The sequence below is a fragment of the Callithrix jacchus genome, chromosome 19 (genome assembly GCF_049354715.1).
Source record: "Callithrix jacchus isolate 240 chromosome 19, calJac240_pri, whole genome shotgun sequence".
NCBI classification, from domain to species: Eukaryota; Metazoa; Chordata; class Mammalia; order Primates; family Cebidae; genus Callithrix; species Callithrix jacchus.
Window position 1 is genome coordinate 51,529,093 of NC_133520.1, and position 72,089 is coordinate 51,601,181.

At 40.4% G+C, this 72,089-nt stretch overlaps 1 long non-coding RNA gene across 1 annotated transcript; it reads left to right on the forward strand.

The window, feature by feature from the left end:
* Positions 1-10,160: 10,160 nt before the first annotated feature.
* On the forward strand, positions 10,161-39,968 carry LOC118149502 (uncharacterized). The gene is made up of 3 exons (XR_004737016.3): positions 10,161-10,325; positions 16,900-17,030; positions 35,384-39,968. It is a non-coding gene; the product is annotated as an uncharacterized LOC118149502 (long non-coding RNA).
* The last annotated feature ends 32,121 nt before the right edge of the window (positions 39,969-72,089 follow it).

A 72,089-nucleotide genomic window follows, 5' to 3' on the forward strand; every position in this document is an offset into this window, starting at 1 on the left:
CTCTGAAGTGCCTTCGGGAGTCATCTTCACTTCTCTTCACTTTGATTTCTGTTCCTCCCACATGCAAAACACATTCACACTCTCCCAGGAGTCCTCAGGCTTTCGTCCCATTATAGCATTATCTCAAAGTCCACAGATTCATTCAAATCATCTAACCCAGCTGTGAATGAGTTCCCTGGGTATAATCCATCCACTGACCTGTGAACTAAAGAGACAAGTTATCTGGCTCCAACACACTGAAAATAATAAGATGGGATTTGTGTAGGATAATTATAGACATCCTAGCAATTTGTGAAAGGATGAGAGGTAAAAAGCAGTCACCAGCTTATAAAAGTTTTGAAATACAGCAAAGCAAATGTTGAATTTTTTTTTTCAAGGCCTGTGATGTGATTTTGATATGTTTCTGCTCCAAATCTCATGTCGAAATGCAGTCTCCAATGTTGGAGGTGGGACCTGGTGGGAGGTGTTCGATCAGGGAGGTGGTTCCCTTTAGCACCCCCTTGGTGATGAGTGAGTTCTCACTCTATTAGTTCACATGAGAGCTGGTTGTTTAAAAAAGACTGGCAGGGCTGGGCGTGGTGACTCATACCTGTAATCCCAGCACTTTGGGAGGCCAAGGTGGGTGGATCACCTGAGGTCAGGAGTTGGAGACCAGCCTGAGCCACACGGAGAAACCCCGTCTCTACTAAAAATACAAAATTAACCGGGTGTGGTGGCACATGCCTGTAATCCCAGCTACTGGGGAGGCTGAGACAGGAGAATTGCTTGAACCCAGGAGGTGGAGATTGCAGTGAGCTGAGATGGCGCCATTGCACTCCAGCCTGGGCAACAAGAGCGAAACTCCATCTCAAAAAAAAAAAAAAAGCCTGGTGTGACTTTTGCTTCCCCTTTTGTTTATGATACCCCTGCTTCCCCTTTGCTTTCCTCTATGATGGTAAGCATCCCAAGGCCTTCACTAGTAGCAGATGCCAGCACCACATTTCCTGTAAAGCTTGCAGAACTGTGAGCCAAAACAACCTCTTCTCTTTATAAAGTACCCAGTCTCAGGTATTCTTTTATAGCAACACAAACGGACTAATACAGCCTGAGAATAATCATTTATAGTGTTTGGCCCCACACCCCAGGTTCTTGGCTCGGCCTTTGTGGTGATTGACTCCAGCTCTAGGTTCTTAACCCCACCCTCTAGGCTCTTGGCTCCACCCTTTATGCTCTGTGCACACCTTCTCAGTCCTTCCCCGTCCCTTCTGCTGGAATACAGAATATTTTTCATTTTTATTTTTATAGAGATAGGGTCTCATTCTGCCACCCAGGCTGGAATGCAGTGGCGGGATCATAGCTCCACCCTCTGAATCATTCTTAATTACTCATAAAATGTAGCAGGTGTTTGCAGTTGAGTTATTTACAGCCTGCTTCCTGCTACTAGAATTTGGGGGGGAGGGGTTTATATTTCCTCTTTTCCTTTTTGTTTATATTTTCTCTTTTCCTTTTTGTCTATGATGGCCGTGTTTCTACTGAAACAATTTTCTCCATAACATTGTGGATCCTGAATTTATTTCATGAGGATTCACTCCATAGACAAAACCCAAACTCCCAATATCTTTTTTATGTGAGCGCTTTTTTACCTTTGGCTTCTGCTGGGATGGCTGAGGGACAGCCCTGTAAGTTTGCGAGAGACTGTCTATGTTCATTGACAGGATCTGAGGGGCACACCCTTCATCTCCTGAGGGGGCCTTTTGTGTGCTCTCTTGATTTTTCTGTGGTTTTAGCAAAAGTTGTGGTGTCAGTCACATACCCAGCCTTTTCTCTACACCATATTTTTAGCAGTCTTTTCTGACATCTAGCACCTAATGCCATCTGGAAAGCCTGAAAATTTTCAAAATCTCCCAGTCTTGCTTTTTCTGTTGTTGTTGAACTGTTCTCTCCTCAATTTATCTCTCTCCTCTTGCATATTACAAGTGGCAAAAAGAAGCCAGGCAGCACCTTCAAATCTTTGCTTTGAAATTTCCTGAGCTATGTATTCAGCACGACACATTCTGTTTTCCACAAAAATCCTGCTAAAGAATGATGACGGAAACTGTAAGACCCAGGCTATCGGTATTCACAATCAACCCAGAAAAGATGGCATTATGGTCTGGATCACTGCAAAGAACATGGATTCCTCGAGGCAGGGACCATGAGTAATGAAGGACTTCACCATCACATGTGGGAAGGTGGACATGGAGGATCCCCAGGAGCACATCCACATCCAGTGGGTGGATGATGATGAGAACGTTAGCAAGGGTGTCATAAGTCCAATAGATGGGAAGTCCATGGAGACTATAACAAATGTGAAGATGTTCCATGGATCAGAATATAAAGCAAATGGAAAAGCCATCAGATGGACAGAGGTGTTTTTCCTAGAAAATGTTGATCAGCGCAACTGCCTTAATGATTCTGCAGATCATGGTAGATAGACTGAGTATGCTGCCAAGGCTTTTTGCCTTGCTATCTGTCCTCACCTGAAGCTTCTGAAGGAAGATTAAATGACAAAACTGAGACTATGTGTGACACTTGACTCAGATCAGGTTGGCTATCAAGCAGGGAGCAATGGCCAGCCCCTTCTCTAGCAGTACATGAATGATTTGGACAGCACCTTGGTGCCAGCAATCCATGGAGGGGCCTGCCAGCTCAGTGAGGGCCTTGTTGTCAAGAAACTCATCTTTTATATTCTGAAAACATTGCATGAGCAGAGAAGACTTCATTTTTTTCTGTTCAGACCGATTGCAACAGCAGTCATACCCAAATCATTTGCACTTTAAAACTGGAAGATTAAGCTTTTGTTAATGCTATTAATGGGGTGGGGAATAGAGTGACAGTGCGGGTTTGGGAGATGGGTGGGAAAGGGTGGTTGGGGGGACAGACGTTCCATAATTCTAATTCTTCTATTCATTGTCCACCAAGAAGATCTGGCAGCTTCTGTTCCTGTACAGCAGATACGCTATCCTTGCAGCTAATCCCCTTCTGTTACTGTGTAGACAAGAATTCCACTCCTCTCTCAAAATTTACTTATGGTCATGTGCTCAGAAATGCTCAAATGGGTACAACCATCACCAAGGGTGAGATGGGAGGGGAGAGCAGAGGGGAAATAAATTATGAAGCATCGCAAAAAAAGTTCTGCTAAACTTTCTGCCTTTACAGAACAAGGATTCTTTTTCCTACAATGGGTGGGAAAACTGAAGAAAATCACCATTAGAAATACACTGAAGTAATTTGTGCAACATCCTCCTAAGTATGCTCAAAGCAGTGAGTGAAAATCTGAGGAAAAGCAGGATAGTAAGATGGTTTCAAAGTTTCTTTTTCAGAATGTTTAGCAATTACAAAAGGAAAAAATGGTAACTCTACAGTAATAAAATCTGATGGACACCACTTAAACAAGTTATCAAGGACAACAAACACTACAGTAATGAGACATATTGAGATCACGTTCCACCAAAGAACACAACGTCACTTCTGTATTATTTTTGCCCCAAATGCTCAATGTCATTATAATGGGGAAGAAACTTCAGAAAAATGCAGATTTAGATATATTCTCCAAAACAGCTGATCAGTGCTTGCCAGAAGTGTTATGGTCATGAAAGATATGAACAGACTGAGGAAGGGTCATAGATGGGAGGGAATGAAGAAGACACAGCCACTAAATGCAGTGGGGTATCCTGGATTAGATGCTGGAAAAGAAAAAGGAAAAAAGGTGAAACTGGTGTCATTCAAATAATGTCCGTAGTTTACTTAATAGGATCATACCAACTGGTAATTTCCTGGTTTTTATCATTGCATGATGGATATGTAAGTTGTTAACATTAGGGGAAGGCAGGTGAAAGTGTCTACGTGAGCTCTCTGTACTGTTTTTGCAACTTTTCTAATTTAGAAATAAAAGCTGAAAAAAAGCAAACAGAACCCAGAAAAACATAACAATGACAATACATCATGGCCAAATGCAGCCAGCTCTAGGCATATAAGTTTGATTTAATGTGTGAAAATTAACTAAAGAAATAGGCAGCAGTTGTGCTCTCTATTTGCCCTCTCTAGAAGGATGTCCAGGGAAGAAGGGGTTCACCTAGTCTCATCCCCTTATAAACTTGATAGTAACAGAACTCCTAGCAAACAAGCTAACAGTATCTATTAGTAGGAGAATCCTTATCTGCTTTTAGCCATACCTGATCTGTACTAATTATTTATTAGGAATAAAACATAAGATTAATGTATTCATGGGGCATGATTTTTTGAAAAATATTACATAGACTGTGTACCTATCTGATATGGTTTGGCTCTGTGTCCCCACCCAAATCTCATGTGGAATTTTAATCTCCATATGTCAGGGGAACAGCCTGGTGGGAGGGGACTGAATCATGGGGGAGGGTTCCTCATGGTGTTCTTGTGATAAGAGTGAGATCTCTCAAGATCTGATAGTTTAAAAGTGTGGCACATCCTCCCTTGTGCTTTCTCTTTCCTGCCACCACGAAAGACCTGCCTTGCTTCTGCTTTGCCTTCTGCCATGATTGCGAGTTTCATGAGGCCTCTCCCGCCGTGAAGAACTGTGAGTCAATTAAACCTTTTTTCTTCATAATTTACCCAGTCTCGGGTAGTTCTGTATAGCAACGTGAAAACAAACTAATACACTATCTAAATATAGAATGGAGACTTTAATTATCAAAATCATTTCTGTTTATGTAGGTGATATTCTAAATGCATCACTCTCTAAAACTCATGTATTAAAATTGTGCCCATTGTGTTAAGATTTTTGGGGTGGTCTTGGTGATTGTAAACATAGCCTGTGCAAAGACTAAGAAAAAATTTATGATAACATCTTTTAGGATGGATACCAGGAATACAATGCAACTTTCTTAAAATAATAAAGAATATCTAGAAAATACTGATATAAAATATACATAGAAGCAAAATACTGAAAATCCCTCTGATATTGTGAATGAGATAGGGCGTTATACTAGAGGTCTTATGAATGCAATAAGACAAGAAAAATAAAAGATTAAGAATTGGAAAGAGAGACATATAAAAATTAAAACTGGGCAATGCCTCTGACTATTCAACAACTACATGACTATATATGAATTCCAAAATATCTAAAGATAAGACATTTGATTTTAGGTAAGACGTGTTCGGCCATGGGAGGCCAACATTTTATCTATCTATAAGAACTAACTAAAAATGGATAAATTACAAGAATTGTTAAAGACATCAGGCAATGTGGGAAGCGACAAGTACAGACGAACCAACATTCTGGGGAGAGAAGAGCCCATTCTACAATGTGGGAAGTGACAAGCACAGATGAACCAACATTCTGGGGAGAGAAGAGCCCATTCTAGGTGAGCTGATGACCACCAGCTGTTTTCTTCCTTGGTGGCATTTGCCAATTCTGGGCCTGGCTGAGGGCGAGATTTAGCCCATACAGTAGCACAACAAATAGGGAAAGAAAAACCAGAAAAGCTCTTGGCAGTTGCTTCATGATGGTGTGAGAAATTGGATATCAGGGGAAATAAAAATACTTGGCTATTTCTCCTACTTTCAATGCTTCTTGAAGTCTCAAGGAGTACAGGAAGCTAAGGGCCTGATGTGGAAAGGCTGAGTGATATATCCCCCATTTGAGCTGGAGAAACAATGTCCCATTGCGACAAGAAAAAAACCAACTCCCTATTCCCCCCAATTAAGACATTTGCCTGGTTTTGATCCTGTATTACATGAGGTGAGAAACGACAGAGTTAGCCCTAAATCTTTGAAATGAAGGATTCTCATGAAATAGAACGACCAGCATTTCAATGAAAATTCTGGAAGGTTCATGCCTGAGAAAGGAGTGAGGGCCAGGTATGAAGGCTCATGCCTGTAATCCCAGTACTTTGGGAGACCAGAGGGAGAGGATTGCTTGAGAAAAGCAGTTCAAGACCAGACTGAGCAACATAGTGAAACTCCATCTCTACAAAAATAATTTTTTTAAGGCCAGGCACACTGGCCACAGCCACTCAGGAGGCTGAGGTGAAAGAGGAGCTTGAGCTCATGACTTTGAGGCTATAGTAAGCCATGATCATGGCACTGCACTCTAGGCTGGGCAACAGAGTGAGATCCCAACTCTAAAAGGAGAAAGAAAGAAATAGAAGTGAACCTGATATGTGCTGAGCTCACTAAAACTGCGCCAGTCCTGATCCTGCTTAACCTCTAATTGAAATGAGGTGACCTTCCTCAGCCTATCTGTCTCGGTGAGAATTCAGAATGAAGAAATGCTTACCAACTCATGTTATAAGGCTAGTATAACTCTGACACAAAACTAGAAAAGACCTGACAATAAAGAAGAGTTATAATGCCAATATTCCTCAGGAGCACAGATGCAAAATAGCACATCAAATCCAGCAACGTACAAAAAGGATAATTTCTTGTAATCAAGATGCATTCATTCCAGGAATTCATAACACAAGAGAGTCAATCTTATTGACTATGTTAATAAGATAAAGAAAAATTTATACGATCATTTATTACATACAAAGGAAGTATCTCACAAAATCAACAGCCTTTCATGATGAAGATTCAGAGTAAACTAGGAAGAGCCAGACATGGCCAGAAAGATCTCTGGGTGGAGGTTATCTATAAAATACCCATCACTAACTTTATGAGTAATAGTAAGATATTGAATGCTTTCCTCTTGAGTTAAGGAACAAAGATGTTCATTATTAACCACTTCTATTTAACATTGTACTACAGTTCCTAGTTAGCATCATAAGCCAAGAAAAATGTATATAAATTATAAATGGCATAAACTTTAAATTGTCATTCATAGGTGATATAATTACATACATAGAATATTCCAAAGTCCAACACATATTTGAAGTAATAAATGAATTTAGAAGATCATTAGATACGAGGTTAATATGCAAACATCAACTAAATTTCTATTTCCTGGAGACAAATAATTGAAAATTGAAATTATAAAAAAATTTCCAGTAGCATCGAAGAACATCAAATCCCTAGTTAAAATTGAATGAAAGATGTTATGGTAGAAAGAATAATGAGCCCATAAAGATATTCATGTCCGAATCCCTGGAACCTGTGAGTTAATGTCTTACATGGCAAAAGGGGCTTTGCAGATATGATAAAGTTACAAACTTTTGGATGGAAAGACTACTCTAGATTACCCAGAAGGTCCCAATCTAGTCACATGAGTCCTTAAAATCAAAGAACTTGGTTACTGAATGAGATAAGAAGATGGAAGCAGGGTCAGGAAGGTGCTACATGGCTGGCTTTTAAAACAGAAAAAGGAGATCATGAACCAAGGTATTCAGGTGGCCTCTAGAAGCCAGAAAAGGCACTGAAATAAACTGTTGCCTAGAACTTCCAAAAAGAACGCAACTCAGCTGCTACTTTGAGTTTCACTCTGTAAGGCCCATTTTGGACTACTGACCTCTAAACATGTAAAACAATCAATATGTGTTGGTCTAAGGCACTGCGCTTGTGGTAATTTGTTACAGCGGCAATAGGAAACTAATGTAGATCTTGGTACCGACACTGTGTGCTTTTGGTACCGATACTCTACACTGTATACTTTTGTTGCTGCTGTAATAAATATTTTAAATTGTGGAGAGATCTTTGGACTTAGGCAGTGGGTAGAGGATGAAGGAATTTTAAGGAACATCATGGAAAAATCCTAGAGTGCTTTGACCAGGCTGTTAGCAAACTATGCCTTGTTTACTCTGAAACTTCATCATGAAAAGTTGTTGAATCTTGTGAAATACCTTTTCTGCATCTATTAAAATGATCATATAAATTTTTTTCTTTATCTTACTAACATAATCAATAGCATTGATTGATTCTCTTATGTTATGAATTCCTGGACAAAATGCATCTTGATCATAAGAAATTATCCCCTTTATGTATGTAATTTTGCATCTGTGTTTCCGAGGAATATGGCATTATCATTTTTCCTTATTGTAATGCCCTTTTTTAGTTTTGTGTCAGAGTCATACTAACCTGATAACATAAATTTGTATGTGTTCCTTTATTCTGAATATTAATGTAATGATTGCTAGTGAGGACTCAGAAGTGAATAGGATGGTAGAGAAAACCTATCATGTCTTATAGGATATATAAATTGTCATAAACTGTTGGTGGAGATATGGATGCTAAAGCACTTCTAATAAGGGTTGAGGAAGAAATAAACATATGGAGACTGGAGGAAATGACAACCTTGTTATATGGTGGTAGAATGTCAAGCTGAATTATATTCTACAGTAATGTGGAAAACAGAATTTGTTACAAATTGGATATTTAGCTGAGGATATTCCCAAGCAAAGTGTTGAATATGCAGCCTGGTTTCTCCATGCTTTTCATTATCAAATGTGAGAGGAAAGAGAACTGTTAACCATAAAGAAATCAACACTTGATGATTTGGAAAATTCTCAGTCATTCTGGCTTATGAAAGATGCCAAACTTCAAAGAATCACAAAAGTAAAAGCTTGCTCTGGAGGGCAAATCAGGGGAATAGCTGGACAATCTTTCCCTAGGAACCAAACATCTTTGAAGGAAGGAGGCATGGATTTCCTTAGCTATCTCATCAGAAGCCAAAAGTAGATATGGGATTATCTGGAAAAGATCTGTGGATGAGCCTCCTGTTTAATGAGTAAATCTCCGTGACATATGCCAGTGACTCACATTGCCCTTGAGAATTTTATACCAGCAAAAACACTGCCAACTTGGACTGAAGGAGACAGCATGAAATGAAAGGCTATTGGACTCCTAAAAGTCTACAGGTAGAAAGAAGGCTGTAAAACTGCTCAGCTACAAACACATGCTAGCCTTTGTGAAAAAGGGTAACTCAGAGGGCAGAGCTGACAGTCCAGAGGGTAAAACCTTAAGCCCAGAGGGCAGAGTTGTGAACCAAAGAGGTTTATCTGAAGGACTTAAACCTAATGTTGTTTTCCCAGCTTGGTTTTGAAATTGCTTCGGACTGATGATTCCTTTTTTCCTTCCATTCTTCTGCTTTTTGAACAGGAATGCTTATATCTGGTATTCACATATGTACCACTTTGTATTTAAAAAAAATACTTTTTCATATTTTCTAGTGTCACAGGCCCACAAATGGAGAAAAATTTGCCTTAGGATGGATCATATCTGGAGTCTCCCCCATATCTGACTTAAGTAATTTAGATGAGATTTTAGACTTTAAGATGACACCATAATGGGCTGTAAATTTCAGGGATACTGTGTTGAAGGAAACATATTTTGCACATGGAACAAATGTGAACATTTGAGTAGGTTATGTGGGAAGGTTATGTGGGAAGTCACTGAAGCCTCTGTCCAACCACCAGCAAGAAACTGAGATCTGACAACAGCCATGTGAGTGGGTGTGGGAGTGGGTCTTCATGGTGACGTCAGAGGACTGCAGCTCTAGCTGACAACTTGACTGAACCCACATGAGTGACCCTGAGCCAGAACCACTTCACTGAGATTTATAACCCTCAGAGACTATGTGAGATAATTAATATTTGTTGTTTAAAGTTGCTAAGTTTGGGGGTAATTTGCTATGAGGCAACAAATAACTAATATAATTTAGTGATTTCATTGAAAAAATAATGCAAGTACAATCCAAATGTCCATCCATTGATGCATGAATAAGTAAAATATTCCTACGATCGAATATTATTTAATCATAAAAAGGGCTGAGATAGTGATACATGCTGCATGATAGACTAATTTTGAAAGCATTAGGCCGTGTTCTTGCTTATAGGTAGGAGCTGAATGATGAGACCACCTGGACACATAGAGGGAAACAATGCACACTGGAGCATATGGAGGGTGGAGGGTGGGAGGAAGGAGAGGATCAAGAAAAATAACTCATGAGTACTAGGCTTAATACCTGTGTGATGAAATAATCTGAACAACAAACCCCCATGACGCACGTTTACCTATGTGACAAAGCTGCACTTTCAGCACATGTACACTTGAACTTAAAAGTAAAGTAAGAAGAAGAACAAGAGGAGGAGGAGGAGGAAGAAGAGGAGGAGGAGGAAGAAAGGAGAACCTTATGCTGAATGAAATAAGGCAGGCATGAATGACCATATGTTTTTTATTCAGCTCAATTTACATAAAATGTCCAGAATAAGCATACGCATAGAGACAGAAGTAGAATCATGGTTGCTGGGGAATAGGAGAGGGAAATGCAGAGTGACTGCTGAGAGGTACAAGCCTACTTTCTGGGTTAATGAAAATGTCCTGGATTTAGATCGTGGTGACAGCTGCACAGCTTTCTGAATATACCTACACCTGCTAAACTGCATACTTTTTAAAAGGTGAGTTTTGTGGTTATGTGAATTGTGTTTCAACTTTAAACAAAAGGAAGGGGAAAGAAAGAAGATAAGTCAAGTCTTTTGAGATATGTATGCAAAAGTTAGAATTGAGATAGAATTAACAATTATGTTTGATTGTCTTTTATTTAAGAGATGCAGGAACTGTTGGATGGCAGGGATGGGAGGGGAAGAAAAGCAATGTTAACAAAAACTTCTGAAGACTATATTTCCTTCATGGTATTTAATCAGCAGAGGCAAAAGACAAGTTAGTTGAAAATACTTTTGGGGCTGGGTGTGGTGGCTCACACCTGTAATAATCCCAGCACTTTGGGAAGCAGAGGTGGGCGAATTGCCTGAGATCAGGAGTTCGAGACCAGCCTGACCAACACGGTGAAACCCTGTCTCTAGTAAACATACAAAAACTAGCTGGGCGTGGTGGTGTGTGCCTTGTAATCCCAGCTACTCAGGAGGCTGAGGCATGAGAACCACTGGAACCTGGGAGGTGGAGATTGCAAGATTGAGCTGCTGCACTCCAGCTTGGGCAATAGAGTGAGACTTAGTCAGAAAAAGGAAAAGAGAAAAGGAAGGAAAACAAAAGACTTTTGTGTGTGTGTGGACTTTACACAACAACCTTCAGGTCTAATGCTTTCTGAGACTGAAGCACAGAAGCCATGCTTTTATAAATATTGCACAAGCATAAGACATGGTCTCTGAAATTAGGGCATTTAAAATTTATATGAGGAGGAAAAGATGAGCAAACAGGTAACACCATGTGATGCATAATTGAGTGCTAAGTTCCAGTATACAAACTATAAATCTGTAGGACCTTAGAGACAAAGATCCAAGAGGGCAATTTGAGTCATTTCATCTTCAATTACTCTTATTTCAATAAGATGTATCTTTTATAAGAATCCAAGGGACAAACAGAGGTCTCAATTGTGCACAATTGCTCTAAATGCTGATTAAGTTTTCAAATATTAAAATAGAACCAAAAGCAGGTTTAATTTTACTTTAAAGTAATACATGTTTATACAGTGTACACATTTTTAGAAAGTACATAAGTTCTTCATATGTGGATATAAACTCCTTGAAGCCTCTGGGTTGTGTGTCCCCCAATTTCTACCCATACTTTGCACACAGTGAGTACCCCATACATTAGTTATCGAGCACTGAAACCCAAGCCTTTCTAGAATTTACCCTCTATCACCCCTTTCTAAAAATTAAGCATTCCAATTCTTTCACTAAATACATTTCACTAAAATGCCTAAAACCGTGTTTATCTTTAGTGAAACATTTCACTAAAAGCTTAAAACAGTGTTTGTCTGGTTTGAAAATGTATGTCTTATGAATACCCCAGATTATATTTAGCAGCATTCTTACATACTAGAATGTTTGAGATATAAAGAGCCTAGAGATCCTAGAGAAACAGATTTTCCTTCAGAGAATATAATTCTTATTGTCTTCTCTGGGTGTTCTCCTCAGCTTTCCTACTAAATACTTATAAATGCTACTCACACTTCCACATTTTCTTGACAGGTAAAGAGAGATCACTATCAAAGCCTCATACTGTGCAAAGCCAAATCACTGTGGAAATTTTAAGATGAATATAAGTCAAATTTCTCATGATTGATCTTGCTTTTCAGACCTCTTTGAGTTCTCTTATGTTTCTTTATCATACTTGTATTCTGGAATCCCATAGTACAATATTGGGACCCAAAGCTGGGGGCCGCCTATCAAACAAACCTTTTATTTATGTGTTTGCCTTTTTTTAATTTTAATATTTGGAGACAAGTCCTCACCATATTGGCCAGGCTGGTCTCAAACTCATGAGCTCAAGCCATCCTCCTGCTTCGGCCTCCCAAAGTGCTGGGACAAAACTGGAGGGTGAGTGTAACACTGAAGTTCAGAGCAAGGATACTGGTGCAGGATCCCAGCTCCACTACTCACTACTGACCTTAATCGCTCTGTGCTTTGTTTTCCTTATCTGTGAAATGGGTGTGCTATTAGACCACCTATCTCTTAGGCTTGTGTAAGTATTAACAGACACAGTATATAACAAGCACTTGGGAGAGGACTTGGACACAGTGAGAATTACACAGGTATTAGCTATTATTATTACTATACCTAGAAACTGCAGCATCTAAAGGAACAGTTTGAAAAATCTCTGCTCCAAAGTATGGAAACATTTATTACATAGCTCTGTGTTGCAAGCCTGGGGAAGAAGTTGGGGGAGTGTTTGGTGCTATATTTATATCATGTAACTTATGCTTGATTCCTGATTGTGGCGAAGCAAAAGAGAAATAAATATTAATCAAGGTACACTATTAATGGAAGGCATTAAGCTGAGTGATGCAACCTATACATTCCTTCATTCCTCATTCCTTTATTTTTCCTCCTCTTTACTTTCTACCCCATTTCTCCTCTTCCATTCCGTTTGCACTTCTTTGGTTAAAATCTCTTAAATCTACACTAAATTGTTTTCTATGCTGAAACTGAGAAATGAGTGAATGAACCCCTAAAAAGGTAATATTGAAAGCACAGTAAGTCTGATGTTATAACCAGGAAATTAAACTCGTAATTTGTTGTTCTATCTTGAAATCATTTTCCTTATTCTTAATTATAAAAAAAGAATAATCTACTTTAAATATAGCTGCGCTGTACTTCCGAGGAGATTGCTTTGCCTGTGAAGTTTGCAAATCTGAATGCATTTATATTAAAACATGTCGGCCCATCTTAGCTTCTTACAGGCTGCCATCCAAGAAGAACACATGCTCCATTTGTTCTCTTTTATGAGAATCCCCTTTACCGCACACTGTCATCCTGGCTTGCTCCTATTTTGGAGCTTTAAAAGCAACCTAATGATTGGAGGCGCAAGAGAAGAGTGAGCACATGCTGTTGGGAAAAATGGCGCCAATAGATTGGCTCAATGGAAGGTGGCCACAAACCTTCAATTAGAAAAAAAAATCAGTATCTGAGAAGCACAATAAAACAAGGTATGCCTGTGTGTAAAATTACAGATAACCAGCTTTGGGGATGAAAATACATTATAAAGACATGGTATCACAATTTAAAATGTTATTTCTTAGTTTAAAATGGTGCTGGGATTTGAATAGTGAACTGTCATTGTATTCCCAGCTCCTTTTCCACATGTGGAACACAGAAGTAGTTATATTGAAGCTAGAAAACAAAATAATGGGAGGCAGTGATAAGTTATAATCACCATGGTAACCCAGCAGAGTGCATATGTGAAAAATCTGGTAGTACCATCACAGACCCCTGTGTGCATATAGATAGGGTTTAGCAATCTAGCTGTAAGAAAAAAGTAACAGAAAAACCCAGGCTCATTCACGCCATCAGTATTTTTGAGAGCTCTCTGGAATACCAGGCAAGTTTTATGTGAGATGAACAGTTAGAAAAAAAGAAAAAGATAAACGTTGTATGTCTTTAGGAGCCTCCCCTGTAGTTCACTTACTGGTAGATTTATTACATTTTTTGCCTTTCATTTAATTATCCCAACTATTCTGTAAGCCCAAAACTATGCTGAGAACTAGTAGAAAAGATGGAAGACATGGAGACCACCCTTTAATAGAAAATTAAAATATAGTTCGAGGACCCTGTATCATTAAGTCCTAAAGGTGTTCTGTTCCTTCTGTTCTTGTTTTCAAATTCATCTTCCTCAAGGGAGAAGATAGTGCCTAATTTATCATTTTACTTCCAATATCGAATGCTGTGCTTGACATGTGCTAAAGATTCAGGAAGTGTATGTTGAAGGAATGAACACATTTCTTCAAAAAGCTAAGGCTATCTCTGAGCAAACAGCTCATTTCCCAGGCACTATGCCAGCCTCATGCGGAGTTGGAAATTTCCTCTGACATTTTATGCAGCTATTCTTAATAAATTGGGAATAATTATTAACAAATATTAGCAGATCTTTGACTGTGATCATCATTATTTATTATCTGAAATATTTCCTTAGGGAGAGTTACTAAAGTCTGGAAATCATAGAAATCAGAAAAAACGGGATTACAGCTCTCATTTAATCTCATAGCTGCCCTAGTGTGATAGTTTAATAATATGTTAATCGTTTTGGCTTTGGTCACATACTGTTAGGTTCAAGAAAATATACACTGTGTCTCTGAACATGAGTAAATCTATAAAAAGATTTTTGCTTCCAGAGCCTATGCTGAAATCATGTTGATTTTTAAATGCATAAGGTTGCCTTTAATGTAGTTAGCACATTATTTATTCTATGAAATTAATGGAGCACTGGTAATGAAGCATACAAGGCCTAAAGTAGGTCTCTAGCCATGTGGATATTTAGAAAGGTGCTTTTTTCCCCTCTTTGCAAATGTGGACCATATCCCAGAAAGCAAGCAAAGTTTTGTAGGATTTGCAAACCTACACACCTATCTGATATGCTGGAGTACCTTCCACCTGGGCAGGGCATGGGGACTCAGTGAAGACTGAAAGAATTGGAGCTGGGCCAGGTGTGGTGACTCACACCTATAATCTCAGCACTTTGGGAGGCCAAGGCAGGTGGATCGCCTGAGGTTGGGAGTTTGAGACCAGCCTGGTCAACATAGTAAAATCCCATCTCTACTAAAAATACAAAAAACTAGCTAGGCATGGTGGAAGGCACTTGTAATCCCAGCTACTTGGGAGGCTGAGGCAGGAGATTCACTTGAAGCCAGGAGACGGAGGATGCAGTGAGCCAAGATTGCATCATTGCACTCCAACCTGGGTAACAAGAGCAAAACTCTGCCTCAAAAAAAAAAAAAAAAAAAGTTGGCGCTGACCATTGTCCTCCAGGGACTAAAACATCCAGGATTTCACAAAATAAGTTTCACCTCTCAACACATTTTACATTGTCTGATTGGCAAGCAAACTCACTCTGAAGAGTGAAAGACAAAGATGCAGCCTGGGGACACTGATACCTGATCACCGAGTCAAGGGTGGATGTGAACCTTCTGGTCAAATGTCTTTATATTCCCACAGTCAATTCCTTTTCTGCTGCTTTCTCTAAAATGTATGCATATACTTCTCTCACCCCCAGCAATGCCTGACTCAGCACACTGAAATCAAACACATTCATGTGTAATATTCACACCAACTGGAATAAAGATTACAAGTAGCCTCATATTACTTCAAGTCAGTTTTTGCTGCCCAATGAGTTCAGATGAGGTGAGATTTTGCTCCCCAATGAATTGCAAAATAATTTCAGTTTTCATATCGTTTTGGAGTCTGGATTTGCAAGTGAGGGATTATAAAGCACTCAGCCGCTCCCCACCATGTCCTGTTACCCAGCCCTACCTCTGCCCTCACCCCACTCTGCCACCTGTGGGTCATATGATGGAGAATATTCTAGCACACTGTCCTTGATCTTATGCCTGCCATGACTGAGACGTTTACCACAATGATGAGGGAGTCACATTCCTGTTTCATGGCTGCTATATCCAGGAAGTGCTCAGATGGGATTCAATTCTCCAGGGTCAGCAGATTGGTGAAGGGTACCATTTCTCCTTCACACAAAAAGCAGGATTCAAGTGTATTCTACAGCCAAAGGTCTGTGATAAGATGACAGTTACTCAGTCAAAGAACAGGAAAGAGCTTCCAGACGGAGGCCCCAGGATCTGCCAGGGATGAGGGGCCCAAATACAGGTTGGTTTTGAGGAATTGCAAGTGATTTGATGAAGTTAAGGACAGACACACAGGGTGACTGTGAGGAATTGCAAGTGATTTGATGATGCTAAGGGTAGACGTAGGGAAAAGACTGGAGCAAAGAATGGAAGTAGTGGCAGGACTTGAGTTAGGGATGGATGTAGACAGTGTAGGAAGGATGGCCTTGGATATCATAAAATGTCTCTTTATTCTGAAGGGTCTTGAGGAGACGTGGACAGGATTTAAGCAGGTGAGGGATGTGCTGAGATTTGTGCTCTTTTGGATATCCTGTGGTACATCATATAGGATTTGCCATCAGATGCATCACAAGGAGGGACTCTATTATTGTTGCCTTTATTTGAATTATAACAAGGCCATGAGGGGGTAGGTATAAAAAACACTGGTGGTTATTTCCCAGTGTTAGTCTTCTCCTTCTTCTTTAGAAACAGAATCTATGGACGGAGGGAATAATGACTACATTTCTTAATAATGTGTGAGTCTAGGTATTTTGGTGAAGAAAGATATAAAAATCAGCTTCTAAATTACTATTTTTATTAGTTCCTGAATATGTCAAAATTCCAGGCTTTCTTTTATGCAGAAGTTTAATTTAAGAAACATTCTAGGAATTGTTCGTGATGATCTACGGACGGAGGTCCCTGTGTTCAACAGCAGAAAGAGAAAAAGTCAGGAAGCTTCAAAAAGATTATTGGGAAAAGGTGTTGATAACTTACATACACTGGTCGGAGTTGTCCAGTAAAGTATTAGGGATTTATCACATTGCTGAAACTTTTCTAACTACTGACATATGTCACTGTTCTATTATGGAGGGTCATGGGGTTAAGCTCTGGCCAAGGGGTTGTAAGTAGCCATGGTGTCTTCAGGGAAGGGACTCGTATTTCTCTTTCTTTCCTCCTTGCAGGGAGGCAGATGGTGAACAGTAAGAAAGGGGAAGCCTGGGCTCTCAGCCCTGTGGAGATGCAACACGGTTCCTGGAATGTCTATTTCTGGACTTCTGTTACATAAGAGAATAGTACATTTTATCTCGGTTAAGTAAGTAATTTTGTACTCTCCCATACAGTCAAATCTAATTCTAATCAATGTGAGGTTACCGATAATTTGAGGTTTTAGGTTTTAGTGGTAAAGATATCATCTCTTCTGTTGCAAATACTATTAGTTTGGAAATGTTCTTCTTTAAAAAAAAAAAACAGTACTTTAAGTTGCTATTGTATTGTCTGGAAATTTTCAAAGAAGTCTTTAAAAATATTTTAATTAATATATATAATAATTATACATATTTATGGGGCACGGTATGATGCTTTAATAAATGTACGCAATGTGTAATGATCAAATCAGGGTAATTAATGTATCTACAACCTCAAACATTTGTCATTTCTCTGTACTGAGAACATTTAAAATCTTCTCTTCTAGATATTTAAAAATACACCATAAATATTCTTGACTATAGTCACCCTACAGGGCCATAGAACACTACTAAAAATTATTCCTCCTAATCTAGCTGTAATTCTGTATCCACGAGCCAACCTGTCAAGGCTCACTGGTCTTGGACATGGCCTTCCTGCTGTACGGGACTGCCTATTCTTTGGGGTATATGGTGCTACATGGACTTGCATGCTGGGGTCATGGCTGTACCGCTGAGTCTGCCCGGGGTTTTAGCATTGCAGCCTTTTGTGTGGGCACAGTGGTATAATGGAAGAGCCCCAGGGATGTGGAGATGCAGAGGCTGTTGGGCTCCAGGGCAAGATGCACTCCAGCAGTAACTGTTCTGAAAACGTTGCCATGCCATAGCAGTTTGAGTCCTGATGGGGGGTATGTATAGGGGGTACCAAACATGAATTCTTTTTCTGGAGTAATACACCTGCATGATCCAGACAGCTCCCTGTACTGAACTCAGGGCTTGCACAGACAGCAAGGCCCTTCTGTAGCTAGAATTGCAGCCATCCATGTTGGTGATGGGGACTGCTGGAGCTTTCACACTTACCTTTTTCCTCTAGTGGGGAGTCTCTCTCGGTTCCAAGCCAATCTCAGATAAGTGCTTTACTTCCCTCTCTGTGCTGCTATACCAAATTTCTGTGTTTCTGAGGGTTTTTGTCTCTCCCTTGCTGAATTTCAGTCGTCTCCCTTAGACATTCTATTTAAAGTGCAGTTATTTTTTTAAAAATTGTAGAGATGGGGTCTCGCCATAATGCCAGGCTGGTCTTGAACTTTCAAACTCAAGTAATTCTCCTGCTTCAGCCTCCTAGAGTGGTGGGATTATAGGCATGAGCCCACTGTGCCAACAACTACTTCTTTGTTGTTCTGCTTCTTCTTTGCATCTCTAGTTTGCCATTATCTCTAAGTTCAAGGTAGGCTTTTTAGCTGCAAAAATGTAAGCCACATATACACTCACTGTTGGAAAAGAAACTTATGTTGCCACCTCTTTGTGCTACAATAAGATTAAATGAGATAACAGTACCTTGAACACAATATAAACTCTTTTTATGCCTTTGATATTTAAAAAGGAAATTTAGGTGATTCAGTAAGATAAATGATCACTACTGATTTGCCATTTGTGGAAACCCAAATTTTCATTGAGTCTGGTTAAAGATAATTACATCTGTACCTGAATGATTTTTTAAATGGCGTTATTCATCTTGATATGTCTTATATTTGTATGACATAAAAAGAAAACAAGCTGCTGAAGAAAAAAAGACACCCATTGAACAAACTTGAACAATTTTTTTAAAATACCGTATTTTCCCTGGCAATAGGTCAATCCAATAAATAATTTTCAGCAAATTAAGAACATGAAGAAAAAAAACCTTTGCATATATGGTCGAATGATTTTCAACAAGGGTACCAAGAACACTCATAGGCGATAAGGACAGTCTTTTCAACAAATGGTGCTGGGAAAACTGGATATTCACATGCCTAAGAATGAAATTGGACCTTACAACATAAAAAAAAATCACAAAATGGATTTAAAAGCTACAGGTAAGACATACCCTTATAAAACTTAGGAAAAAGCACAGGGGAAATCTTCATAACATTGTATTTGGCAAAGATTTCTTGAAAATGATACCAAAAGCACAGGCAACAAAAGCAAAAATAAACACATGGAACTATATGAAACTTAAAAACTTCTGTGCATCAAAGAACACAATCAACAGAGTAAACAGTCTACAAATCGTGAGAAAATATTTACAAATAATATATCTAATAAGTAGTTAACATCCAAAAACATTTAAAGAACTCTCCCAACTTGAGAACAATAAAACAGGCTGGACACAGTGGCTCATGCCCATAATCCCAGCACTTTTGGAGGCCTAGGTGAGAGAATTGTGTTCAAGGATTTGAGAACAGCCTGACCCACGCAGTTTTGCATGACTAAGGAGGCCTCAGGAAAATTATAATTATGGTGGAAGGCGAAACAGGCACATATTATATGGAGCCAGGTGAGAGAAGTGAGAGCCAAGTGAAGGGGGAAGCCCCTTACAAAACTATCAGATCTATCACTCACTATCACTAGAACAGCATGAGGAAAACTGGCCCATGATTCAATTATCTCCAGCTGGTCATGCTCTTGATACATGGGGGTTATTACAATTTAAGGTGAGACTTGGGTGGAATCACAGAGTCAAACCATATCACTAGTTGTGGTGGCATGCACCTACCTGTCTCAGCTACTTGGGGAGGCTGAAGTGGGAGGATCATCTGAGCCTGGGAGGTTGAGGCTGTGGTGAGCCATGACCATGCCCCTCCCTGCACACCAGCCTGAGTGGCAGAGTGAGATCCTGTTAGTTTTTTTTAAAAACAACAACAACAGCAAAACCCAATGGCACCATTAAAAATGAGTAAAGGATTTAAATAGACATTTCTCCAATGATGTTATACAAATTTCCAACAAGCATATGAAAAAATGCTCAGCATCACTAATCATTAAAGAAATGTGAATTAAAACCATAATGAGATATCACTTCATACCCGTTATAATGGCTGCTATCAAAAGCCAAACAAAACAAAAAAAACCCACAACTGTTGGCAAGTATATGGAGAAATTGGAACCCTTGCCCTGCTGCTAGTTGGAATGTAAAATGGTGCAACCACTATGGAAAACAGTATGGTGGTTCTTCACGAAATTAAAGGTAGAATTACCACAACATCCAGCAATCCCACGTCTGGGTATCTATCCAAAAGAATTAAAAGCAAACTCTGGAAGAAATATTTGCACAATCATGTTCATAGCTGCATTCATCACAGTATCTAAATGATGGCAGCAACCTAAGCATCCATCTACAAATGAATAAGTGACAAAATGTGATATGTAACTATAACAGAATACTAATCAGCCAGAAAAAAGAAGGAAATTCTGACACACACTACAATATGGGTGAACTTTGAGGATATTATGCTAAGTGAGATAAGTCAATCACAAAAGGACAATACTATATTATTCCACTCATATGAGGTATCTAGAGTGGACACATTCATGGAAGGAAAAAGTAGAATAGTGCTTGCCTACGGCTGGAGAATGGGGGAAATCGGGAGCAATTGTTTAATGGGCAGAGAGTTTCAGTTTTGCAAGATGAAACAAATCTGGAGATCTGCTGCACAGCAATGGAAATATACTTAATACTACTGAACTGTGCACTTAGAAATTGTTAAGATGGTAAATTTTATGTTACATGTTTTTTTGCCACAATTAAAAATAATAATAACTTTTAAGCGGCCCCCATCTCTACCTGCTAAAAAATAACATGATTATTTTTATACACATTTTGCCATGATATAGAACCATTTGGAGATAGGATATTCATCCTGAAATTGAATTAATAGGTAAAAATATTGGTCTTAAGTGGTCAGGAATTGGTCTAGTGTTCTGTTTTGACATGCTTCCCCGTGCCTCTGTGAGTGTAAATAGTTCCATTTGTATTTCCCATCCCCTTTCCTCTGGTTTAACTGAGCTCAGTGTCTTAGTACAAATGAGTTACTGACCACAACCAAGACAAAATAATTCTCAGCAATAAACGAACTTCACAAAATTTAAAGGTTTCATTTATTTGTGAAATTCTCCAATGAGAGGGCAATATTTGAAGCAAGGTATCATTCTTTAATAAATTTGTTTCCCCTCTGTGCCGCAGAATATAGGGTGTTCATTTTGACCTCTTGAGCCTGCAAATAAAGGGGTTTACTACCTAATTCTGACGTCTTAGAAATAGGTAGAAGTGTGCTGTCCAAATCTTACCATCCTCAAGATCAAATCACCCTTTGCCTCTGATCTTTCTTCAGTAACTTCAGATCCTAGTGTTCTCTTTTGTTTCTCTACCCAATAGAACTCATAAATGAATGCTAAAACTGGTTGAATGCTACAGAGATCTAGAGCAAAAGACCTTGAAAGGTCTTTGAGAGCAGTGACCATACTTTATACCTCCTCTATGAACGCTCTTTGTCATGTGATCACACCGTTGTTCCTGCATTAACTATGAACTAGTGTCCCCTTCAATCCTTTTTTTTTTTTTTTTTTGAGACGGAGTTTCGCTCTTGTTACCCAGGCTGGAGTGCAATGGCGCGATCTCGGCTCACCGCAACCTCCGCCTTCTGGGTTCAAGCAATTCTCCTGCCTCAGCCTCGCGAGTAGCTGGGATTACAGGCACGCGCCACCATGCCCAGCTAATTTTTGTATTTTTAGTAGAGACGGGGTTTCACCTTGTTGACCAGGATGTTGTCAATCTCTTGACCTCGTGATCCACCCACCTCAGCCTCCCAAAGTGCTGGGATTACAGGCTTGAGCCACCGCGCCCGGCCTCCCCTCCAACCTTAAAGTGTTGCATTTTACTCATGAGCTACATTACATGAGAGGGATATTAGCTTGATTCTGCAGAGTGAGAAATGGGCTCTGGGGACTATTTCTTTCCAAAGACATTAGTCAGCTCTCCTAGTTCTTGTATCTACCACACGCCCATGGTTTCAGCTTTACCTGCTGCCTTCATTCATGCCTTTTCAGAGTTCTGTGCTTCCAACCTGCTGCCTTTATTCATGGCCTTTTCAGAGTTCTGTGCTTCCAACCTGCTGCTTTCATTCATGCCTTTTCAGAGTTCTGTTTCCAACCAGCTTGCTTCTTGTTGGCTTCCACACACCAGTTTTTCACAGGCTGAGGATTCATCTTTGCTTGACTGCCAACTCAGTTACCACTTGTCCCTCACATTTCCATCTTCCCAAAGTTGGTAAATGTGTTGACTCTTCTTCCTTGTGCATTTATGCCTTTTTTAATTCATTTATTTATTTAAAAATATTAGGCCAGGTGCAGTGGCTCACACCTGTAATCCCAACACTTTGGGAGACTGAGGCAGGTGGATCTCTCGAGGTAAGGCATTCAAGAGCCACCTGGCCAATATGGTGTAACCCCATCTCTACCAAAAATACAAAAATTAGCCAGGCATGGTGACTCGTGCCTGTAGTCCCAGCTACTTGAGAGGCGGAGGCAGGAGAATCATTTGAACCTGGGAGGTGGAGGTTGCAGTGAGCAATCACACCTCAGCACTCCAGTCTGGGTGACAGAGTGAGACTCTGTCTCAAAACAAACAAAAATATTCATTTTCTGACATATTTGTGTGACTGAAGGCGAGATAAAAGACAAATTCGTGTTTTTAATCTATCATGTTTAGCTGACCACCTCACTATACCTTTATTATCAAAGAAAAGTTTAATCCTGAAAATGTTCTATTCCGAGAAAAGTGGCATGGGTGTGGAGTTTGGAATGAGGAGAGGCAAGAGGTAAGATTTCAAGGGGATTCCTTTGTACTGAAAAGGATTTCACACCAAATTCAGAAAGCAATGTAGAACTTCTGGAGAAATTTAATTAGAAATCTAACACACTTTTATATGGTTTGGTTTCTCTCATCTTTAAACTCCCATTGGATGTTTGATCTCCAGCTCAACACAATCCAAAAGAGCTATCTGAAATGATACAAACGTTCTCCATCTACACTATCCAATATGGTAGCCACTAGCCTCAACATGTGATTATTGAGAACTTGAAATGAGGCTAGTAAAACTGAGGAACTAAATTTCAAATTTTATGCAATTTAATAATAAATTTAAATATACACATGTAAGTAGCATCTCTTGAATTGGACAGCACAGTTCTTGCTTTGGGGATTTGATTTCATAATCTCCTAATTATTTTATTTGTGCCCATCCTGTCACCCAAACAGAGTCTAAGACTCTAAAGATAGTGATCTACTGTAATAGTAATCTTGACTCACAGTTCAATAGCACATAGCAGGCTGGGCACAGTGACTCATGCCTATAATCCAAGTGCTTTGAGCGACTGAGGCGGGCAGATCACCTGAAGTCTGGAGTTCGAGACCAGCCTGGCCAACATGGTGAAACCCCATCTCTACTAAAAATACAAAAATTAGCTGGGCATAGTGGTATGCACCTATAATCCCAGCTGCTCGAGAGGCTGAGGCACAAGAATTGCTTGAATCCGGAAGGTGGAGGTTGCAGTGAGCTGAGATCGTGCCACTGCACTCCAGCCTGGGAGACTAAGGAAGACTCCGTTTCAAAAAAATTCTAAAAATAAAAAGAAATCAATAGCACACAGCACAGAGCTATACATCTCTCTAATTGTGATGCTCAGGGAAGAATTCTGAGCTGAGAGTCAGGAGTTCTGGTCTGGTCCTGTCACTAACGAGCTAGGTGACTTTGGAAAAATTTATTAATTTATTGATTCACAATCATGTCAAAAAAATGATTAACAACTGGGCCCCAAATTATTTGTTACCAATAGTAGTTGCTGTGTTATTGCTTTTATCAATAAATGAGAGGAGCCGTGCATCCCTCTGAGTTTTCCAATTCCAGTGCAATTGAATGGAAAGCTAGAGTGCTTGGAACAGCCTTGGGGGTACATGCTAGAGAAAGCTTAGGGCAGGCTGCAGTGACTCACAACTGTAATCTCAGCACTTTAGGAGACCGAGGTGGGCAGATCACTTGACGTCAGGAGTTCAAGACCAGCCTGGCCAACATGGTGAAACCCCGCCTCTACCATGCTTGGTGGTGCGCACCTGTAGTCCCAGCTACTTGGGAGGCTGAGGCAGGAGACTCAGTTGAACACAGGAGGCAGAGGTTGCAGTGAGCCCAGATTGCACCAATGCACTCCAACAGAAAAAAATTAAAAACAGAGAGAGGAAAAAAAAGTCTGGATCTAGTATTAGGAAGGTTAAACAAGGAATCTGCACTTTGTGCTGTCACCTTCAGGGAGCCTTAGCACTTGTGTGCCTCAGTCCTCTTCTGAAGAATTTCTGACAAATTGGCCAATATTCTGTATACCAAAAAGCCTCCGTACTTTGAAAATGCGGATTTGCCTGAGCTGGCATCCTTTGCTGGGCAGAGGAGGAGCATCTAGGCAGTATGCAGTGTATTAACTTCCTGAACCCATCCGACTTTTTGGGGTGGTGGAGGAGTTTCAATTTGATTGGTTGAAACATCATAACCACTAATAGTATGGACAGATGCTGAAACATATCTAGAAAGACAGTGGAAGCCTGAGAGCAGCAGAAACTATAACTAAATAAACAAGCAGCTGAAAAAGAGAAGGACAGTAGAGAAAAATGATCAGACACAACAGAGTGATTGAGTCACTCTAATAATAAAGTAATGGGGTAGTGAGTAGAGACCGCCAGTGATTAAAGAGACTTCAAGATGACCTGGTCACTAAATTACCTCCTAAACAACCTAATTATATCCAGTCACCCCTGAAGCCCAGCTATACCACTGCATTTCTCACCTTCCATATAGCCTTACCTTGAGGTGACCCATAGACTCCTACTTTGAGGTAACCTAAGTACCCTAAGTTAGTTCCCTTTCATGCTAACAACAACAACAACAAAAAAAAACCCTAAATATAGAAATAAACGCTGACTTAGTCAGTCTCTCTGGGCTCACTCACCTCAGCGCAGCATTTTGGGGTTGAGCCAGATGACCTTCAAAGCTCTTTTCAGCTGTAATTTTTATTTCAACATGAGATTATACTGGGCCAAAGTAGATGGTTTGCACAGCAGTGCTCTGAGAATATGAAAGAAAAAGAGGTCACCACAGTCTGGAGTTGTCAGAAAGGCTTTGTGGAGGGGTCACTGGCATGAGAATGCTGCCTGGACCTCTCCCTGCTTCTAAATCTGACAGAAGCTCAGGCGAAGCGTACCACAGTGTCAGCTAGTTCACTAGTTCAATCCTTTTGTGTGTCTGTCTCTGCATAATAACTCTTTTTTAAAATGTGGGGATTGTCTCAGTTATAAATATATATTTATTAGAGAGGAAAATAAGAGAACAAAAGTAAAATCATAATTACCTTCATTACCTAGAGATCCCAGAGATGGTGATTAGTGATTACTAATAAATTCAACGATTTCTCTCCTTTTCATGTTTCCTCTCTCTCTCTCTCTCTCTCTCTCTCTCTCTCTCTCTCTCTCTCTCTCTCTCTCTCTCAGTGATAGACAGGGTCTTTCTCTGTCACCCAGGCTAGAGTACAGTGGTATAATCATCCATCACTCACTGCAGCCTCAACCTCCTGGGTTCAAATGGTCCTCCCACTTCAGCCTCCCAAGTATCTGGGACTACAGGCATGTGCCTTTTACCCAACATTGCATTGTACACATTTTTGGGTCATTAAGCTTTTTATGAAAATTAGACTTGAATAGCACAGAGAATTATATCATATGGTTATACCAAAATTTAAGTTTCTCTCATTTTTCAATATTTTAAAGAATGCCTTGAAGAATATACTTATACATGAATCTTTATGTACACTTTTTGCAGTTTTTTTTTGATAGGCCACTGAACACAGATGTCTTCATCTGTTCAGACTGCTGTAACAGTATACCACAGATTAGATGGCTTATAAACAACAGAAATGTCTTTCTCATAGTTCTGGATGCTGGAAAGTCCTGGGTTAAAGTGTTGATAGATTTGGTACCTGGTGAGGACCTGCTCCCTGGTTCACAGAGGGCATCTTTTTGCTGTGTTCTCACATGGTGGAAGGGGCGAGGAAGCGCTCCAGTAGAGGGTCTCTACTGTAGCACCACTAATCCTATTCATGGGGGCCCCACCCTCATGACCTAATCACCTCCCAAAGCTCCCCAATCCTACTACCGTTACCTTGGGAGTTAGGATTTCAACACAAAAATTTGGGGGTAAAGATGCAAACATTCAGCCCATAATGACAGAATTTTGAACATTCATAAAATGTTTCTTAGATTCCCTGCTAAACTGTCCACCAGAAAAGTTGTGCCAATTTATGCTCCTACTGAAAAAGACTATACAAGTTTTACACCTAGGTCAGAATTGAGTATTATCTTTTTCTCCAACTTTTGGCAGATTGCCATGTGATTATCAAATCCTTTTGTCCACTTCTTTGATAATTAATGCAATAGTGTGTCTTCATATGTTTGATGGACATTTAAATTTCTCCTTTTGTGAATCATCTCTTCAAACCATTTACCTGTTTTTCTATTGCTGCGCTTGTCTCTTTGTTGTTGATTTGTAAGAACTCCCTATATATAAAGGATATTCTCATCTGTCTGCATGAGAGTAAAAACACTGACGTTTCTCTATGGCTAGAAAGGAAAATGACACCTCCCTGCCTCCTTTTTTTTTTTAGAACATTTTCTTACAAAAAAACTAGTATTTATAAATCCTTCTCCTGTCCCTTTGATATACATGTAAATCTTTTCAAAGGCTAAATAAATTTCTTGCTAGCCTTATAAACTATAAATGTTTTTCTTAAGGGCCTGAGAGGCATTTCTTAGAAATAAAAACATTAAGGAAGTTAGCACCCCTGTTTTCTGGTCCCTGTGGGAGCTTGCTCTAAGCTCTGACTGATACTTGTCCTAGAGATAAATATTGTTTTATTTCAAATAAAGGCAATTAACTAGCACAGATGTCTACCCCAATATCCCAATTACCAGGTGAATATTAAGCAAATGGCTGTTGTCTAGTCCTCTTATACAAGGTCAGTTGTCTAGTCCTCTTATACAAGGTCAGTTGTCTAGTCCTCTTATACAAGGTCAGTTGTCTAGTCCTCTTATACAAGGTCAGTTGTCTAGTCCTCTTATACAAGGTCAGTTGTCTAGTCCTCTTATACAAGGTCAGTTGTCTAGTCCTCTTATACAAGGTCAGTTGTCTAGTCCTCTTATACAAGGTCAGTTGTCTAGTCCTCTTATACAAGGTCAGTTGTCTAGTCCTCTTATACAAGGTCAGTTGTCTAGTCCTCTTATATAAGGTCAGTTGTCTAGTCCTCTTATACAAGGTCAGTCGATCGTTATTCCTGAGAACGTATGTGATAGATTGCACCTACTTGGCTATATTAAAAAGGCAGATTACTTTCTGGTTTGTAATTCATTAGCATATTACCTTTGATGTACGTCACAGCCTGTTAATACTTACTTAATAATAAGTTTGTTAGGCTGGGCTTGATGGCTCATGCCTATAATCCCAGCACTTTGGGAGGGTAAGACAGGAGAATCACTTAAGCATAGGAATTCACAATGAGCCTGAGCATAGTAGGAGATCCCGTGCCTACAAAAAATTTTTTAAAATTTAACCAGGTAGGGTGGTATGTGTTTATAGTCCCAGCTACTGAGGAGGCTGAGGCAGGAAGATCATTTGAGCCTTGGTGGTCAAGGCTGCAGTGAGCCGTGACCATGCCACTGCACTCCAGCCTAGGTGACAGAGCAAGACTCTGTCTCAAAAAAGAAAAAAAAGACCAAAAAAAACCAGAAAACATGTAAAGCACCTAGAACAATGCCTGATACCAATAGGGACTAAAAATTATGAATTAATGCTATCATAAAATCTCATTATTGTTAATATGTTTAATATAAGAATATTTTTTTTTTCTTTTCTCTTTTTTTTTTTTGAGACGGAGTCTCACACTGTGGCCCAGGCAGAGTGCAGTAGTGCGATCTTGGCTCACTGCCACCTTCGCCTCCTGGGTTCAAGCAATTCTCCAGCCTCCCGAGTAGCTGGGATTACAGGCACCCACCACCACGATCAGCTAATTTTGTTTGTATTTTTAGTAGAGATGGGGTTTCACCATGTTGCCCAGGCTGTTCTGGAACTCCTGACCTTGTGATTCTCCCGCCTCAAACTCCCAAAGTGCTGGAATAACAGACATGAGCCACTGTGCCAAGCTGGGAATATTTCTTTTCTTCTGGAATAGCTGTTCTTAAGCCAACTTCAGCATTATATTTGTTAGCATGTTGGAACAGAGAAATGGCGCTTGTTGTGTGAACCTGTGAGCCTCAGTTTCTTCATCTGTTAATTCCTCACACACTTATGATGTGAATGTGAACACCGAGGTGCATGGTGTATTAGTTTGCTAGGGTTGCTGGAATGATGTACCACAAGCTAGACTGTTGATGGCCGCATTAAACCTTGGTTCTTGTCCTCTTAGTTTAAAGGAATTTAAACAAGAGACACACAGCAAAAGAAGTGCAACAAGAGCAATTAATTGAAAAGGAAAAAGAACATTCTGGAAATTAGGTGCAGAATAGACAGCACCCCTTGAGGAAGAATTCAGAGTGGTCTGCTCGTAAAGTTGATGCAGCAGAGACTGCTCAAGGGAGACCCCCTTTCTGGGAGTCTTACATGATTATTCACAAGGAGATGGAAACAGGTATTACTAGTAAGCATGTTCTGCGTGATCCATGGGGTGCACATGTGCAGTAGCTGTACATGCTTGTCCATACCTTGCATGTCTCATTCACATCTTAAATATCCATGCAAGGGTATGTTTTTTACTATGATAATGAGCAAAGGGGCAGTTTGAGGACAAGGAAAATCAAAATGCTCTTGCTTTCTAGAAGGGAAAGTCCCTATTGAAGATTGCTTTGCTTGAATGAGCTCGATTACAATGTGAATGATGAGGCTTACTGTGTTGACTGTATGGTCAGCACCATTGCTGCATCCCAAGGACATGGTCACTTCCTTGACTACCTATCTGGCCTTGGGATGACTTACACAAGAAAAATGTCTTGTCTCCCAGTTCTGGAGGATAGAAGTCTCAGATCACAGTGTCAGCAGGGTGAATTCCTTCGGAGGGCTGTAAGGGTAGGATCTGTCATTGATTTGTAGGTGGCAGTCTTTATGTACACATGGAGTTCTCCTGTATGGCTGGCTGTGTCCAAGTTTTTCTTTTATAAGGACACCAGTTATACTGGATTAGGCCTGACACTAATAACTTTACCTTAAGTTGATCATCTCTTTAAAGGCCCTATTCTCGAATAAGACCCCATTTTGAGTTACTGGAGGTTTCAACAGATGAATGTATGGGGATATGTACACAATTCAGCCCATAATGCACAGTAAAGTCCTCTGCCCATGGATGATGATGACTGTACCCAGATGGAGTCATTTCCCCAGAAGACAATCCCCATGTCCTATAAAAAGAAGGGTTGGAAGTACCCCCAATTCAATTTTCAAGGGGTTTCATTTTGACTTGAGGAAATGGCCTTTGCTAGAGAAATAGTCATTTAAATTAAGTTCCTTTCTTCACCTTGTCTTTCTGCATCTGTTAACTAAGAATAACATATCACACATGTGAACTCTACATAAAATTTAGAGGAACTTAGACATCTTTTAGGCTAACACCCTTATTAAACCTTTATGTATCCAGGAAAATTGTCTAGTTCTTTGAATGATTAATGTCAAATCTACATTCTGGGTAGATTTTTCTTATTTTGGTAACAGACTGTGCTTGAATTCAATTTACCAAGACCAGAGCAAGAATTAACGGGGAAACAATATTATCAATAGATTTTTTTTTCTTCTAAAGGCAGCGGTAAATCACGTAAAGGTCTTCATAGTAAGTAGAGCCTGTGGCAATGGAACTCAGCAAAAATCCCATCAATTTTACAGCACTTTGGTGTCTGCCCCATGGCTTAACATAAGAATTACTGGGGAGCTTCTGTGGAGAATTAGTCATGAGCATGGATAGCAAAAGAAAAAGCTGCAGGTAGGCAGAAGAAATCTGCAAAACATTTTGTTTACTTGTACAAGGGAGGGTGCTGGTGGGACCACTCTTAATCCTCCTTATCCTCCTCCTGCTCTTCCTCCCAAGATTAATCTGGGACGTATACTCACAATAATAAGAGGATGCAAATGAAAAGTTCACAGGGTCAGGGAAAAACGTGAAAAATAGCCAAGGGACACAATGGAATGCAATGAAAGGTCTGAGTGTCAGAGGAGATGTGGGCTCATCTTCCTCCACTTTGAAGGACCTGAGCTCAAGATCATACAGTTATGTCATCTGAAGTCAGATAAACCTAGGTTGCAATTCTACTCCTTTCACTGATAGACTTTGAATAGTCACTTAATTTCTCTGAGCCCATGGGCAAGTAATGCCCACCCCGCAGAAATACTATGATGACTGATATGTTCAGACAGATGTGAGAGCAACCAATATATGTCCAATCTGAATGTATGATTCATTATCAGGCAAGTAAGGGACGCTAATAACAAAGGCAACATAGTGGCCAATGATGACGGCCAACAACTCCAACATAGGAGCTGCCTTAAGGCCTCATGATCTGCTCAATAATTTGCAACTAAAAGTCTCAGCTGGCCGCATAGCAGGGCTTTGTTACAGGGTTTAACTTCTGCCCTTTCCCTGCCTCCTACTTGGCCAGTGCTTGGTAAGAAACAAATGAATCAACAAAACAATGTTGTAAACCATGGCAAGAAAACTGTGGTGTGCTTCTTTTGGTTGGATAGATACAGAGTTTCGTTTCTTTCAAAGATGATGGCATGGAAGCAGATGTCATGAACCTGAGAGGAACTAGCAGAGTTAGAAAGTGAGTCTATCCACAGAGGCTAGAATAAGGATTTTTAACAGCAATTTGCAAAGACATTTTCCCCTATTTAGATTTGTCAGAAAGTAGATTATTAGAAAAATTGATTTGTCAGAAAGTAGATTATTAGAAAAATTGTGACGTAATGGATTGACAGTTAATTCATTATTTGAATGTTATCCATACAGGCAAAAAGCTATAATATAACTTTAATCACCAACCACACACTGTGGTTTCTTTAAAGAAAGTTCTTGTTTTGCTGGTTCCACTGTTGCCTGGAAGAAGGACTGTGAGTGTAGGAGGTGACGATTTCACCCTGCACTTAATTCTCTGTGGATATAGAAAGTGGGTAGGCTGGAAATGAAAATTCTGTCATTGTCATCTTCTTAAAGACTGAGCTAAGCGGAGGAGGTGGAAGTCATTCGGGTGGCTGCTGATATAGAAAATGCATTCTCTAAAATAATATAACATTAAATAAACAATGCACTTTCTTCAGCATATTTTATTTCATCTTTGATTATTTATATCCCAGTTTATTCTGCATGATACAACCTTTATTTCTCAGTTTTTCTTTTGTAGGCAATTTATACTTGACTTTGCTAATTATTGCACTGGCAGCTCTTCATCCTGGAAACTAGCACCCTGCAGGTGTTATTGACATTTCTGTCTTAAATATATCCATTTCAAAAACATGGGTTGAGTTTGTATCATGTTCAGAAGACTATGCCATAATGAAAGCAGTAGGGGTGACTGAGACGCAGTTCATATCCACTAGAATATCAAGCATCATTCCAAGGGAAGATGCGATTACTCACAACAGTGCAGGGAGATGGTGTCTGGAATGGTTCTTGAAGATAGTGGTGCTTGCATTGAAATATGGAGGATGGATAAAGCTGAGGTAGCCATTTTAGACTATAGAAGCATATTAGACAAAAACAAAGCAGTGAAAAGGGCTCATACATGAAACTATTTCAGCCATCTTGTTAATAAATCATCATTACCTTTTGAGATCTTAGGTGAAGCTGCTATAATAAGACAGATCAACAAGAAAAAAACCAAGTTATTAACATGTATATCTCATATATACATGGGAGACGGGGAATGAATGGTTCTCAAAGAGGTGGCTTAGAACTCTGGCTTATATAACCTCTTCACAAAGAACAACACATTTTTGAAGAAATTGGAGGACAAAAGAAAAGGAAGCTTTAGAGGCAGCAAATTGTGGGAAGGCGGATACAGGTGGATAAGGCAGATATGGTGGATAAAGGCTGGCTGGTAAAGTTTGTTATGTAGATTCCTCTGGTACTGGTTTTTGGGCTGAGAACTAAGTCATCTCCATTGAAAAACCTTTGTCCTTCTTTGTAGGGAGGAAAGGAGGATACTTTTAGAAATTAGGTGCTGCTTTTAGGCAAATAAGAGCAGTGCAGAAACTTTTCTTGTATCTACTTCTTCTCAGTTGCCTTTAGCTCAAAATAATCCTCATGCCAAAGTGGCATATTCTTCGCCCTTTCAAGCGCTGTCATATTGTTTTAATTAAAAACAAAAAAAATCAAAACAAAAAAACTTAAACAACCATGCACAAAATATAACAAAAACTTCAGCTGGGGTGGGTGACTGCCCATCCTGGTCAAATAACTAAATGCAGTCAACATGATATGTACAATTACAAGGTAATATGCAAGTGTAAAACATTTCATTGTCTTTAATCTGTTCTCGCATATGGCTACTCCTGTCCTCTTTTATAGAGAAGACTTTTATACTGGACTGGTTCTGAAACCGACTGTACACAGGAAATGTCTACACTGCCTACTTCCGGTTTTAGGTCTCTGAAATTCCTTCCCACTTTAAAAAGTTTTACTTTCTTAGACCTCTGAAATTTCTCCCCACTCTTACAAGGATGGTATTTGTAAGAGTTAGCAAGATGCTCCCTATTCAAGTTCCAAAGGTAAAGGCTCGTTCACCCCAGGACAGAAGCTAGAGAATCTGAAGAGCATCCTGGGGGCTGGCTGGAAACCAGCTAGCTTAGCCAGTGGAATGGGATAAGGAAGAAGAGGAAAGAAAAACAGTTAGACTTTTTCTTGTAGGACTAAATTTCTCACTGCTCTACATCACATAGGAATTATGTATTTTTCTAGCCTATAATTCTCAAACATAAATTTGATGTGTTACTTTCACCAACAACCAGCTTATTTCCTGGTGATTCATTGTCAACAATATTTACACACATATGAGCAGAATTAGAGAAATATAAACTCGTTTTAGACTCAAGTAAGAATAAGATAGCCCATTTTATTTGTTCTATAGACAATATATACTATTGTCATTTTCTTTTTATTGCCTTAAGTTCAGCTATAGCAAGTCAATAGATCAATAAATGTCATTTTCTTATTTGGCTAAAATCACAAAGTGAGTACAAATTTCAGCCTTCCAGGCACAGAAATGTACTAAATATCAAAGCATTAGGCACCCCATACTATTAGAGCCAGATACGACAGTATTACATTCCATTACAAGAAATGATGCTCATTTTTATCCCTTTTCTTATTAACAATTTTCTTTAGAATTATTTTTTTACTCTAAAATTGTAATCTAAGTGACAATTTCTATAAATGAAGCAATGAGATTAACAGCAAAAACCAACTCTTACCATGTTCATCTGTCTTAGAGCTGAAAGGGCATTAAAGATTGTTGGTCCAGGGCAGGGTGCAGTGGCTCATGTGGGTAATCCCAGCGCTTTGGGAGGCCAAGGCTGGCGAAAGACCTGAGGTCAAGAGCTCGACACCAGCCTGGCCAACATGGTGAAACTCTGTCTCTACTAAAAATACAAAAATTAGCCAAGTGTGGCCACACATGCCTGTAATCCCAGCTACTCCGGAGGCTGGGAGACAGGAGAATCGCTTGAACCTATGAGGCAGAGGTTGCAGTGAGCTGAGATCCCACCACTGCACTCCAGCCTGGGCGACAGAGCAAGACTTGGTCTCAAAAAATAAAATAAAATAAAGATTGCTGGTTCAACCCCTTCCTGTCATCTGTCAAAGTACCTGATTTCCAAAGACAAGGGTATGGCGTAAGGTCACAGCCCTAACTAGAGGTGGGCAAGTGTGAGCTGAGTGAGAGGAAAGGCTGCCAGAGAGACACAGGTTCAGACAAGTATTTCCAGTGTGTTGTCAATGAAGGGGATGAGTGTTAAGGAAGAGGCAGGAAAGATGTGTTATTATTTTTAATCTGTGGGAGACATTGGTCTACTTAATGGCTGAGAAAAGACGATGACAGAGGGAGGAACTGAAGATTCCAAGCAGCAGCACAGGGAGAAGGAACCAGGAAACTTAGAGGATGTGAATCAAGAGCAAAGAAAAGGAGTTTGTACCAAAAGTCAGACAGCAGTACCTCTTCCTTAGAACAGAGACAAGTACCTTGCCGAGCAGACTAGAGCAAAAGTGAAACCTGAGGGCACACAAAGTCAATACTGAAAATAAAAAATCAGCAGCCAGGTCCATGGCTGTTGTCCAAAATCAGAGTCACAAGGTATCAGGAGGAGACTAGGAGCTGCTAGGTGATGCCAAGAACCTAAGGTGCTCAAAGTCGCATTTATAGAAGTTTTCTTTTTATTGCCAAATGGAAATGAGGGAAAGCCAAAGGTATTCAGGAGTTAGGGACCGGGAAGACAGAAACTTGAACACAGAAAAAGATGACAGAAGGGTCATCAGTGAACCTCCTGAAGGTTTACTGAAAAATCAACTCACAAAAGGCTGATTAAGAGGAGAAAAGGTATCATATTTATCTAATGTATATACACAGGAGGCTTTGGAATGAAGACCCAGCCCTGCTGGGGGATACAGAAGCTTATATACCATCGTGAGGTGACAAAAGAATGAGTATTGGATATATAACCAATACTGCCAATAGTGTGTTCCTTGCATGGGACTAGAATTTGTTGGGGGAGGACCACATTTACGGAGCGCGTGTTAACATGCCAGAACAAACCTGTGAAGTAAGGACTAGGATTATCCCATTGGTTCAAATGAGGAAAGTTAAGCACAGGGGAAGTTAAGGCGGTTGTCCCAGCTCATGTTGAGAGGCAGTGCTGGAAATGAGATCCAAACCTGTCCTGACTCCAGAGCCTCAACTGTGCCATGGCTCGGCCTCCCTGGTTCCACTAAGGTCTCCCAGGGGGTAGAAGATACCACCTGGCACACGAGAGAAAACAAGTCTCTGTGGTATACGTATAGTGCCAAGAAGATAGGTGATCAAATCAGGGTTATTCAATGGAAAGGATTTGTAGCAGGAACACGGTACCAGGGATGACTAGAGCAACATATGACTCATCCTTGCTTCCAGAGGCTGAACAAGCCCGGGTGTGGAGAGTCAAGGACTGTCAAGCCTGAGGGCAGAGAATGTTAATGGGAGAGATGTGTCATCCCTACTCCCACGTGGGTGGAGCTCCATCGGCAAAACACTCCCAGCCTCACCCAGGGAAAGTGAGAGTCTTCCCTGATTGTCTTGAGTCTGGAAGAAAAGTGAGGCATTATTTTCATCCTCTTCTTCTTTCCTTTTTGAAAGGGAACTTGACTGCAGAGAGAACATATTGTTGACTACTGTCAGCCCTGCAGAAGTTTACACACAGAAGCCTTGCCTGGTGGTAGAGAGCAGAGCGACCCAGCACTGCCTTCCAGGGCCCCAGGCCCTTGGCCTCCTGAAGCTTCACTGAAAAATCAACTCACAAAAGGCTGATTAAGAGGAAAAAAGGTATACATATTTATCTAATGTACATACACAGGAGGCTTCGGAATGAAGACCCAGCCCTGCTGGGGGTACAGAAGCTTACATACCATCGTGAGGTGACAAAAGAATGGGGGTTTGGATCCTGACAAAACAGGTGACGGGAGAGGAGAGGAACTCTGCTGAGGGACAATATGTGATTACTAGGGAGAATGAAGGGAGGGGAACAGACATTAACCAGTAATTAGTTCTCTTTAGATGTCTTATAAAGGATTTGTTCAGGTGCAGCCACATCTGGGTTTGCTTTCCTGCAATAGATAATGAGGTAACAGGAAAGAGAAGAAAAACCAGTTGTTCTCCTTGGTGGGTCTGGACTTTAGGCAGATAGAAGAACTTCAGAAAACAGCTTTCTCCTATGCCTGGGGAGAAACTCTGGAGGCTGGGGCAGGTGGGAGGGACCTCGATGCTGCTTTAGTTCAGCTCGTCAAAATGCCGTATCTGGAGTCCTGGTTTCTGAGCCCCAACAGCCTCTAACTGGATCAGGAAATGCATTCAATTCTGCAGCTAAGTACTAGGAAGTCTACTGGCCTGAAGATCTAAGCTGCATTCATCAGCGCCAATTACTCAGTAAAAATCCACCTGATATTTTGTCCCATTCTCTATTGGCTCATAATGCTGGTGAAGAATAGAAGTATGATATTTTCATGCCTTCCCCAAGACCTTAAAACGATCAGAGGAAACAACAGGGAACTAGTGTTTGACCCTGAATACCACCCAGCAAAATGGTTGGGACCCTAATGATTGTTTTCACCAGGGAAAGAAAATTGAATGGCTCAGAGAATCTTGGCTGTCCAACTTTTTCTGCTGAAGTCTTCTTGTGGTGCTTTTTCTTCATGAACACCTGATACGTTTCCCTGGTGATACACAGCGTCACACTCCAAAACTGCTCTTTTTGTCTCTTGTCAGTTAATCCTGACAGAATTCCATTTTCTCGTCCATCAAGGTAAACCCTCAATACACTTAGTTGCTTAGTCATTGAAGACAAAAGCTACCTGGATCCTTCTTCTAACATTCAAGAATCTGGTGACCAAGTGTGTAGCCTGAGGTCTTCCATATTCCCCCCAGGAAGGCTATCATCTCTCTTCTAAAGTCTAACTCAAGTTGGCATTTCCTGATATGCCAGAGTTGCCAAGGTGGTAGATTTCTTAACGCAGAGAAAAAAGATAAAAGGTAGGGGAGATAATGGAAGTTAGCCAGTTTGTTCATGATGTTTTGTTTAGTGTAAAGCAACAAATTAACCTAGTCTTCGAATCATGATTTACAAACGATAAAATACAAATCTAAGGCTGGATGCAGTGACTCATATCTATAATCTCAGCACTTTGGAGGCCAAGGCAGGTGGATGGATCGATCATCTGTGGTCAGGAGTTTGAGACGAGCCTGGCCAACATGGTGCAACCCATCTCTACTAAAAACACAAAAATTAGCAGGCATGGTGGCAGGCGCCTGTAGTCCCAGCTACTTGGGAGGCTGAGAGGCAAGAGAATCAATCGCTTGAACCCAGGAGGCAGAGGTTGTGGAGGTTGCAGTGAGCCAAAATCTTACCATTGCACTCCAGCCTGGGCAACAAGAGTGAAACTGTCTCAAAAAAAAAAAAAATCTAAGTGTACATTTTGATGAGTATTGACAAATTTAATTGCATGCAAAACAAGATATAGAATATGTCCATCACCCTTTATAATCAAACACAACCCCCATCCCCACACACAGAGGCCCCTGCATTCTGATTTGTTTTTTAATTTTTCTGTCACATCAAGCATGTATCATTTGTTTGCTAGAAACATTCCAATTCTACTCTTTTTGTTATTTGAAAATACACAATAAAGTATTGTTGACTACAGCCACCCTTTAGTGCTGTCAGATACTGGATCGTATTTACTCGATCTAACCATATTTTTGCACTCACTAATCATCCCCACTTTTACCCCTCCCAGCCTCTGGTAATCATCATTCTACTGTCTATTTCCATGAGTTGAATTGTTTCAGTTTTTACCTCCCACACATGAATTAGAACATGTGAGATTTGTCTTTCTGTCACCATAGTTTAGTCTTGCTTGTTCTAGAACTTTATAGAAATAAAACAAAATATTATATACTCCTCTAAGAGAAAATAGAATCTTGGGACTCCAAATTTACTATGCCAAAGGGAAAGTTAAACTTGGAAACAGAGTCAAGCAAAAACTGCCTTCCTTTTGTTCCCAAACAGAAAGCTGTAATTTCGCAACCGTAGTCACAGCCTCACATGTATAAACCAGGTTCTCACAATACAAGGCTGCGTATCTTTCTAGACGGTTTTCCTGACAAATTGCTCACAAGGAAATTTCCTGTGGGCCCCCAAATCTTTCAAAATACATACCCCCCATATAAACTAGTCCTGAAACAAGTTCTGTTCAATTTCACCTTGATTTCAATTTACCAGCTTATCTTCACAGATATGGAACAAGGACCAGAGTGGAGATTATCCCTCTGCCGCCCCCAGATGAGTGCACAAACAATCTTTTCCTCTACTCAGCTTTTCACATGTTTACTTTATCTCACGTAAAATGTAGATTTACAGAGCAGGAGATGAATGCATAATTGACTTTTTCCTCTATTCCCTCTTTTCACAAGTAAAATGTAGATGTACTGATTGCTAATCAAAGCCTCTCAAAACTGTAACCGCTTGCCTCATTGCCTACTGATTAAGTTTGGATGTTTGTCCCCTCCAACTATCATGCTGAAATGTGATCCTCAGTGTTGGAAGTGAGAACGGATGGGAGGTGTGTGGGTCACGGGGACAGATTCCTCATGAATGGCTTGGTGCCCCCTCCCCAAGGCAGTGAGGGAGTGCTCACTTTATTAGTTACCATGAGATTGGATTGTTAAAATATCTAGTGTCTTTCTCACTGCCTCTCTCATCATGTGACATACCTGCTCTCTCTTTAGCTGCCATGAGTAAAAGCTTCCTGAGGCCTCAGCAGAAGCAGCTACAAGTGTCAAGCTTGTATAGCCTGCAGGACCATGAGCCAGACAAACCTCTTTTCCTTATAAATTACCCTATGAGTATGCAAAGACATACGGAGGAATATGATGGACTTTAGAGACTCAGAAAGGGGAGAATGGGAGGGGAGGTAGGTATAAAATTCTACGTTAGGTACTTATTAGCTACTCAGGTGACAGGTGCACTAAAATCTCAGAATTCTCCACTATGTAATTCATCCATGTGACACAAAAACCACTTGTGCCCCAAGAGCTATTGAAATAAAAATAAATAAATGAGATGAGTGGAGCTTTTTAAAGAATAGTCTATATTTCCAGGGGAGAATATTATATATTGTTAGTGTGAAGCAGCATTCACCATCAGTCCTATTCCAAGTTTTAATGCGTCTTATGCAAACACTCAGAAACACAGTTATAAGTAGATGGGAATAGAAGGAGCTTTCTAAAACACACCAATATCAGTCTTTTTAAAAAACAGGTCCTTCTTCTGATTTGAATGTCAGAAATAACAAAGTGATCAAACTTTTTATTTATTCTTTTAATAATTTGCTGTCATGTTAATTCATTGCACCTATGATTTTCTTTTAAACTAAGTACAAGAAATCACCAGACTTGTCAGAGCACTTAACTCTAGTCTGTGGAGTCATTCACTTTCTTATTCTTTGGTACTATCCCAAATAGGTCTTACCTTGCCTTATCAGTTGACTACAATGAAACGTGATATTCTTTTACCTAGAGACACTTATTGTGGCTCCCAACATATTGAACTTACTGTATACAGAAAGTTTGAGAAAGTTGAAACTTTGTTCATCTCAAAACATCACTGTAATATTTACGAAGTAGTTTTTAAATATTGTCTTTAAAACACTGGCGTTTCAGATTGACCTAACTGGAATTGTGGGAAATATTTACTATATATTCTAATTGCCAAATCCAATCCCCACGATCAATTAATAAGCAAAAGCCAGAACAATTTTTGTCAGAAAAATATTTCTTCGTTTTTCAATTCAAATAAACATTATTGATATGTACTCCTGTAACCGGGTGACAGGAGCAGGTCTGCGGGGATGTCCCAAAGACAATCACTGTTCCCCATTGGGGATGTGTTTTCCCAGGTCCTTGGGCCTCACTCACCCAAGAATGGGGAGAGGGCCCTGGTGGCGCAGTGAGCTCATTGAAGTAAGTATCAGACCCGGAGTTTTGCAGAAAGCTATGGATTAGCAGAGAGAGAGAGAGAGAGAAGGAGAAATAGAGAGCGAGAGGGAGCTCCCACGCTGTCGTGGGAGGGGATCCAGAGATGGAGTCGGCACAGGTAAAGAGAGAGCGAGAGAGAAGGCTCCCACGCTGCCGTGGGAGGGGATCCCAAAGAGGGAAATAGGTAAGGGAGTAGGGGGAATTTAACCCCGGAGTTACTCCGGCCCCATTCAGGTTCTTGTCCAGTGAGAGGAGCTTTTCCAAACTTCCTCTGGAGTGACTGATATTCAACTCTGATATTGGATTGGTTGCCGGATTTGCAATCAAAGCCTCCTCCCTCAGAGCTTTTGACCGGCGTTTTAAACAAAGGAAGCTCACCTGGGCTTTCTCCCCAGCCCACACTCAGAGGGAAAATTAGACCAAGAACTCTAAGTCCCCCCAAGGGGAGGTGGATGGAGGCATGGCGGTGGGAAGTTCTTGCCTTTGAAACCACGCCTGTTGTGGACCCGGGAGGAGAAGTTAACATGGTCCCTCACTCCTTTGATAACCATCTTATTTCTAAATGATAATTCTAAGATAATAGGTAAATAAATAGATTTAGATGAAGACACACACCTTTTTTGCCATAAAAGTGACACACTCTTGCCTTCAATGTTCCTTATAGATATTTTCGTTGCTTTGCCCTCAAAGACTCATCCTCAATAGCAATGCATTCTTTGACAACGACAAAAGGGATAACATGTAAAGACACATGCAAATAAAAGTTGTTAAAATTCCGCTATTTCGTTCAACAATATAGCTGTACTCTAAGCATTGACAATATTTTAAGCCTGAACCCTTCATTTCTAATACCATGATTCGCTCTTAACAGAAAGACGCATAATGTGTGGAAAGTCTAGAAGCCCAACCAGGATGATTCAGCCTCGAATATAGAGGGCTAGCAAGGCTGTAATGCCATTATTTTGACCTATCTCTTTTTTTCCTGGAGGTTTTTATATCCCATGGGCAATGCAACCCTGTAAAATTCAGGGTGGTGATAGGCATGCAGGTCCTTTGTAAGGTGGGAAGAAGGCCACTTAAAAAGTGGGGATGGTAAAGGAAAATTGGCATTATGCCTACGCCTCAGATCCTTTTGTAGGTAGACCACTTTTAGAACACACTACGTCCATGGAAGTTGAAAAACTGGAAAATGGCTTCCAAGATTTCCTTGGAAAGTCTTCATGTGACCCACAGCTATGCCTGCCAATGGTTGAAATTTTTGGCCCTCTCGGTATCTTTCCTTCTCATTGTTATTAACAGAATTCCTGTTTTCTTTGGGGCATTGTGCACAGCTAAAATTTTCACCTTGCAAGACTGGCTTGCATTATGACCCAGTTATTGCTGATGAAATCTAAACTGAGTTGCTGGGGTTGGGGTGGAGGGCCTGTCTTTTAAAGCAATCGTTTTTCTGATAAAATGGAACCAATTCAGTTGGCCTATCCCCTGGTCTTTCACTTTCCCTCGTTTGTCTCCTTGGAAGGCAAACGCAATCTCTGCAGGTGTAGCAGTCAACTTAACGACCAGCGAAACAAGAGCCACATGTTCATGATGGAAGAATAGATCAATCCAAGGAGACTAGGTCTTTGTTGATCACCTTGGAAGCCTGCACCAGCCTCCAGCTGGTACATCCAGAGTTTTAATGCATGAGAAAAACAGGCCTCATTGTTTAAGCCTTTGCTGTCAGAGTCATATTTATTGGCTCCAAATCCTAACTGAAACAAGGGATGCTTTTCTTACCCATGCCTTGAGGAATACATGATTTATTTTTCTGGCCTGAAAGATCTTGCTAAATGCTGCAGGGAATGCTAATGAGCTGCTATACAATCATATTTACCATTATTCTAGATAATACTTTCTCTAATATAGATAAGACAAATTTATAAAATAAATGTTCTGAACATCAACTGAAATCTTATAAGGTTTTTGTAGGCATCACATTCTTATCACTTTTGTTCTTGGAAACAGCAGGCAGTCAGTAAATAATTTCCCAACGACTGACTCTAAGGAGTAAAAAGGCCAACTTGAACATTATTTTTTTACTTAATAATAAGTACTATAATTAATGTTTGAGAATAACTTGGGAAAAACTATGAATTCTACTGTTTATAGAGTGGTTATAAATCACAATATGTGGGGGACTGGAAATAAGATACAATATAATTTAATATTTGAGTAATGAGGGAAACATCACCTGAAATGAGAGTGATGATTTGTAACTTGCAACCTAATACATTTGTGAAAATTTATCAGTGAATTTCGTCTAGTGCTATCCAAGATGATAGATGGCCTGAAAATCTGAAATGAATCACAATTATTATTCATTGAGGAAACAGCTAAATGTATCAGGAGAAATCTCAAAAAATGGCCTGAAAATAACATTCTCAGATATTCAATGATAATAATTTCCCCAAGTGTTTTATATGAATTATGTCATATAATTCTTTCCATAACCCTAAATATGGGTCATATTGTTTCCACTTTATAAATAAGGAACTAAGACATGGATGAAGTAAGCAAACTGCCCACGTTCACACAGGTAATAAAGGATACAGCAGGATTAAAACCAAAGCCGTCGGCTGTACCCGTGGTCTGGAAGTTACCTCTTATGCCTAGCAAGGGCGATTATCCACACTGGATAATTAAACGACTGGGTAAAAAAAGTATTATCCACACTGGATAAAAAATAACGACCTGAGTCCTTTGGAGAGCAAATAAAATCAGGCAGTTTCTGAAGAGAAGCCAACAGTTGTAAGACGGAAATTACATGGGGTTAGTTTCTCATTTTGAAATGACTTTTAGCATACTGTCAGGCTACAGCTGGTGATACACAGGGCAACTAAAACCCAGATAAAAACCCGCAGTCTTTGTGGCTTGAGAAACCAGGAAGAGTTCAGGACAATCGTATCTACTATATACTGAGAAGAAAACTCTGGAGAGCAAAGGGCCAAGAGGGCGACACCAAGTATAGGAAATTTGTCTAAGCCTCTGGTTGACCCCTGAATCCGCATGAAAGTGGCAGGCTTCCAGCTCCTCAGTTCAGGATGAAAGGGTTGAACTAAGAGTTGAGCTGCTACCTCATTTGCAGCTTGAGTCCAAAGTAGTTAGCTGCCTATTCAAACAACAGCAATGACAACAACATTCTTTAAAGAAACCTAACAGAACACAGGTCTTCACAACACAGCTTTCATACATCTAGGACACAATTGAAAAGTACTCCACTGCACAGTGGCTCCCACCTATAACCTCAACACTTTGGGAGGCCAAAGCAGGAGGATCACTTAAGACCAGAAGTTAAAGACCAGCCTGGTCAACATAAGGAGAGCCTGTCTCTACAAAAACTAAGGAAAAAATTAGCCAAGTGTGGTGGTACACACCTGTAGTCACAGCTATTTGGGAGACTGAGGTGGTAGGATCACTCAAACCCAGGAATTTGAGCCTGTGGTGAGCCATAATTGGGCCACTCTACTCCAGCCTCAGCAGCAAAGCAAGACCCCATCTCTTAATTAAAAAAAAAGAAAAAGCACTCCATATAAAAGTTTAAATAAACTGGAAGCTGACACTGCTGTCTCATCATTAAAAGTTCGTATTATCTCCATATGACTAAGAGAATCAGAAAAATAAATGTTACTTGTTTGATGGGATGTTGGCCTTTGACTACGGGGGGCATGTTTTGGTAAGAAGAATCAAGACTTCTATTTGATCGATCTATTATGATGCCGAACAGAGTTGTTTGGGCGATAACAGGTTATACAGTCAAGAGATGCAGGAGAGGTTGAAGCTGGGGTAGAAATTTGAGATTCAACAACTACTATGCTTGATTTTTTCCATAAACAAAGGAAACTAAAATAAAAATTAAAAACTAAATTATCCACACTGAATACTTTCCTTACTGACCTATGTAAAAGCATGCTATGATTGTGTTTTTACCTAGGCTACGTACAGATAATTTTCCTTTTTGCTGAAAATTTTGATAATGAAAGATTTAAAAACAATGGGGCAATCCAGATAAAATGTTTCAACGTGGCAAGATAAACTTAGGGCTTGGTATAATGGGGGGAAGAATCTCTACATGTCCTCGGTTCCATTTGTTTTCTTTTGGTAAGCAGTATATAGAAACAATCCCAGAAACATAATTATTCTCTTGATTTAAAGAGAGAATGTTTCTTTTCATGACTTTTTAATAAAATGTGACATTACACAAAAATTGAGACATTCATAAATTTCTTTAACAGAACAAAAATAATATGATATATATAGTAATTATATATATATTTTTTGAGACAGTGTCTCAGGCTGCACTCAGGCTGAAGTGCAATGATACAATCTCAGCCCACTGCAGCCTCTGCCTCCTAAGTTCAAGCAATTCTCCTGCCTTGGGACCCTGAGGTCCCAAGCAGCTGGGATTACAGGTGCTCACTACCATGCTCAGCCAATTTTTTGTATTTTTAATAGGGGCAGGGTTTCACCATGTTTACCAGACTGGTCTCAAACTCCTCACCTGGTGATCTGCCCGCCTCAGCCTCCCAAAGTTCCTGGATTACAGGCTTGAGCCACCACACCCAGCCTAAATATTTCCGACTTACCTGATCCTCATTTGAAATGACCTTGAAACACTTTACAAAATCTCAGATTAATAAGAACAGGAACCCTACACATTGATGGAATTAGATATTATAATTCTTCCCATTGTAATTACAGAAAAAGCAAGATATTACACCTCTTCCACTGTCCTAAGTACTCATTTTAGGATTTAGACACATTGTGTTTGTGTGTAGGGCTGGTGTTGGGATGGTTACCATGGGTTTATGGTATGGAAGATGAAAGAGTCTCCTGAGAAAGAATTCATCCAGGAAAAGAGTTGGTACACAGCTATGTCTAATATTAGAGCCTTGGTCACAGGACGGGACAGGAGACTCAGCAGTGTCAGCCACCAAACTGTTCTTTTGACCTACTTCCATCGATTCATCTCTGAGTTCTGGAGAGACGAGTGGCAAGTAAAACCCTACAATTTTTCTCACCAAAAGCTCTGTAAGACGTTAATTTTTTAACTGAGCGTTTATTGCTTTTTTTCTGCCCAGCATCCCTTACTTTCATCATTCTTACTTGCCCCTTCTTTGTGGAATTTTTCTTCCCTTGTCTTTCGTGAGAGTGTAATGATGCTCTCCATTTCAATATCTTATCCTCGGGCCACAGTGATTGATTCAAGCAAAAGCACCTGTCCCAAACTGTATCAAACAGTGTCTTTGATGAGATTTTTCATATTATTAGAGGACCTTTGGGGTATCCCTTTTCTGGCCAGAAACCTTTGTGGTTGGTGGCACCTTTGCCTGAGTTTCGCTCTGGCCCACTGAGCTCTTTCCATCCACTTGGCCTGGCAGGCCATGCTCAGTTCATGCTACCAGCCTGGACCCCATGACTCCAAGGGCAAGTCAGGCATGGAACGGTGAGGGGTATGTGAGCAAGTGTGGGGTTTGCCCACTGCACACAGTCAAACACACCAGCTGTTGCCACAGAGTGGGCAGCTCCAGGTGCCAGCATGGGCACGGGCTCTCTGCGAGGCTGCAGCTGGACCAGGTGCACCACAAGCAGCTTCCCTGGCTGGCACCAGGGAATGCAATGGCACCCAGAACCTTGGAGATATCAGGAACCACGGGGACCCAAAGAGGGAATCACAGACCTGGCTTAGGGAGCTCTCAGACCTGGGATCAATTCCTCAAATGGAAGACTGAATTCACATAGTGTAAGGGCAAAAATATCTCAGTCCAGAATCTGAGAAACTTGTTTATTTCCAAGGCCTCTTACAAAGGAAGAAAATATTTGACTTGAGAATTAAAAGACAACTTTGTAATCTCATCTTTCCAGTCTTCTACTTAAGCTATAAAGTAAGAATATGGCTATATTTGACTCTGAGGATAAAATGAGATACGATGAAAGCTATATGCATTAAAATGATAAGTGATAGGTGAAAAGCTAAATGCATCAAAAATATGGACATCATTGTAATGAGCAAAGCGTGGTGATGTACTGTTGGCAGTGCAGCTCCAAACGTGGGTGGATGCAATCTCCCTCACCTTTCCATGTGTTCCCTCTCTCCTCTTAGTCTGTGCTAACCCCATTTAACATAGAAAGGAATCTCATTCCTTTCTCAAATCACATAGGCAATACATGTTGACACACACACACACACACTCACTCTGATATGTCATGGATGACGCTTGTCTTACCAAGTCTGCACTGGTCTAGGAGTAGCTGCTGGTGGCTGATGCCTGTTCTGATTGACAGTGTCTTGCACTGATGAAAGATTTTTAAGGTCATCTCTGTTTGCATGCATAGTGGTTTCTTTTTGCACTATTTTATATATTTTAAAATTTTACTTGGAAAAGAGATGGACTATTGAATTTACCCCTATTCCCAATATGCTCCCCACCCTCCCCCAAGGCCTTTTTGATTAGAGTTTAGGAGCATTTTACTGCTCAACTTGCACTAGGATATTCTAAAGAAAACAAAACTCTAGATAAATAACAGGGCTGCAAATAAACCTGGTATGATTTGACACTTTATGAATTGTAGACAGGAGGCCAGGCCCAGAAGCTCACGCCTATAATCCCAGCACTTTGGGAGGCCGAGGTGGGCAGATCACCTGAAGTCATGAGTTTGAGACCAGCCTGGCCAACATGGTGAAACCCCATCTCTACTAAAAATACAAAAATTAGCCAGGCATGATGATACATGCCTGTAATCCCAGCTACCTAGAGGGGCTGAGGCAGGAGAATTGCTTGAACCCGAGAGGTGGAGGTTGCAGTGAGCCAAGATTGCACCACTGCACTCCAGCTTGAGTGATAGAATGAGACCCTGTCTCAAAAAATAAAATAAAATAAAATTTAGACAGGCATTTAGGCAGTGGACAGGAGTACATTCAGAGAGTCTAGTGGTTAGTGGGCAATATTTTCATCCCCTCCTCCAGCCCCCGGCTGCCCTTTAAGTGGAAGTGAAAGTTCCCTTAGAAATTTATTGTTTAACATTTATAGGAAATTACTCTTCTCATGTTACCATATGAACTTTGGTGAGACATAAGGATGAGAATTTTGTATCTCTGTCAACAGTTAATGCTGATAAAGGTTTTAATTTGAGGAATTTTGCTAATTAAATCATTAACTGATGTGAGAAAACTCATAATGAGCCAAATATTTTAGATCAGGGAACTCCGAGGCATTTGACAATGCTTTTAATTCTAGCAGAAGTGGAAAACATGTTTCCATTTATAGCCACCATCACATTCAATACAATAAATTAGATGCGGGTCAGAAGAGCCAGTGCTCCATGTTGTCATGAAAAAGACACTGGTACCAAAGAGCCAATTAGTTGTAGCACTTACTCTTTAAATCACCAGTCATCGTTTTCTTTTTGAAACCTCCTTATTCTGAAAGATAAATGAGTAATTGATGAGCCAGTGAAGGAGAGAAATTTCCATCATTCCAGAAGTTCAGGTGTAAGTGAATGGAGCTTCTACTGGTGAAACCTACTCACAGGGAAAACAGTAACATTTTAACAAAAGTATAGGTAACTTTATTTTAGTTTGGAGAGAAATGGAGTTAACACTGAACACATGTTGAATTTGATAAACTGGTGATAATAGAAAGAAAAATATATTACATTAATACAGTCTTTCTGCCTGTAAGAAGACTGAAAAAAAAGGTAAAAGCCCTTTCCCTTCTCCCAACATCTGCCTCCAGGCTAAAAACAAATGATCTGTAACCATCAGAAAAGGGGTGGCCTTCTCTCTTGTCAGTCGAGATGTAAGGATGAAAGAGCACATCCAAGGGCCATCACTGAGGAGTTAGAATGAGGGGCTACTTCAAAAGTATGCAAAGGTCAATGAAAACCAACAAGGGGTTTATTGTACCTTGTAGGGCTATTGCCACCCCTAGACCTGAGGGACAAGCAGAGGAAGCCCACAGAGGAGCTCAGAGGGCACCTGACATTGGAGAAAGGGCCAGCTGATGGGAGTGTGGCCTTTGATAAAGTTGTGCACTGGCACAGGGTATACTGGCAGAGAGGGGTCCAGAATATGCACTTATCCTTGCCTTTCTATCACTCTCTGACCTCCTGTCAGGGCTCCCAATGATCCAACTTGTAAAGAAACCAGAGAGCAAGAAGCCTATTGATGGAGCACAGATTAATCAGCCTCCCGGGAATAAACCTAACTCGAGAAAGGCAGAGAGTACATGCAAGGTGGCAGGCTGAAAACTTCCAGCACAAATCTATCGGGTGCTTGATGCTTTTTAAGGTTGCAGTACTGTATGAACAGATGCACATTCTCCCTCTTGCTCTGTCTCTTCACACACACACACACACACACACACACACACACACACTCTCTTTTACCATCTCCCCTAATTCTGCTATCTGTGCCTCTCTTTATTCTGAAACTAACACTACCTCCCAAACAGCCAGGGAAAAGAAAGGCAGAGGAAGAGTTCTTTAATCACAATGAAATTAATTTAGGAATCACTGTATATGTATGTGCATATATATGGAAAATTACTCAGTAAGTAATCAATACACACATTCATTTAAACTAAATGAAAATGAAAATACAGGCTGGGCACAGTGGCTCACATTCGTAATCCCAGAACTTTGGGAGGCTGAGGCAAGTGGATCACCTGAGGTCAGGAGTTCAAAACTAGCCTCACAAACATGGTGAAACCCCATCTCTACTAAAAATACAAAAATTAGCCAGGCATGGTGGCAGGTGCCTGTAATCCCAGCTACTTGGGAGGCTGAAGCAGGAGAATCCCTTGAACCAGGGAGGCAGAGGTTGCAGTGAGCCAAGATTGTGCCACTGCACTCCAGCCTGGGCGAGAGAGCGAGACTCTGTCTCAAAAAAATGAAAATACAAATATCAAAATTTGTGTAATGCAGATGAATCAGTGTTTATAGGGAAATTTGTAGCCTAAAATACATCTATTAAGGAAGAAGAAAACTCGAATATCTAAGCTTCCTCCTTAAGGATTGAGGGAAAAAGAGCAAATCAAGCTTTAGAAAAGCAGAAAAAATGGAATAACAAAGAGAAGAAAAGTAATCAGTGAAATGAAATGCACTCATGTGTGTAGTAGATAAAACTAACACAAACAACAGCTGGTTCTTTGAAAAATTAAACAAAATTAATAAAATTCTATTTAGACTGATAAAAAAAAGGAGGAAGACATGTTTTCCAATATCAGAAATTTAAAGTGATGAGAGGGCATCACAATAGATAGCACAGCTATTAAAGATAATAGAATATTACAAATACCTTCATATTAATAAATTCAATAGCTTAGATGAAATGGACCAATTCATTGACAGACACAAATTTCCCTAACTGATTCAACAAACAAAAGAAATTTTGGATAGACATATGTCTATTTTTAAACATTGTATTCATAATCCAAAAACTTTTCAAAAAAGAAAATTCCAGACCTCTAAGCATCACTGATGAATGTTCTCTAACATTAAAAGGGAGAGAGAGAAAATTCCTCCTACACAAACTCTTTCAAAAAATAGAGGAGGTAATGCTTTCTTGATTTATTTAATGTTACCAAGGCTACCATGGTTATAAAATCAGAGAAAGACAGTATTAAAAAAAAATAGAAAGAAAGAAAACCATAGCCCACTCTCCATCTTGAACATAGACATGAAATTTCCTAACAAAATATCAACCAATTGAAACCAGCAATTTATAAAAACAACAGCACTGGCAGAGGCTCTGGAATTCTCAGCGAAGCCAATGTAATGGGAGAAGGCACAAGAGGAAGCATCATCCCCATGGCACCTATGGAGGTCTAGGGCTCAGCTGCTGAAGCCCAGTGAGGATGAGGGCGTTGTCTCCACTCTGGTCTCTTACCTCCCATGTCCCCACCCTCTCTATAGATTTCTGTGGCAGCAACTGTGTTGATGCACTCAGAGGAGGACTCTGCCTCTGTAAAAATATTTACTTTGAGGACATGGCCATGTATTTCTCCCAAGAGGAGTGAGGGTTCCTTGGTGATGCGCAGAGACTCCCATACCATGATGTGATGCTAGAGAAGTTTGCACCATGGCCTCACTGGGATTTGCACCTTCAAAGTCTCATGCCGTTGCCCAATTTGAATATGAGGGAGATCTCATGCTCCAGCCTCAGAGAAAGGGTCTGGAACAGAATCCATCCATGTGCTCTCAAACACTGCCTATACTGAATGTATCTGGAGGTATGCACATATGCCTTTAACAATCCTTAGAACCAGCTTCTCAGTTGCAGTCAGATTTTCCTGAATCTAAGCACCTCCTCTGCCCTGTGTTCAGCACCTCAGCACTGGCAAAACCTATTTGCAGAGGACTATGTTGGAGATTAGTGTCTTCTGTGCTACAGCTCAGCTGTCTGTCCTCTCTCTGGTTGTTGGTATGAAACAGAGGCTGGAGAGGCACCTTCAGCAGAAGAATTCTGTGGATGGAGAGTTACAGTGAGCTCCAAGGTCAGCTCAACCACCCAGAAGGCAGACCCGCTATATGAAATGTGGGACATGGTCTTCAAAGATATTTGGTTCCTGGCCATGTGCCAGCGAAGGCATCCCAGAAATGGTACACCCATGGGGCATGTGGAAGATGGTTATGAGTCACTGCAAGCCTTCACCAGCATCAGGAGTGGTACAGCGGGGAGAAAACCTCGAGAAATTTTAAAAACATCTGCTCTTCTAAAGATGCCATTGAGAAAAAAAGCAACCTACATATTGGGAAAATTATTCTTAATCCAAATATCAGATCCTCAATTTGGATCCAGAATATATAAAGAGCTCATGTAACTCAATTGCAAAACACCAAACAATTTATTTAACAAAGGACAAAATATTAGAAGACCCTTCCCAGAAAGGTATGTTGAAATAAGCAACAGGCACATGAAAATATACTGAACATCATTTGTCATGAGGGGAAACCATTTGTCTCATCATGGAATCTTTCACTCAAGAAGCATTCGTAAGGCATCGACTGTGTTCCAGATACTCTAGGCACTGAGAATTCTGTGATTAAAGAAGATAAATGATTCGTCTCACACCATACGCAAAAATTAACTTAAAATAAATAGTAGGCCTAAATGAAAAGGCTACATATAAAACTTAGAAAAAATAGTAACTCTTTATGCCCTTGGGTTAAGCAAAGCCTTTTTATGCATGACACCAAAAGCACAAGTGACAAAATTAAAAGTACAGAAATTTAACTTCATCAAAGTTAAAAATTGTTGTGCTTCAAAGAACATCATCAAGAAAGAGAAAACAACCTACAGGTGGGATAATATGTTCGCAATCTATCCGTCAGACAAAGATCTAGTGTCCAGAGTTGAGAAGAAACTTAAACAAATTTACAAGAAAAAACAACCCCAATAAAAAGTAGGCAAAGCTCATGAACAGACGCTTTTCAAAAAAAGACATTTATGAAGCCAACAAACATTTAAAAAAAAGAAAGCTCAACAACACTGATCATTAGAAAATTGCAAATTGAAACCACAGTGAGTTACCATATTATACCAGTCAGAGTGACAATTATTAAGAAGTCAAGAAACAGATGCTGTGAAGTTGCAGAGAAAAAGGAATGCTTGCACACTGCTGGTGGGAGTGCACATTACTTCAACCATTGTGGAAGATCTAGAAGCAGAAATACCATTTGACCCAGCAATCCCATTACTAGGTATAGAACCAAAGGAATATAAATTATACTATTATAAAGATACATGCATGTACATGTTCATTGCAGCATTCATCACAATAGCAAAGACATGGAATCAACCCAAATGTCCATCAATGATAGAAAAAAAAATGTGGTACAAATACACCATGGAGTACTATGTAGCCATAAAAAGGAATGATATCTTGTCCTTTGCAGGGACATGGTTAGAGCTGGAAGTTGTTATACTCAGCAAATTTATGCAGGAACAGAAAACCAGATACCACACATTCTCATTTATAAGTAGGAGCTGAACAATGAGAACATGTGGACACCTGGTGGAGAATAACACACACTGGGAACTGGCAGGGGGCAGGGGGAGGGAGAGCATCAGAAAGAATAGCTAATGGATGCTGAGCTTAATTACCTGGGTGATGGGTTGATCTGTGCAGCAAACCACCATGGCCACATTTATCTATGTAACAAATCTGCACATCATGCACATGGACCCAAGAAAATAAAAGTTGAAGAAAAAAAGAAAGAAACATCACAAAATGGGAGAACATATTTCCAAATTATATGTCCTTATATCTCAATATATAAATAATTCTCATAAGATACAAATTGGACTGTTTGTTATAAGGCAAATAATCAAATTTTAAAATGTGCAAAGGATCTGACAGATATTTCTCCAAAGAAAATATACAAGTGACCAATAAGCACGTGATAAAATGCTCCATCGCATTAACCATCAGAGAAATGCAAGTTAAAACTACAATAAGATACACCTTCACACACTCGAGGATGGCTGTAATAAAAAGAACAGACAATTATAAGTATTGGTAAAGAGGCAGAGAAATTGTAACATGGTGCAGTCACTTTCTAAAACAATCTAGTAGTTCCTGAAAGGGTTAAATATGGAGCTGCTATATGACCCAGCAATCTTACTCTTAGGTGTATACTCAAGGGAAATGAAAGCATAAGTCAACACAAAAACTTGTTCATGAAAGTTCATAGCACATTATTCATAACAGCCAAAAAGTGGAAATAATCCAAATGTCACTGACTGATTACTGAGTAGATAAAGTGTGATACAGTCACACAACAGAATGAAGTACAGTCAGCCCTCCCTTTCTGTGGGTTCCACATCTGCAAATTCAACCAACTGCAGATTGAAAATAGTTTTAAAAACAATAAAAAATAGCAAACAACAATAAAAATCATACAAATGTTTAAAATACAATATAACTACATAGCATTTACATTGTATTAGACATTATAAGTAATCTAGAGATGAATTGAAGTATATAGGAGAATAGGAGGATGTGCATAGGTGATATGCAAGTATTATACCATTTTATATAATAGACTTGAGCATCTGTGGATGCTTGGTATCCACAAGGTATCCCAGAACCAATCCCCCACAGATACCTAGGGACCAGGGATGACTGTACTGATATCCTATGAGGATGTTGAAACGTTGTACTGAATAAAAGAAGCCAGACACAAAAGACCCCACATTGTGTATTCCATTGATGTGAGATGTCTAAAATAGGCCAATCTAAAGAGACAGTAAGCAGATGAGGAGTTGACTAGAAATTAGAGGGAGGGGCTGGAAGAATGAGAAGAGAGGTCTGGTGTGTGAGTTTTCTTTTGGAATGATGAAAATGTTCTAAAATTGATTCTGGTGATGGTTGCATAACTGTGAATATACCAAAGACCATCAATGTGTCCACTTTAAATGGATGAATGGTATGACATGTGAATTGTATCTCAATAAAGCTGTTACATTTTTTAAAAGATACATGAGGTCTTTCTTCATAATAGGGACTTCATAACTAAAGTGTCTGAATTTAGTAGGGTTGGAATGGAGAAAAAAAGCAAACAAGTAGGCTATGAAATTTTGCACAGTGATAAACATCACTGAGACAAAGAACAGGGAAATGCCATAGGACTGACTGAGGGAAGGTGTCATTTAAAGTGGACGATCAGGAAGTACCTCTTAAGGCGGGAGTGGTGTGATAAAAGGGGCAAGCCCTACTAATATCGAGGTTGAATGAGTGCAGATTCACAAAGCCCACATCATTATAACTTGCGGTGGCTCAAGCCTGTATGTAATCCCAGCACTTTGGGAGGCCGAGGCGGGTGGATCACGAGGTCAAGAAATCAAGACCATCCTGGTCAACATGGTGAAACCCCATCTCTACTAAAAATACAAAAAAATTAGCTGGGCATGGTGGCACATGCCTGTAATCCCAGCTACACAGGAGGCTGAGGCAGGAGAATTGCCTGAACCCAGGAGGCGGAGGTTGCGGTGAGCTGAGATTGGGCCACTGCACTCCATCCTGGGTAACAAGAGTGAAACTCTGTCAAAAAAAAAAAAAGAGAGAGAGAGAGAAAGAAAGAAAGAAAGAGAAAGAAAGAAAGAAGGAAAGAAAAAAGAAAGAAAGAAAAGAAAAATATGAAGTCCCTGTAGACACAGTGCACTCATTTGAAAGTAGATGGTCTTTTCTCTTATCAATGTGGATAAGAGAAATAAAGATCTGGGACTTTTATCACTAATTCCCTGAGCCTCTTACATATTTAGTTAGTGGGTGAGAGATGGTACAACTAATTCTAATAGTGGATAATCTCAGACTTTGGAAAGAAGACTTTGGAAAGAAGTTGAAATGTACCCCCTCCTAACATACATACAAAAAGCACCTGCCATCTCACACAGAAGTCACTTTCCCTTTGGCTCTGTCTCTGCCAAAGCCCCCATTGAATGATGATGGTGGTTGAAAACATTATGCACATTTTACAAAATAAAATTCGTGTTATGGCTGCCACAGTGGTGTGAGGTCCAGAGAGCCTATGTGTCAAGCTTAGTCACAGGCATCTCTGCCAGCGTTGGGAATACGGTATCGACAGAGAGTGGTGATGTGGACGCCAAAATGATGAAATCTATTTATACATGCTTGGTCAAAATGTAATTAGAAAGAATTGATCCATTTCGGCAAAGCCCGGTTTCCAGCAGATATGCCCCCACTTGGAATCTCAGCATCGTGTGCTACTGACACAGCCGTTGACCTGGAACGGTGCTGAGTACAGATGGCTCCAGAATGCAGAAGCCACGGAGAGTCAAAGAAATTGTTCTGGGAAGTTCAGCCTGCATGCAAAAAGCCAGGTTCTCAGAGAGGAATTTTATCTTAAACTTATATTTCATCTCCTAGTTATGACTCCATAGCCCAGGACACAATGTTGTTAGCGACAGAGTAATACCTTATGCTTTCCCTGAAGCTCAGTTTATCTATGAATTGGCTAAAATAATTTATTCACTGACATTCTCTCAAGCAATTAAAAAATAGTTTACAATTTAAAAGATATGAGATTGCGTTAAAACAGGGAACCACAGGATTTTATGCCAAGCTTCATAAATTCCTTTGAAGAAAGGTATTTAATGTGCTATGCTTCATTACTTTCAAATTACCCCTTGTCACAGGCATAGAAAACAATTCACCTGTGCACCCTACTACATTCGTGAAGATAAAGAGGTTCTGTTCAAATAAATGTTTAGAATAAAAATGTGTATATGCTACTTTTATTGAATTGAAGGTTGCTTTCAGCAAGATATAATATAATAATCCACATTTTTGAAATATGTATATTAAGAATGGTTATTATTTCAGGACAGGAGTCTGGCCTGGAGGAGAAAGGAAAGCATGTTGCATGTCTAAATATCTGAAAATGGGCTGGATGCAGTGGCTCACTCCTGTAATCCCAGAGCTTTGGGAGGCCAAGATTGGTGGATCACTTGAGTTTGGGAGTTCAAGAGCAGCCTTACCAACATGGAGAAACCCCATCTCTACTAAAAATACAAAATTAGCTGGGTATGGTTGCACATGTCTGCAATCCCAGCTACTCAGGAGGCTGAGGCAGGAGAATTGCTTGAACCTGGGAGGCAGAGGTTGCAATGAGCCGAGATTGCACCATTGCACTCCAGCCTGGACAACAAGAGTAAAACTCCATCTCAAAAAAATAAAAACAAATAAATATTTGAAAATAATCAGTGAAACTCTTAAACCATTACGTGAAATATGTTCTACCTTGATATAGTGTCCTGGAAGGCTAGATTTAAATGTAATATTCTTGAACCAATGGAGTCTTGCACCAGATCTGAAGGCACAAGGCCCCTGACCCACCCGCCTTCTAGGCTGTCCAAAATCAGAGGAATTCAGAGAATCAGAATTGCACCCTTGTGTAGTAGCACAGCTCACTTGTCCAAGCTCTGGTCCCATCAAAAGCTGCCTCTCGGCAACTCTTCGAACACTTGGATGGACGGGCCTAGGAAGAGTCCTGCATGGGTTGAAGGAGTGCACCTGGATTGGTGGCAGGGAATTCAAGCATTCTGCTTCCTGGAGTGCGGCCTCGAGGGGACAGCAACCTTTGGGGTTATGTTCTTGGCTCCGTTGACTCCTTGACCCATGGAGAGGAGTTCTTGCTGGAGGATAGCAGGAGTGGGACCCTCCTAAAAATAAGTCTTGGGGCGGGAACCTATCCCACCCAGGTCTCAAGGCAGGACTCTTCATTTGCAAAGGATCAACTTTTTAAGAAAATGTCTCCAATGTATTTTTGAAATAGAAAATTTTTGGCTGGGCACCATGGCTCATGTCTATAATCCCAACACTTTGGGAGGTTGAGGCCAGGAGAATCGCTTTAACCTAAGCATTCTAAATAAGCCTGGGCAACACAGGGAAACCGAGCCCCAAATACACAAAAAAGATTTTTTAATTAACTGGATATGGTGGCATGTGCCTATAGTCTCAGTCTTAGGTACTAAGGGAGGCTGAAGCAGGAGGATCCCTTGAGCCCAGGAGGTTGAGGCCACAGTGAACTGTGATCATGCCAATGCACTCCAGCCTCGGAAACACAGTGAGACCCTGTGCTGAAAACAAAAAACAAAACAAAAAAAGGAGAAAGTTTTGTATTAAATTTAAAAGACTTGAATCTTTTCAAAAAGGGAAAAGACAGGTAATATGTGTCATCAGTAACCTCAGTGCGTAAAGGAATTTTCACATTCTGTGGACTTTTATATTTACGAGCTAATGCTTGAAGACTTCATTTGCACAATTTAGTCTAAAGCACTGTTATATTGATCAGGCAGAAATCAGGTTTGAGTATAAATTATAAAGATAACTGTTTGCTTTGGGAGACCTGACCAATTAGCGTTGAGATTAGAATTCTGGAGAAATCTTCCTGTCTGAAGGGCCATCTGTTGGTGTTTGTTAAATTTATTCCCGTATAGCTAAAAGAGAAGTTGTTTCTGATTGCCATGCAGAAACAGCCACTGCCTGAAGGCTGACTAAGTCTCTTAAGAATATATACTCTTTGCCTCGCTAGGCCCTAAGCCTGGAGAACATGCCAAATGTTTTATGGAAAATAATATTTCATTCAAGTCATTCACCTATAGCATTAACAATCTGCTTTAGTCAATGAGCTCCAATGAGATTCCAAAGCCTCATTCTTCATCAAAGAAAAATATAACTTCACCATGACACATTTGAAGAAATAGTTACAGCTCCATGTGAATCGTATAAAGTATCTGAACTTTTGGAAATGAACTGCTTTATACTTTTCTTCTTTTTAATTTTGTCACACCTCAACTGGGTGCTTTATAATTTTCTATAGGTCAGAAATAGCCCACTAGAAGTGGGCTAGCCTGGATGACTCAGAATCTTCTGAGCCTTGTCCAGGAGCCCTTACTCAGTGTCCTTAACCCTTGCTTTGCATTCAGTTGGCTATAACTTGCATGTGTACTTGTGTCTCTTGCAATTCAGATCAGTGATGTCACAGAAAAGGACAATCTACAAAAGAAATAGTACTGTTGACAGTCGTCAAAACAACTCACAGCAATTTTATTTGGCTAGAAAAATGTGTATTGTACTTCTCTTTCCATTCTACTTTTCCTTGAATGCCTTTCTATCTTCTTCAACTGAGACTCTCCTATGGTAAAGAGAATACAATTATCCTATGCAGCAGATATTCTGGCTGGCTATCCAATCTCCACATACTTTCTAAGAGAAAAGAGAGCCTCATATTATTGGGGATGTCAATGTACTGAAATAAAAATACTTATTTGCTCAGATCTCCTTCCAACTAGGGGTTGCCATGTGGCACAGTTTGGGTCAATAATTTATGGGCAGATTTACCTGGAAAGCAGGTTCATTCCTGAGTAATGTTTGATTTGGAGGAAGCATGTTGGCCTCTAACTTTCACCTTTATTTCTGAGTGGAATCTGGATGTAAAGGATTTATCTTGCAATTAGGAGGACAAATGTCACATGTTAGGAGGAGCAGAGTAGCTGGGCACAGTGGCTCACGCCTGTACTCCTAGCACTTTGGGAGGCCGAGGTGGGCAGATCATGAGGTCAGGAGTTTGAGACCAGCTTGGCCAAATAGTAACGCCCCGTCTCTACTAATAACACAAAATATTAACCAAGCATGATGGTGGATGTCTGTAATCCCAGCTACTTGAAAAGCTGAGGCAGGAGAATCACTTGAACCCAAAAGGCAGAGGTTGCAGTGAGCCAAGATTGAGTCACGCACGTTAGCCTGGGTGACAGTGTGAGACACCATCTCAGAAAAAAAAAAAAAAAAAAAAAAAGAGCAGAGTAGAAGCTAAAAAGTACCTGTGTCTTTGATGACAACCTGGAGGAGCTGCTGTAGTAGCCTAAACTTCCTACACTGAAACTCAACCAAAACAATCTAAGGCTGGTAGACTTTCTGTTAATCACAGCCAAATGCATTCCTAATTCATATGTCCTTCCCGAATCAAAAGACTATTTGGCCCCAAATAAACAGACTCCTGCCAAAAAAGCAAAACAGAAGAGAAGATTCTACTAGAGATCTGGTACGTTATTCAAGAGTTGAAATGGTGTACAGGGAGGTTTTTATGGGGAGTGTACTTTACTGTTTTCTAAGTCTTTGAAAATGGGTAATTAAAGAATGAAACTAATGGCAGCTCTTATTTAAACAGAATGCAATCAGAACATGTCCTTCTCATGTTAAAAAACAGAATTTATACTGAAGAAGAATATAACTTCACCATGATACATGTGAAGAAATAGTTACAGCTCCATGTGAATCGTATGAAGTATCTGGACTTTTGGAAATGAACTGCTTTATACTTTTCTTCTTTGTTTCTTTTTAATTTTGTCACACCTCACCTGGGTGCTTTATAATTTTCTATAGGTCAGAAATTGTTAGCAAACTACTTGGTATATGAGGTTGAATCTGCTCACCACAATACAAATAACATTCAGGGTTTGGAGAGAGTTGGTGCCTTTAATAAAGAAAATGAATATATCCTCTTAAATCGGTCTTAATTGCTACAACACACGATGTGGGGAAGGCAGCTAACACAAGAAGGCTAAAATTCCTTCCACACAAAAGAAGTCTGTGAGAGGAGATACCGGGAGGGTATGAAGACTCGGAGCTTTGGGGACCCAGGTCCCTTCTACCTTTCTGCTTCATTCTCCGTAGCTTATCTTCTGTCTCCGTATCCTTTCTGCTTCATTCTCCGTAACTTATCTTCTGTCTCCGTATCCTTTCTGCTTCATTCTCCGTAGCTTATCTTCTGTCTCCGTATCCTTTCTGCTTCATTCTCCGTAGCTTATCATCTTCTGTCTCCGTATCCTTTCTGCTTCATTCTCTGTAGCTTATCTTCTGTCTCCGTATCCTTTCTGCTTCATTCTCCGTAGCTTATCTTCTGTCTCCGTATCCTTTCTGCTTCATTCTCCGTAGCTTATCTTCTGTCTCCGTATCCTTTCTGCTTCATTCTCCGTAGCTTATCATCTTCTGTCTCCGTATCCTTTCTGCTTCATTCTCCGTAGCTTATCATCTTGTCTCCGTATCCTTTCTGCTTCATTCTCCGTAGCTTATCTTCTGTCTCCGTATCCTTTCTGCTTCATTCTCCGTAGCTTATCATCCTCTGTCTCCGTATCCTTTCTGCTTCATTCTCCGTAGCTTATCTTCTGTCTCCGTATCCTTTCTGCTTCATTCTCCGTAGCTTATCATCTTGTCTCCGTATCCTTTCTGCTTCATTCTCCGTAGCTTATCTTCTGTCTCCGTATCCTTTCTGCTTCATTCTCCGTAGCTTATCTTCTGTCTCCGTATCCTTTCTGCTTCATTCTCTGTAGCTTATCTTCTGTCTCCGTATCCTTTCTGCTTCATTCTCCGTAGCTTATCTTCTGTCTCCGTATCCTTTCTGCTTCATTCTCCGTAGCTTATCATCTTCTGTCTCCGTATCCTTTCTGCTTCATTCTCCGTAGCTTATCATCTTCTGTCTCCGTATCCTTTCTGCTTCATTCTCCGTAACTTATCTTCTGTCTCCGTATCCTTTCTGCTTCATTCTCCGTAGCTTATCTTCTGTCTCCGTATCCTTTCTGCTTCATTCTCCGTAGCTTATCATCTTGTCTCCGTATCCTTTCTGCTTCATTCTCCGTAGCTTATCATCTTCTGTCTCCGTATCCTTTCTGCTTCATTCTCCGTAGCTTATCATCTTCTGTCTCCGTATCCTTTCTGCTTCATTCTCCGTAGCTTATCTTCTGTCTCCGTATCCTTTCTGCTTCATTCTCCGTAACTTATCTTCTGTCTCCGTATCCTTTCTGCTTCATTCTCCGTAGCTTATCATCTTCTGTCTCCGTATCCTTTCTGCTTCATTCTCCGTAGCTTATCTTCTGTCTCCGTATCCTTTCTGCTTCATTCTCCGTAGCTTATCATCTTGTCTCCGTATCCTTTCTGCTTCATTCTCCGTAGCTTATCATCTTCTGTCTCCGTATCCTTTCTGCTTCATTCTCCGTAGCTTATCATCTTCTGTCTCCGTATCCTTTCTGCTTCATTCTCCGTAGCTTATCTTCTGTCTCCGTATCCTTTCTGCTTCATTCTCCGTAACTTATCTTCTGTCTCCGTATCCTTTCTGCTTCATTCTCCGTAGCTTATCATCTTCTGTCTCCGTATCCTTTCTGCTTCATTCTCCGTAGCTTATCTTCTGTCTCCGTATCCTTTCTGCTTCATTCTCCGTAACTTATCTTCTGTCTCCGTATCCTTTCTGCTTCATTCTCCGTAGCTTATCTTCTGTCTCCGTATCCTTTCTGCTTCATTCTCCGTAGCTTATCATCTTGTCTCCGTATCCTTTCTGCTTCATTCTCCGTAGCTTATCATCTTCTGTCTCCGTATCCTTTCTGCTTCATTCTCTGTAGCTTATCATCTTCTGTCTCCGTATCCTTTCTGCTTCATTCTCCGTAGCTTATCATCTTCTGTCTCCGTATCCTTTCTGCTTCATTCTCCGTAGCTTATCTTCTGTCTCCGTATCCTTTCTGCTTCATTCTCCGTAGCTTATCATCTTGTCTCCGTATCCTTTCTGCTTCATTCTCCGTAGCTTATCATCTTCTGTCTCCGTATCCTTTCTGCTTCATTCTCCGTAGCTTATCATCTTCTGTCTCCGTATCCTTTCTGCTTCATTCTCCGTAGCTTATCATCCTCTGTCTCCGTATCCTTTCTGCTTCATTCTCCGTAGCTTATCATCTTCTGTCTCCGTATCCTTTCTGCTTCATTCTCCGTAGCTTATCATCTTGTCTCCGTATCCTTTCTGCTTCATTCTCCGTAGCTTATCTTCTGTCTCCGTATCCTTTCTGCTTCATTCTCCGTAGCTTATCTTCTGTCTCCGTATCCTTTCTGCTTCATTCTCCGTAGCTTATCATCTTCTGTCTCCGTATCCTTTCTGCTTCATTCTCCGTAGCTTAACATCTTGTCTCCGTATCCTTTCTGCTTCATTCTCCGTAGCTTATCATCTTCTGTCTCCGTATCCTTTCTGCTTCATTCTCCGTAGCTTATCATCTTCTGTCTCCGTATCCTTTCTGCTTCATTCTCCGTAGCTTATCTTCTGTCTCCGTATCCTTTCTGCTTCATTCTCCGTAGCTTATCATCTTCTGTCTCCGTATCCTTTCTGCTTCATTCTCCGTAGCTTATCATCTTCTGTCTCCGTATCCTTTCTGCTTCATTCTCCGTAGCTTATCATCTTCTGTCTCCGTATCCTTTCTGCTTCATTCTCCGTAGCTTATCATCTTCTGTCTCCGTATCCTTTCTGCTTCATTCTCCGTAGCTTATCATCTTGTCTCCGTATCCTTTCTGCTTCATTCTCCGTAGCTTATCATCTTCTGTCTCCGTATCCTTTCTGCTTCATTCTCCATAGCTTATCATCTTCTGTCTCCGTATCCTTTCTGCTTCATTCTCCGTAGCTTATCATCTTCTGTCTCCGTATCCTTTCTGCTTCATTCTCCGTAGCTTATCTTCTGTCTCCGTATCCTTTCTGCTTCATTCTCCGTAACTTATCTTCTGTCTCCGTATCCTTTCTGCTTCATTCTCCGTAGCTTATCTTCTGTCTCCGTATCCTTTCTGCTTCATTCTCCGTAGCTTATCATCTTCTGTCTCCGTATCCTTTCTGCTTCATTCTCCGTAGCTTATCATCTTCTGTCTCCGTATCCTTTCTGCTTCATTCTCCGTAGCTTATCATCTTGTCTCCGTATCCTTTCTGCTTCATTCTCCGTAGCTTATCTTCTGTCTCCGTATCCTTTCTGCTTCATTCTCCGTAGCTTATCATCTTGTCTCCGTATCCTTTCTGCTTCATTCTCCGTAGCTTATCTTCTGTCTCCGTATCCTTTCTGCTTCATTCTCCGTAGCTTATCATCTTCTGTCTCCGTATCCTTTCTGCTTCATTCTCCGTAGCTTAACATCTTGTCTCCGTATCCTTTCTGCTTCATTCTCCGTAGCTTATCATCTTCTGTCTCCGTATCCTTTCTGCTTCATTCTCCGTAGCTTATCATCTTCTGTCTCCGTATCCTTTCTGCTTCATTCTCCGTAGCTTATCTTCTGTCTCCGTATCCTTTCTGCTTCATTCTCCGTAGCTTATCATCTTCTGTCTCCGTATCCTTTCTGCTTCATTCTCCATAGCTTATCATCTTCTGTCTCCGTATCCTTTCTGCTTCATTCTCCGTAGCTTATCATCTTCTGTCTCCGTATCCTTTCTGCTTCATTCTCCGTAGCTTATCATCTTCTGTCTCCGTATCCTTTCTGCTTCATTCTCCGTAGCTTATCATCTTGTCTCCGTATCCTTTCTGCTTCATTCTCCGTAGCTTATCATCTTCTGTCTCCGTATCCTTTCTGCTTCATTCTCCATAGCTTATCATCTTCTGTCTCCGTATCCTTTCTGCTTCATTCTCCGTAGCTTATCTTCTGTCTCCGTATCCTTTCTGCTTCATTCTCCGTAGCTTATCTTCTGTCTCCGTATCCTTTCTGCTTCATTCTCCGTAGCTTATCATCTTCTGTCTCCGTATCCTTTCTGCTTCATTCTTCGTAGCTTATCTTCTGTCTCCGTATCCTTTCTGCTTCATTCTCCGTAGCTTATCATCTTCTGTCTCCGTATCCTTTCTGCTTCATTCTTCGTAGCTTATCTTCTGTCTCCGTATCCTTTCTGCTTCATTCTCCGTAGCTTATCTTCTGTCTCCTTTTGAAACTTGGGAACTAGAGTTACAGTCATATCAGTATTCCACATAGAAGGTAAGAGAAAGGAGGAAGCACACACACAGAAAGACCCCAACTAGTGTCTGTAGCTCTTCAGAGCCCTCACTTCAAAAAAAAAAATTTTACCCAACAATTTCTATTTACATCTTATCAGCCATTCCCGTATCCCAGACCACACTAATTGTAAAGGAAGATGGAGTACTAGCCCTTCAGACCTTCTCCAGAAAAAGTTAGGGTTTCCTAAGGAAGAAGGAAAATAGTTATATTGGGTCAACCAGCCCCAATCTCTTTACTTCTTGGGTTTTTAGTACCTTTGGGCATCATTCTCTTTGGCTTCTCATTTGCCCTCTGTGAGGTCCTCCTTCCACTTTCCTCGGTGTCTGTATCCAAGGCAGGCATTGGAGAGCACTCTCTTCTTGAGGCTTCAAGATTTGCAGCACATTTTGTGCAAAGGCAGGAGAGGTGGGGGCACGGTGTTCATCATTTTGATTATCAACAGACGGTTAATGCATCAATAGATTTTTTAAAAACCCAAAGCAAAGTGTTTTTCCTTTTCTTATACACACTTCTGACACCAAATATAGGATATAGGGAAAAAATGAACTATGTTTTTCTGCTCTATAGTCTCACGTAGTCACTTAAAACAACACTTTGACACCTGATGAATGGGCCGGGGGGTGCCTACACACCAAAAAAAAAAAACTTTCCTGCAGACTCTGTAGTGGCTTCTGCAGGAGACAGGAGCTGGGTGTCCTCTAATTCAGTTCAATTCTGACATTAGGTGCTTGGAGATAGCATCAGATCCCACAGGTCAGAGGCTCAGTCCCACAAGAATGCCTCCTACTTAGACTCAGTCACAGTAGTAGGTTGTCAAGTTTGTCATCTACGCTTCTGACTGCCCATGAATCAGAGTTCCAACGACTCCCTCCTGGAATGCGATGAGTTTGCTAGAGTGACTCACATAACTCAGGGAATCACTTATGCTTATCAGCTTAGTATAAAGAAAAGAAATGGCCCCCCATAAACCTTACTCAACGTGCCATGCTCACTGATTGTGGGGCCTTGAGGAAACTTAAATAAGCAGCTCCCACCTTAAAACTTACTCAAGGGAGTTAACCCTATCTCCTGCATGCATACAAGACCAGAAGAATGACCAGTCCTTTACCTTAGCTTCATTACAACACGAAAAATTCACGTCCAGGGGTGGAGATTTAAATGTGCATGAAATACACAATGCATGAAGAAGCAGATTATCAAACTGTGCAGGTGCCAGAAGCTTCCAGCCTCTACATCTTTACCTCCTTAAACTTACTCTCCTTACTCCCTTCAGGGAGCCGGCCAGATAATTATGTCATTTGTGCTGCTTCCCTTGTGTTCAAACATAGGACCCAATAAAAGCCTTGTCTGGGGAAATTGCTCGGCCTCATCATGTCATTTTCTATAACACGAGAGCCAAGAACCCATGGTCAGTTACATAGGCATGAATGATTAAATCATTGGTCATCAGTGATCAACTCAATCCTCAGCCCCTCTTCCTGCTCTAGAGGTTAGAGGTGACAATGAAGGTTTCAACCTTCTAATCCTGAAGCTATCTAAGGGAATTTAGGCCTTTCATTAACATACAGAAGACACTCTTATTACTCCTGATATTCCAAGGGTTCTAGGAGCTATATGTCAAGAAACTGGGATGAAGAACAAATATATACTGTCATGCACCTCATACAAGAAGGTGGTCCCATAAGGTGATAATACCGTATTTTTACTGTACCTTTTCTATGTTTAGATACACAAATAATTACTATTGTATTACAGTTGCCTACAGTATTCAGTAGAGTAACATGCTATGCAGTTTTGTAGCCTGGGAGCGATAGACTGCCTACCATATAGCTTGGTGTGTAGTAGGCTATGAGACCTAGGTTTGAGTAAATACACTCTATGATGTTCACACAAGGATAAAATCACTTAATGATGTGTTTCCCAGAATGTATTCCTGTCATCAAGCAACACTTGACTGTGTTTCACAGCGTCACAAGATAGATGTGGGTTTCTCTGGAAATAGCGTTTCCTCAAAAACGGAATCAGCTTCCAGTAATTTTACTTTCAGTCAAGTTTTTTGCCTGAGTAAAAAAAGTAAAAAGTTTTGCCTAGAAACATTTTAAATAATAGAACTGGTTATTTTAATAAATGCCAAACTATTCTGATTTACTGTTTAGTTTTATTTCCATTTTGTTAAGGTATGTCTTTTGAGAATCGATGCTGTGCTCTCAACTGCCAAAAAAAAAAATAAAAAGGAGAATTTAAGTTCTGCTTGCCAAAAAAGGTTTAAGCAACCATCACCAAAGTAAGCAGGAAGAGAGAGATTCCAGGGAAAAAATAATAATCCAAAAGTGCTCAGAAAAGAAATGCAATGGAGTAAAAGCAGCATAGACAACAGAAATGTAAGTGTTTTCTTCAGAACATGGAGAGCTGCAAACACTTCTAAAAAGGCTGCTTCTGATTGGCAGAATAATAGCCCCCCCACAAAGATATCCATGTCTTAATCCCTAGAACCTGTGCATATGTATGTTGCATGGACAAGAGGAGTTCAGGTTGTAGGTGGAATTACATTTGCTAATCAACTGACGTTGGACTGAAGAGGTGATATTGTACTGTGCTGGTGGGCTCAATGTAATTTCAGAGTCCTTAAATGGGGAAAAGCGAGGCAGAGTGTCGGAAGCAGAGATGGGAACCTGAAAATGACCTTATGGGCCATTATTTGCTGTGAAGATGAGATAAAGAACATGAGCCAAGAAATGCAGACAGACATTCCCTTGACTGGTCTCTAGACCAGTCAAGAGAACAGATTCTTCCCCAAGAGCCATCCAAAAGAAACTTAGACCTGCCTATAGCAGTCAGGCAAGAGGGCTCACTCTTGTAATCCTAGCACTTTGGAAGGCTGAGGAAGGAGGATCACTTGAGCCCAGAAGTCCAAGACCAGTCCTGACAACCTAGTGAGACCCTGTCTCTACAGAAAATGAAAAAATTAGCCAGGCATGGTGGTGCACACCTGTAGTCCCAGCCACTCTGAAGGCTGAGGCAGGAGGATCACTTGACCTGGGGAGGTCAAGCCTGCGGTGAGCTGTGATAGTACCATTGTACTCCAGCCTGGGAAACAGAGCCAAACTCTGTCTCAAAATGAAAAAAAAAAAAAAGAGAAAGAAGAAGAGAGAGAGAGATCTGCCTACACCTTAATTTTTAGTCCTATGAGAACTATCTTGAACTTCTGACTTCCAGAACCATAGGTAATAAATTTGTGTTGCTTTAAGTCACAATTTGTGACTATTTGTTATAGCAGCAAAGGGAAACTAATACATTGATCTATAAAGATCAACAGTTGGGATAATTTTTGACTATTTGCAGATTTAAGGCAAGAAACAGACTTTCCAGCAGAGAAAGAGTAAATAAAGTAGTGTAGCATGCATCAACAGCAATAAATGTAAGACTGGGCATGGTGGCTCATGCCTGTAATCCCAGCACTTTGGGAGGTTAAGGTGGGAGAATCACTTGGCTCAGGAGTATGAGACCAGCCCGGGAAACATAGTGAGACCCCTATCTCTACAAAACATAAAAATAAAAAACAAAAATTAGCCGAGTGTGCTGGTGCATGCCTGTAGTCCTAGCTACTTGGGAGGATGAGGTGGAAGCGTCACTTGAGCCCAAGAGGAAGAGGTTGCAGTGAGTTGAAATGGCACCACTGCCCTTCAGCCTGGGTGACAGAGTGAGACTCTGTCTAAAAAACAAACGAACAAACTAACAAAATAAAACTATATGCAAGACCAGAGTAGAGGCTGCTCTGTAAGCCTCATGTGTATAGTAGGGTTGCTATCAGATTCTTAGGAGAGTTTGGTGACTTGCATCCTCTAAGGTTTTTAATATGCATGGCTAAGGTTGATATTTTTAAATTTTTAATTATATAATTAATGAACCAATACTGATCTATTATTAAGAACTAATATTCCTATTTCCTTAGTTTCTACCTAATGTCGTTTGTTGTTGTCATTGTTCAGCAATTTCATGTAAACACCGCCCTCCGTTTAGTTGGCACAACTTTTTAGGCTCTTCTTTAGGACGGTTACTAAGACTTTCCAGGTTTTCAGTGATCTTGACAGTTTGCAGAAGTACTGGTCAAGTATACTGTAGAATACCCTGTAATAGAACTTACCTGATGTTTTTGTCATGATTAGCAGGGACTCAGGTGCTTATTTCATACTTTGGGTTATAATCCAATACTACTTTAAGCAGGAGATAAACTTTAATTGGAAGTGTTAGTGAAGCAATTCCCGTGGAGTGAAGAAGGGTTGTGTTTCTTTTTGGCTCCATGTTATGAATCCCTTTCTCTTTGCCTGGAGGAGAAGCCAAAGATACTGCATATTAACCACCTGGGAAAGCAACAAAGAACAAGACTTCTAAGTACTTGGGTTGAAACACATTTCCAATAAGACGAAAATTCAACTCTTTGATTATAGGAGGCAGATTTCCTGTATTGTTTTTCCTCTCCTTCAATGCAAAAAAAAAAAAAAAAAAAAAAATCAGATTGCTGTTACTGTTGAATTGCTTTATTATTCATCCGAAATGTGAAAATGCTAGATAATTGTGGGAAGTAATTAAAAATGTCAGGGACAGAAGGTAATGATTGTTCTTACTATTAACTATTTTTCCATGTAGGTAAACTTGGATAAACATAACAGGGTGTTAAGGAATAACTTCTCACTTCAAATCTTGTCATTTTCCCCCGACACCATAAAAATCTCAATATGATTTTTAATCTTCAGTGCAGCAGCTTGACAGTTACCTCCCTATAGCAAACATTAAAAGTAAGTCTAAACATTTTTCTGATATATTTAGAACCAAAGCATAATGAATAATTTTGTTTGTACAAGTCAAGTGTGTAGCAATCACAGACAAGTTAATGAGGAACTAGAAAGAAGACAGTGGCAAATAAGGAGGAAAAATACGTGTGAGAGAAATTCAGAGAATGGCAGACATATGTGATTCTAGTTTCCTAAATGAGGAGAATGACCAGATTTCAGATACTAAAGAGATTGACATTCATCTCTGGGAAAACTTTAAAATAAATTATTAAAGTTTATTTTGATCCATTTAAAAAAAAATGGCTTGTTCTCTGGAGTCCAGTATGGATTTCTTAAGAGCAAGATATTTAAAATGATTTCTTTGTCACTAGGCTTAGGATAGATTAGAGGTATACCAAGGCTACCATATGACTTGAGTTCAACATACCATTCAACAGAAAGCCCCGTGATATCCCTTTGGTTAAGGAGTTGATAGGAGAGTTGGGGGATGGCAGTTCTCATTAGATGCATCATGTTAAAGAGAGCTACCAGCAGAGACATTGTCTGATGGCTCCTTTTCAACCTGTAAAGGTCTCCAGAAAAGTATCTCCAGATTCAGTTTTTGTTTTTGTTTTTGTTTTTGATACAGAGTCTCACTCTTTTGCCCAGGCTGGAGTGCAGTGGCACAATCTTGGCTCACTGCAACCTCCACCTCCCAGGTTCAAGCGATTCTTCTGCCTCAGTCTCCCGAGTAGCTGGGATTACAGGCACCTGCCACCACATCCTAGCTATTTTTTTGTATTTTAAGTAGAGATGGGGTTTCACCAGGTTAGCTAGGCTGGTCTCCAACTCCTGGCCTCAGGTGATCCACCTGCCTCAGCCTCCCAAAGTGCTTGCTTGAACCCAGGAGGTAGAGGCTGCAGTGAGCCAAGATTGCATCACTGCACTCCAGCCTGGGTGACAGAACAAGGCTCTGTCTCAAAAAAAAAGAATTGCAGAGTGAGGGCGAGGAGGCCAGAGAGGGGATTGCATGCTAAGTGGAAAGCAGGTCTGGGACTGATTTCTGAACTTCCTCCAGCGTTGGACTCCCCCAGTAAAGGTATTCAATATCGCTAAACTAATCTGCTTCTGTCCACGCCTGCCTCACTCCCATCCCACAAAAGGAGGATTGTAAGGCTGAATGATTCCGAAAACAGGTGATCTCCTGCCAAGTCAACATTCCACAGATGGTTATCAGATGTGTACATGTGCCATGTCCTAGTAAGCTGCTGAGCACAGGGAGCTTATGCTCTTACAGGGGTGAGCTCAGGGAGAATCCTTTCTCCTAAAAGTGGCTACGTTACTAATGGGAGTAATATCAAAGCCAACTCATTCTGAGCTTCAAAGACTTTATCAGTGGTTCTCTTAAGACTTAACTGCAAAGCTTCCTTTTTTTTCTCTTCTTTAAATTGATATATAATATTGTTACATATTTATGGGATAATGTGGTATTTTGATACATGCATACAATGTGTAATGATCAAATAAGAGTAATTAGTATTCCCATTACTGGGTATATATCCAGAGGACTATAAATTGTTCTACTATAAGGACACATGCACAGGTATGTTCATTGCAGCACTGTTTACAATAGCAAAGACCTGGAACCAACCCAAATGCCCATCGATGATAGACTGGACTGGGAAAATGTAGCACATATATACCATGGAATATTATGCAGCAATCAAAAATGATGAGTTTGTGTCCTTTGTAGGGACATGGATGAATCTGGAGAACATCATTCTCAGCAAACTGACACAAGAACAGAAAATGACATACTGCATATTCTCACTCATAGGTGGGTGATGAAAAATGAGAACACATGGACACAGGGAAGGGAGTACTACACACTGGGGTCTATTGGGGGGAATAGGGGAGGGACAGCAGGGTGGGGGAGCTGGGGAGGGATAGCCTGGGGAGAAATGCCAAATGTAGGTGAAGGCGAAGAAGGCAGCAAAACACACTGCCACGTGTGTACCTATGCAACTATCTTGCATGTTCTGCACATGTACCCCAAAATCTAAAAATGCAATAAAAAAAGAAAGAATCCATCGCCTCAAATATTTGTCGTATCTTTGTGTTGGGAACATTTTAAATTTTGTCCTCTAGTTATGTTGAAGTATATAATATATTGTTGTTAACTATAGTCACCCTACTGTACTATCAATCAATAGAGTTTATTCCTTCTACCTAACTGGGTGTTTACGTTCATTAGCCAACCTCTCTTCATCCCCACTTCTAGGAACTGACAAATTACATCAATCAATTGTATTTTGTATCCTGTTTAGGATAAAAATCAACATACAAAAATCAGTAGTGCTTCTATACACCAATAACAAAGTAACTGAAAAAGGTATCAAGGAAACAATTATGAAATAGCTGAAAAAGAAATCAAGAAAACAATTTCATTTGCATTAGCTACAAAAATAAAATCCTAGTACTTTAAGAGATTGAGGCAGGAGGATTGCTTGAGTTCAGGAGTTCAAGACCAGCCTGGGCAGCATAGCCAGACCTCTTCTCTATTAGAAATCAAAATAATTAACCAGGCATGGTGCTATATGCCTGTAGTCCCAGCTACTCGGGAGGCTGAGGTGGGAGTATAGCTTGAGCCTGAAGATCAAGGCTACATGAGGTGTGATCGCTGTTGGGGTATGAAGCAGCTTCCTAATTTCCAGTACTAAATTCTGGATACCTGTGCCTTTCCTACATTTGATCTGTTCTCTCCTCAAAAAGCATTTATCCCCTTCACCATGATTTTTATTCTTAACCCATCTTAATTATTGTATCTTCTTGGGAATTATATTTGAAACGGCTGAAGGGGTACTTCATTTAAAAGTTTTGTGTTTATTGTGTGTATAAAGGATGAGAAACATACACCCTGGAAAATCTTTTCTTCTCTCCTTTTCTTCTCCCTTACTTCTGAGCATCTTGGGATTTAAAGTGAGATGCACAGTGCACAGTGAGAGACTGCATTGGTCTTTCTAGCATGCCCATCATGTTAATGTTCAGCGCAATGCTTTTTTCTCTGTCCAGAGAGTCATACTGCTTTGGTATAGAGAGCTTAATCCTTTTATTTTTATCCTAAAACCTCTTTTTCATTTAGATTCCTTTTTGCAACTGGCTGGCAAAACCCACAGGCTCTGTCCTTGAGAAGCACATGGCCATCTGCTGCTTATCTGCTCCTGGAAAGGGGGAGTGGGCTGCCACCCTCTGTGCCTGGTGCAGTGGCCGAGAAAAAGCCACCTGGTCTGTGCAGGAAAAGCGCTGTCTCCATGGGAACAGACCCAAGCACTGACTATCTGATCTCCCTTAGCTTTGGGAACCTTGCTAAGCACACCCCAGGGCTACAGTGGTGCAGAGAGGAGGAGACAACCATTCCTCTCCACTGCTACTTTCAAACAAATGTATATGAGTCCAGAGAGGGCATCCCATGTCAGGGGAAACCAAGCTCATTATTATTACTGCAAGTAGAGCTAAAAGCAGAAGCCATGTCCTGCAGCCAGCAGCTCAGGACCAGAAGTAACAAACTCACTATTAGCTGTTGAGTTATTCTTTTAAAAATGATTTATTTTCTAAATCTCCTCCACACCTGTTCCTATACCTCCAGAGTTTACAATCTCTATGAAATCAGGAAAATTCAATAAAGAATTCACAGAAGCCTAGTAACTGCCTAATTGGGAGTTACTCCTTAGAATAAACGTCTTCTCAATTCTTGCACTTGCACGTGAACCTCATTATTTTATTCTCTCTGCTATGGCACCCTCTACTCTCAAATGAAGCCGTTTTTGCATGCCTCTGATTTCTGAAATGCAATCACCACTGATTTGCAAGGGATGCTTTTGTAACCTTGAAAAAGACTGAAGAAAGAGACAAACAATTGCTTTTTCATTTCATATGCTCTTCTCACCCTGAAAATTGAAAATGCATTTATTGAATACCTAGCATAGACTAGATTCTCGCTAAATAGTTGTTTCTAGTAACACTTTGTAATTACCCAATGGGTTCTTCTTGGCTGCTGCACAGGCAAAATCAATCCACTGAGACCACAGCATTGCAGTAGAGAAAGTTTAACTGACACGAGGCCACACTGAACTGGAGTTATCACTCAAATCAGTCTCCCTAAAGACTCAGAGGCTAGGGTCTTTGTGGAAAGTTTGGTTGGCAGGGGGTTAG